The sequence below is a fragment of the Carex rostrata genome, chromosome 28 (assembly GCF_964058835.1).
Source record: "Carex rostrata chromosome 28, lpCarRost1.2, whole genome shotgun sequence".
Classification (NCBI taxonomy): domain Eukaryota; kingdom Viridiplantae; phylum Streptophyta; class Magnoliopsida; order Poales; family Cyperaceae; genus Carex; species Carex rostrata.
Genome location: NC_135945.1, coordinates 7071293 through 7143381, shown reverse-complemented (window position 1 = coordinate 7143381; position 72089 = coordinate 7071293). Strand labels below are relative to the sequence as shown.

Sequence of the window (72089 nt, the reverse complement as noted above, 5' to 3'; positions counted from 1 at the left end):
TATTAATTACAATCAATTTATAGTTAATCAGTAAGATTCTCCTAATAGCTCCTATATGGTGTGACCCAATAGGATCTATGTTATGTTGGTAAATAGAGTTAAAACTGTTTTAACTTCTATAATCATGAGCGGCATCTGGCACTATACATCATGACCATCCAATTACACAGATGATGCTGTACTATACAATATCACGATCCAGTAAACAATTTACTTGTGTCAGTTCTTTTGTCACATAGCTATCAGATCAGTTTCAAGGTAGATGTGCGTCATCCTTGCTAATTTAATCTTTTCTTGATCTTGAGCAGATTTATCAAATATAATTACTCTTGTAATTATACCGCATGCAGATAATCTAACTCTACCAAGGGGCCCAGTGATGCTATAGCTCGTACAAAATACGAGGGACGATAGTACTTTTGGTAAACCATCACTTCCTTAGCTAAGCTATACATATGGAAGTGCTACCGTTATGACTGCTTTTTACGGACAGCGTTAGATAACACTTACACATACACATCTCTTAGCTAGAACGATGAATACCTCATACTGTAGAACTTTACACTGAATGAAAACATTAATGACACGAACACAATTCTATTTAATGTTTCATTCGAGGTCTGTCAAATATCATCTTCCTAGAACATGTATCTATGTGATTAAAATGACATCTCGTGTCAATGGTTTGTAAAACTTAACCATCTTTTAATCCACATACTAACCTAATAACGGTTAATTAGTGTTCCTGCTAATTACCTCGGTTAGTGACTTCTTATTAATATATATCATCTTTATTATGTAGTTTCACAATTCCAGTCATGAACTCGAAATGATCCATAATTCAATAATATTCAAGGCAACAAAATGATATATAATTAAACATTCAATTCATGAACAAAGCTTTATGATAAATTATCGTATTATTGACTTCTAGATTATTACAAACTAACAATTTGGTCTGTTGTCCTACACGAAGCACACGGAGCCAAAGTTTTTTGGAGGAAGAATATCTTCATTCTTACCTTTCAGCATCTCTATTGGGAACTTCCAATCCAATACCCACGAGGGCATCATGTTGATCAAATAGGCTGCTGTCAGAACTGCTTGTCCCACGAGTACTTTGGGACTTTCATAGAAATCATCATACTCCGAGTTACCTCAAGGAGATGTTTGTTCTTCCGTTCTGCTACCTCATTCGGCTTTGGTGTGTACGGACATGTGGTTTAATGTTGTATTCTCTGGGATGACAAGTACTCTCCAAACGCCATGTTGGTATACTATGTTCTATTGTCAGACCAATACCTTCACAATTGTACCGTATTAAGTCTAAACCTCTTTATGGAAGTCCTTGAAGCAAGCAAACACATCACTCTTATTTTTCATCAGATAAATCCAAGTCACACGAGAAAAACAATCAATGAAAGAGACAAAATATCTAAACCCCATTCACGGTAGTCGTAGGACAAGGTCCCCATACGTCTGAGTGAACCATATCAAAAACACCAAAACTCCTACCACCATAAATAACATAAGAGCTTCTAGTATGCTTGCCTAAATCACAAGCATCACACACCAGTTTTTCCTTGTTAGCCTTTTCAAACAAAGGCATATACAACCTACTCAAAACAGGAAAAGAATGATGACCCAAGTGCCTATATGGAGCAGCAGCAAGTCCTCCACACTCCTCCCAACTCCTCCAGCTCCCTTTACAATGGATGAAACGGCCGAGTCCACACCCTCTCTATCTTGTACCACAAGCCACTGTGCCATGTACCAATCCCGAGTAGCCTGCCTGTCCCCTTCTCTTGGAAGATCACCTTGGGAATATCAAACAGAACGACACATTTTAGTTGCACTTATGGATAAGAGATTCACCAGAAAAAAGGAGCATGCAACACATTAGACAGAGTCAAAGTGTTTGTACATTTCACAGTACCCTTACCAACTACGGGATAGGTCGTACCATCTGCTGTCTGAATGTTCTTTGGGACTGCTAGGCGAGTATAGGAAGAAAACTCTCCAGCAGCACCAGTCACATGTCAAAATGCACCAGAATCGACTATCCAATCTGATGATCTAGTTATGGATATAGAGGCAACAGCAAGTGTATCACAAGCACATGTGGCTGAGTGAGCAAAAGAAACAAAGTTACCCCTAGAGCCAGATAAGGTGGATGCATCATCTCTCACACCCTTCCCATCACCTACTGATTTCTGCTTCCTCTTCAGTAACTCATGATCCTCATCGGTAAAGACCATAGTCTCCACATTATCGCCCCCTATTACCATCAGATTTGCTCGGTAGCGTCCTCTTCCACCTCTTCTACCACCTCGGCCATGACCACGGCATCCAGACTGCCCCCTTCCACCTGCATCTTTCTCCTTAGATGGCTTAGGATAAGTCTGTTTCAGGTGACCTACCTCACCGCAATTGTAACACCATCGAGTCTCGCCATTGACCCCTGTGTTACCTGAGTTGGAGACCGCAAGTGCTGACTTCACCATTGGAAGTCATGCTGCTCCAACCTGTATCCTAATCCGGCTCTTCTTCTCAATCAAGTACCCCTCTAGATCATTCACTTCTAGAGTGTGTTTTACCCGATGTGACCAACTTAGATATGTAGCTGGCCTATCAAGTTTCGTATCAATGGGTGATAGCTCATCTTTCTGTGACCTCGGCTTGCTCTCACTAGCTGCCGCAAGGAAGGATCGCATCAAGATCGAGACCTCGTCAAGGATCAGCTTTGACATGGCCTCAACTGATTGTGCTGCCACTGTCACTCCCCTTCTCCATTGATCCGACTTAGATCTAATTTTCACGCACCGATCTAAGTCCAGATCTTTCCTACTTCTCCCTTAGACCCGATCTTACACTCTTAATATTGAGATCCACATCATCTCCTCTTCTCTTCTTCTTCTTGACCCAATCTTGATTTATCTCATCAAGATTCGAGTCCAAACCCAATCAAAAACCAGATCCAAACCCGCTTCTTAGGTCTTGTGGGGTATAGGCCCCCCACACTGGCCAAATCAACACAAAAAACTACCTTTTAATGGCCGGGCGACTCTAGAAGAAGAGAGAACGGCGGATGGTGATTTGGTTCGGCCTTGTGTCTTGGCTCGACGAAAGAGAAGACCAAACGGCGGAAGAGAAGGCCGAGCGGGAGAGGGAAACAGCGGCCAGCTCTGTGCTGTGCTTGGCCGAGAAAGAGAGAAGTCGCGGGAGAGAGAGGCCGTAGGAAAGAGAAGACCGCAGGAGACGGAGCAGGGTCGCGAGAGAGAGGGTGGCCGCGTGGCTAGGTCATCTGAGGCGGAGGCGACACCGCTTAGGTGGAGGCGATCCGATCAGGGGCAGTGGCCAGACACCAGCGGTGCTGGCGGATGAGGTGGTGGCGTTACAAGTAGAAAAAAGAAAAATAGCTCTGATACCAAGTAGATTTTCAGAAGAATGAATTGTACTTTATTCCTTGTTCTCTTTAGGTCTATATAGGCGTTACAACTTACATACGAGTCCCTACAATTCTCTATAATTTTTTTTACCAAAAAGATCCTATCAAAACTAGAAATAGAAAAACATACAAATCTCAACAGAAACTAATTAATTATGATATTAACATTTTTCTAAAACGTGGTACATATTTTTTTATTTTTCTTAATAAATGGTAAACTAATGCATATTTAATTAATTTAAAATGAATTTTAATAGGCAAAATAATAAATTGAGTAAATTTGAGAGTTTTTTAAATTCAAAAGGGTAAATATGATATTATGAAGTTTAGAGAGGAAAATAACATCTTGATGTACTGATGTTATAACTAATTAAGGCAATGCTTCCCCATAAAATTAAAAAAAATGGTATATGTATTATTAACTTTAATTAACTAACAGATAGAAATTAATATTGATATCGTTTTAGTAACTAGAAGAATCTCATATATCTTATATATAATAGGTGTCGTAAGCTAATTGGACGCTGATAACAATCTCCGCAGCCTCCATCCCGCATTTATCCCCGTAGATACTATAAAAAAAACATGGGGGGACCGCTCAATCATTAATGAGCGTTTAAAAAACTGCGGGTATTTAACTTGAAGCATCAAAGTATTTACCTTGAATTTGTCAGGTATTAAACCCTATGCAATGATCTCTATTTATGAAAGAATAAATCAATCCATTAATTGTCCCCGCACAAAATTTTCTTTTTTTTTGAATCGTCCCCGCACAACTGGGGACCATTAAACATGGGGGGACCGCTCAATCATTAATGAGCGTTTAAAAAACTGCGAGTATTTAACTTGAAGCATCAAAATATTTAACTTGAATTTGTCAGGTATTAAACCCTATGCAATGATCTCTATTTATGAAAGAATAAATAAATCCATTAATTGTCTCCGCACAAAATTTCATTTTTTTTTAATTGTCCCCACACAACTAGAGACCATTAAATAAACAATTTCCTCACCCAATGATAAATACTCTGAGACATAATGATAAATATTTTATGTTACATAGGTAAATACTTTACATTATATGGATAAATATTTTATGTTACATGGATAAATACTTCTCAGGCATACTTGCAACTTTCAGTAAAACATCAATGATAAATACTCTCAGACATAATGATAAATACTTTATGTTACATGGATAAATACTCTATGTTACAAGGGTAAATACTTCTCAGAAATAATGATAAATACTTTTTTGAACATCAATTAACAGATAAGCATTTATTAACGGGAATTGTTATTAGATAACAGTATAATTAATGCGAAGATTGTTTTTAAAGGAATAATTAATGCGGAAATTGTTATTAGAGGAAGGCATAATTAATGTGAGGATTGGTATTAAATGGCAGTCTAATTTAATGTGGAGATAAAAGGAAACTTTTAACGAAATTAGTGGGGGGATATATGGCAGTTAAGGAAGAGAGAGAGTGTGGGGAAAATGGGGGGATGGGAGTGGGGGTTTCATATAATTATTCAAGCTAATTAAATTTGGTGGTAAGATAAATGAAAAATTAAAAGAAGGAACAAAACATGAACCGGTGGAGGGTCGTAGAATTCACTTAATTACCAGCAGTTGTAATTAATTTGGAAGTAACGCTTAATTATTGCAGATGGGTGAATCGGTTACATCAGATTTTAATTTACATGACGTAAAATTGCTTTCTTTTGATCATTACTAGTCCTGATAAGACCTATGACTATATATGACCCACAAACCCAACAAAAATCATGATGGCTGTGATAGTCATACATAAATGAAGAATGGATATATATATCACACAGAGAATTTCAGAAATGCATTCTTTCAACGACAACACAAATTGAAAGGAGCTAGAATTCTATGCATGTTTGTTGCATAATTGGGAAGTACGTACGTACGGCATTTCCGCATTTGAGACAATATATATTGTCCGACAAATTAACAATTTTGCATACTGAAAATTTCGCACTTGTTTCATCTGAGATTATGCAGATCACTGAAACATAGATGTAGATATATAGTTAAATAATCTTACATTTTTGTAACATATTCTAATTAGAATATGTTACAAAAATTGGCAAATTGAACGATAACTTGTACATTATTCTAAACCTTCAAAAAAACATGTACATTATTCTATTACTGAATCTTTTTAGACGCATTAATTGTACAATGTAACAACTAGGGTTGCATGCGAGTTGAGCTCGAGCCAGACTATTTCTAGTTACATTAAACTAAAAATCGAGTCGAGCTCAAGTTGAAAATCAAACAATTAAGATCATGCCAATCGAAATATGTATGAATCGAGCTCTAGATCAACTCGAGCTCAGTTCCTAGCTAGGATTCATTATATTTCATGTTCAATAATCTTAAATAATATATGTTTATTATTTTCTAAAATTATATTTATTTATTAACTAATTATATTGCATTACCGTATAGCTAGATATTCCAAATTAAATACATATTGTATATATATTGCATTACCGTATAGCTAGATATATATTCCAAATTAAATACATATTGTATATTAAGCTATGTCAAAAAGAGTTTTGAGTTAGGTTGAAATCAATTTTAAACAAGTCATGAGCTCCAACTTTTTTTTTTTTTTGCATCCTAAAATGTAAGGTCATGCATGCGTTGCCAACTCCTTCAATATTCAATAACCAGGAAAATAAACAACCTAAGCACTGCAGTTTCAATTAAAACAATTCAAGTATTTCAGTCCCTTGCTAGATATCAGACGTACTACGTACGTGTAGAAGGAAGGATTATATATTTCATAATTAATCAAGCATGCAGAGACTAAATATTAACGAAGTATATATTTTCTATAAAAGAATCTGGAAGTTTTATTAGAGGTGATATTAAACCTTTCTGTATTTGGAGCCAAGCTTAAGCACATATTATGCACAGCTTCATTAATTAGTACTAGATGCTTAGATATATATGGTATGGTAATGTGGAGGCAGCTAGCAGTGGTAGGCATGACATATATACTGTCATAGACGGTAGGCGGGAGATCAAAAGTGAGGGAGAGGAAGAGATAGATCGAGATGTAGAACCAGATATATCAGGCAAGTAATTAATAAATGTAGCTCCTAATTAAATTAAGTACAGGGATCCAAAGGCAAATTAAATCACAAGTTTGGTTATCGATCCAAACTCCAAAGAGAGAAATGCCAAGAAGAACAAACCACAGATTACATACAAAGTATTCACCATCAATTACTTCAACCAAAATCACATTCAATTCTGCATGTTGTACTTTTTCAGATGCTGAAAGTTGCTAAACAAACTAACTGCATGCATTAATTAATTGCATTTAATTGGCTAGCTATATATATATTATGCATAACTTCTCCGAGAGATCGAATTAATCTATATATATTAATTCCAATTGTGATAATTCAATTAGTTTGCTATTTCTACATGCACTACTTTAATTATCGTGTTTGGAAGGGAAATCATGACCACGTCATTAATATTGGAATTATCATCTCGCGACCGGGACTGATGACAAAAAGAACTGGTAGCAAAATAATATATTAAACTATATTTGGTGGGTAATTATATTCTAGCTAGCTCTCATTTGATTTGGTTTGGATACATATGTTTGTCTGTTTTCCAGTACACACATGCATATATATATCATATATGCACTGGTTCATTTATTATCACGTCTAGCTAAGCTAGCTAGTAGTTAATAATTATCAAGTACGTACTAGATAGAGAGAGGGGGGACCGGAAAGTAACGCGTGCATTTGTTACTATATGTTTGTCTATTCTAAATTAATATAATTAATCTCATTCTCACCGCACTTAATTTCCAGATGTGATTTTTTACAACGCATTAATTACAAATGAAACTACTAGCTAGACTAGACTAGACTCTAACTGTAGCCAACTAGCCATATGCCCATATCCATATCTATATATATATAGTGGGCCTTTCATTTCATATTAATTGTTTAGGCCCGAATATGTCCAAAAGCTTTTTGGGCTCTCATCAGTCCCAAAGACATGACATTATTGTTTTTTACTTACTCATTTTAGATAGATTATAGCTAGGGATTACGTACGTACTTGTGTCATGATTTTATATTTATGAGATCATATATGGCTTTCAAGTTCTCATTATTAATTAGAATATGATATATATATATATAGAGAGAGAGAGAGAGAGAGATGGGCTTGGTGCATTGCAATGCATAGGCCATGGTGTGCATTGGACCATAAATCACCGATTCAAAGTCCAAATGACCGATCCAAACCGTTCATCTTGTTCTCCATATTAATATGTGCTTGGAGATCAAATTTTACATTTTTTGGAATTTTTTTACTATTTATTAAGCCACTTTGAAAATCGCTGATCCAACGGTGGCTTCTGATTTTACTGTTCCAAACAGTCACCGTTGGATCAGCGATTTTCAAAGTGGCTTAATAAATAGTAAAAAAAATTCCAAAAAATGTAAAATTTGGTCTCCAAGCATATATTAATATGGAGAACAAGATGAACGGTTTGGATCTGTCATTTGGACTTTGAATCGGTGATTTATGGTCCAATGCACACCATGGCCTATGCATTGCAATGCACCATAGCCCATCTATATATATATATATATATATATATATATATATATATATATATAGGAATATGCTAGCATGCTATGCATAGCATAGAGTCCCTTCATGCAACGCCTTGGATTTCGACTTTTCAAAATCCTAACGGTCGATCTGAACCGTTCATCTTGTTCTCCATATTAATATGTGTTTGGAGACCAAATTTTACATTTTTTGGATTTTTTTACTATTTTTTTAGATTTATTGAAAATCACTGTTTTCAACAAATCTCGACCATAAAAAAACAGCAATTTTCAATAAATCTAAAAAAATAGTAAACAAATTCCAAAAAATGTAAAATTTGGTCTCCAAATACATATTAATATGGAGAACAAGATGAATGGTTCGGATCGACCGTTAGGATTTTGAAAAGTTGAATATTGAGCCGTTGCACGGAGGGGAGCTATGTTACGCGTACCATGCTAGCAAGTTCCTATATATATATATATAGAGAGAGAGAGAGAGAGAGAGAGTGAGTGACTAATATGCATTCGAATGTATATGGGCCGAAATACATACGGTCCAAATTTGACTTTTCAAAATCCGAACGGTCGATCCGAACCGTTCATCTTGTTCTCCATATTAACATGTGCTTGAAGACCAAATTTTACATTTTTCTGAATTTTTTTACTATTTATTAAGTATTTTACAAAATTGTTGATCCAACGGTGGCTTAAAAAAACAGTAAAATCAGCAGCCACCGTTGGATCAACAATTTTGTAAAATACTTAATAAATAGTAAAAAAATTCAGAAAAATTTAAAATTTGGTCTCATGAACAGTTCGGATCCACCGTTTGGATTTTGAAAAGTCAAATTTGGACCATATGTATTTCGACCCATATACATTCGAATGCACATTAATCTATATATATATATATATAGAGGAGGGATCGGATGACACCATTTTTTGGTGACATCGGATGACAATGTCCATTTTCGAAGTTTCAAAGTCCAAATAGTCGATCCAAACCATTCAATATCATGGATATATTAAAATCTACTTGCAGATCAAAGTTTACATTTTTTTGAATTTTTTTACTATTTATTAAGTATTTAACAAAATCGCTATATTCGGACCGTTGAATTTTTGTACCCATCTGAATAAACCCAAAAAAAATTCAGAAAAATATAAAATTTGATCTGCAAGCACATTTTAACATATCCATCAAGTTGAACGGTTTGGATCGACTATTTGGACTTTGAAACTTCGAAAATGGACACATCTAAGTGTATGAAGTAGGGTGAAACCAAGGAGTACCCGAAAGGTGAAACTTTCCTTGAGGCGAAAGTCCTTGGATACTTTTAGTAAACCAACAAGTAACTTGGATAAATTAGGGCAAAATGCGAAAGTTGAGGTTCAACGCATCTAAGAGGGAAGTATTTGAGTCCGGTAATCGGGTACTAGGCCAAAATGCGAAAGTTGAAGTTAGGTATCTAGATCTGGTCGATAGAAACCCTAAGCATTAGCATCAACGCAGAAAACAGTAGCTGCAACATTAACTCGGGGTCCCCTACGGGCCGTACGGGAATCCGTACGGCCCGTATTCCTCGGGGCTGAACAGAAATGAAATCTGAACCCTGGAAACGGCTTTTTATCAATTGAAAACAACTTTAATTCCCTTTATTGTCTTTTAAACTTGTCATAAATCAGTAGAATTGTTAGAACCAAACCAAACCAATTTCTCTCACCTCTAGAATCTCAAGTAATTTTAAGACGAGTCTAGTCATTTTCTTCCGTCCCTGTGGATCGATACCTGAGCATACTCCTCGATAGGATAGTACACTTGCTATCTGATTTGACAGAGTACAACAAAAGTTTAAAAGGTATAGCTTGCTATACCGAAACTTTGTAAGCATATATTCTGTGCGAACAAACATCTAAAATAAAAAAAATAAAAATAAACAAAGTTAGTCTAGTTACATGCCAAAATCATCAGTTACACTTACACATACACATCAATATATATATTTGTGTATGAAGTAACATGCACCTATGATCGCTGTCGCTGTACAGTTGTTGGGATTTTGGAGTAGACACTCTTTCATACCCCTTGTTGGATTTATGCGTAGAATCACATAACTATATATATATATTATATATGATAAGTTGATAACTATAGAATATCCGCACGACAAACACGCAAATTAAATAATACGAATAATTTAACAAAAATTGTGTGGCTGGTAAAAATCTCAGCCAATTAGAATTTATATTACTTATAATAATAGTTTTACAATTAAGAGTTAGCCCTTGTGTGAGATCAGAGTACGTTACAGTTTCAAAATTCATATAAAATTTAGTTTTGATTTCTAATCTTTATTAAAATAACAATTACAATAGAGAGAGAAAAAAAAACAATTATAAGAGAGAGAGAAATAGAAATTGTTATAGTTTTAGTGGTAAATATATTGTATATTTTATGAGGGAATTAAGAGCTAGAGTATGTACTCTCTTCTTATGAAAAAAAGAGAGAAAAGAAATGAATAATTATATCATACTAAATGTTGAACATATTTCTCATATAGCTATATATATATATAGAGTGATGTTTCTGTGCATACAAGGACCTATTTGTAAAATGAACATATTTTTATTTTCAAAGTTCAAACAGTCGATCCGAACCGTTCATCTTGTTCTCCATATTAATATGTGCTTGGAGACCAAATTTTACATTTTTCTGAAATTTTTTACTATTTATTAAGATGAGTACAAAAAATATCAAATTCAGACCATTGAATTTTGTACCCATCTTAATAAATAGTAAAAAAATTCAGAAAAATGTAAAATTTGGTCTCCAAGCACATATTAATATGGAGAACAAGTTGAACGGTTCAGATCGACAGTTTGAACTATGAAAATAAAAATATGTTCATTTTACAAATAGGTCCTTGTATGCACAGAAGCATTTGCCATATATATATATAGGATTTGGCTAATATGTTATGGGTAGCTAAGAGGCCTCCCGTGATATGGCTCAATATTCGACTTTTTAAAATCCTAACGGTCGATCCAAACCGTTCATCTTGTTCTCCATATTAATATGTGTTTGGAGACCAAATTTTACATTTTTTGAAAATTTTTTACTATTTTTTTAGATTTATTGAATATCGCTGTTTTTTATGTTTCAGATTTGTTTAAAAAACAACGATTTTCAATAAATCTAAAAAAATAGAAAACTATTTCCAAAAAATGTAAAATTTGGTCTCCAAGCACATATTAATATGGAGAACAAGATGAACGGTTCGGATCGACCGTTAGAATTTTGAAAAGTTGAATATTGAGCCGTAGCACGGGAGGCCTCTTAGCTACCCATAGCACCGTAGCCAAGTCCAATATATATATATATATAGAGAGAGAGAGAGAGATGGGCTATGGTGCATTGCAATGCATGAACCCCCTTATGCATTGCACTATAATCACGGATTTAAAGTCCAAACGACCGATCCGAACCGTTAGATGTTTAATCCATATTGAAATGTGCTTGGAGACCATATTTTACATTTTTTGAAATTTTTTTACTATTTATTAAGTATTTTTGAAAATTGTTGTTTTGCTGTGAACAGTAAAAAACAGTAAAATTTTCTGGACCATCAGATCAGCGACTTTCAAAATTGCTTAATAAATAGTAAAAAAATTCAAATAATGTAAAATTTGGTCCCCAAGCACATATTAATATGAAGAACAAGATGAACGGTTCAGATTGGTCGTTTGGACTTTAAATCCATGATTAATAGTGCAATGCATAAGAGGGTTCATGCATTGCAATGCACCATAGCCCATCTCTCTCTCTCTCTCTATATCTATATATATATATATATATATATATATATATATATATATATATGAGGAGGGATCTGATGACACCGTCCATTTTCAAAGTCCAAACAGTCGATCCAAACCGTTCAACTTGATGGATATGTTAAAATGTGCTAGCAGATCAAATTTTATATTTTTCTGAATTTTTTTTGGGTTTATTCAGATGGGTACAAAAATTCAACGGTCCGAATATAGCGATTTTGTTAAATACTTAATAAATAGTAAAAAAACTCAAAAAAAATATAAAATTTGATCTGCAAGTAGATTTTAATATATCCATCATATTGAATGGTTTGGACCGACTATTTGGACTTTGAAACTTCGAAAATGGACATTGTCATCCGATGTCACCAAAAAACGGTGTCATCCGATCCCTCCAGAGAGAGAGAGAGAGAGAGAGATTAATGTGCATTCGAATGTATATGGGCCGAAATACATACGGTCCAAATTCGACTTTTCAAAATCCAAACGGTCGATCCGAACTGTTCATCGTGTTCTCCATATTAATATATGCTTGGAGACCAAATTTTAAATTTTTCTGAATTTTTTTTACTATTTATTAAGTATTTTACAAAATTGTTGATCCAACGGTGGCTGCTGATTTTACTGTTTTGTTAAGCCACCGTTGGATCAACAATTTTGTAAAATACTTAATAAATAGTAAAAAAATTCAGAAAAATGTAAAATTTGGTCTCCAAGCACATATTAATATGGAGAACAAGATGAACGGTTTGGATCGGCCATTTGAATTTTGAATTTTAGATTTATAGTCCAATGCACAAACCCCTCCATGCATTGCAATGCACCATAGCCCATCTCTCTCTCTTTCTATATATATATATATATATATAGAGAGAGAGAGAGAGAGAGAGATGGGCTATGGTGCATTGCAATGCATGAACCCCCTTATGCATTGCACTATAATCACGGATTTAAAGTCCAAACGACCGATCCGAACCGTTAGATGTTTAATCCATATTGAAATGTGCTTGGAGACCATATTTTACATTTTTTGAAATTTTTTTACTATTTATTAAGTATTTTTGAAAATTGTTGTTTTGCTGTGAACAGTAAAAAACAGTAAAATTTTCTGGACCATCAGATCAGCGACTTTCAAAATTGCTTAATAAATAGTAAAAAAATTCAAAAAATGTAAAATTTGGTCCCCAAGCACATATTAATATGAAGAACAAGATGAACGGTTCAGATTGGTCGTTTGGACTTTAAATCCATGATTAATAGTGCAATGCATAAGAGGGTTCATGCATTGCAATGCACCATAGCCCATCTCTCTCTCTCTCTCTATATCTATATATATATATATATATATATATATATATATATATGAGGAGGGATCTGATGACACCGTCCATTTTCAAAGTCCAAACAGTCGATCCAAACCGTTCAACTTGATGGATATGTTAAAATGTGCTAGCAGATCAAATTTTATATTTTTCTGAATTTTTTTTGGGTTTATTCAGATGGGTACAAAAATTCAACGGTCCGAATATAGCGATTTTGTTAAATACTTAATAAATAGTAAAAAAACTCACAAAAAATATAAAATTTGATCTGCAAGTAGATTTTAATATATCCATCATATTGAATGGTTTGGATCGACTATTTGGACTTTGAAACTTCGAAAATGGACATTGTCATCCGATGTCACCAAAAAACGGTGTCATCCGATCACTCCAGAGAGAGAGAGAGAGAGAGATTAATGTGCATTCGAATGTATATGGGCCGAAATACATACGGTCCAAATTCGACTTTTCAAAATCCAAACGGTCGATCCGAACTGTTCATCGTGTTCTCCATATTAATATATGCTTGGAGACCAAATTTTAAATTTTTCTGAATTTTTTTTACTATTTATTAAGTATTTTACAAAATTGTTGATCCAACGGTGGCTGCTAATTTTACTATTTGTTAAGCCACCGTTGGATCAACAATTTTGTAAAATACTTAATAAATAGTAAAAAAAATTCAGAAAAATTTAAAATTTGGTCTCCAAGCACATATTAATATGGAGAACAAGATGAACAGTTCGGATTGATCGTTTGGATTTTGGAAAGTCGAATTTGGACCGTATGTATTTCGACCCATATACATTCTAATGCACATTAATCTCTCTCTCTCTCTCTCTCTCTATATATATATATATAGACAGGAGGGATCGGATGACACCGTTTGTTGGTGACATCGGATGACAATGTCCATTTTCGAAGTTTCAAAGTCCAAATAGTCGATCCAAACCGTTCAACTTGATGGATATGTTAAAATGTGCTTGCAGATCAAATTTTACATTTTTCTGAATTTTTTTTGGGTTTATTCAGATGGGTACAAAAATTCAACGATCCGAATATAGCGATTTTGTTAAATACTTAATAAATAGTAAAAAAAATTCAAAAAAATATAAAATTTGATCTGCAAGTAGATTTTAATATATCCATCATATTGAATGGTTTGGATCACTATTTGGACTTTGAAACTTCAAAAATGGACATTGTCAACCGATGTCACCAAAAAACGGTGTCATCTGATCCCTCCTCTATATATATATATACAGAGAGAGAGAGATTAATGTGCATTCGAATGTATACGGGTCGAAATACATACGGTCCAAATTTGACTTTTCAAAATCCAAACGGTCGATCCGAACTGTTCATTATACCAAATTTTAAATTTTTCTGAATTTTTTTACTATTTATTAAGTATTTTACAAAATTGTTGATCCAACGGTGGCTGCTGATTTTACTGTTTTGTTAAGCCACCGTTGAATCAACAATTTTGTAAAATACTTCATAAATAGTAAAAAAATTCAGAAAAATGTAAAATTTGGTCTTCAAGCACATATTAATATGGAGAACAAGATGAACGGTTCGGATCGACCGTTCAGATTTTGAAAAGTCAAATTTGGACCGTATGTCTTTCGGCCCATATACATTCGAATGCATATTAGTCACTCACTCTCTGTCTCTCTCTCTCTATATATATATATATATAGGAACTTGCTAGCATGGTACGCGTAACATAGCTCCCCTCCGTGCAACGGCTCAATATTCAACTTTTCAAAATCCTAACGGTCGATCCGAACCGTTCATCTTGTTCTCCATATTAATATGTATTTGGAGACCAAATTTTACATTTTTTGGAATTTGTTTACTATTTTTTTAGATTGATTGAAAATCGCTGTTTTTTTATGGTCGAGATTTGTTGAAAACAGTGATTTTCAATAAATCTAAAAAAATAGTAAAAAAATTCCAAAAAATATAAAATTTGGTCTCCAAACACATATTAATATGGAGAACAAGATGAACGGTTCAGATCGACCGTTAGGATTTTGAAAAGTCGAAATCCAAGGCATTGCATGGAGGGGCTCTATGCTATGCATAGCATGCTAGCATATTCCTATATATATATATATAGAGAGAGAGAGAGATGGGCTATGGTGCATGGCAATGCATGGAGGGATTGGTGCATTGGACCATAAATCTAAAATTCAAAACCCAAATGGCCGATCCAAACCGTTCATCTTGTTCTCCATATTAATATGTGCTTGGAGACCAAATTTTACATTTTTCTGAATTTTTTTACTATTTATTAAGTATTTTACAAAATTGTTCATCCAACGGTGGCTTAACAAAACAGTAAAATCAGCAGCCACCGTTGGATCAACAATTTTGTAAAATACTTAATAAATAGTAAAAAAATTCGGAAAATTGTAAAATTTGGTCTCCAAGCACATATTAATATGGAGAACAAGATGAACGGTTTGGATCGGTCATTTGGATTTTGATTTTTAGATTTATTGTCCAATGCACAAACCCCTCCATGCATTGCAATGCACCATAGCCCATCTCTCTCTCTTTCTATATATATATATATATATAGAGAGAGAGAGAGAGAGAGAGAGATGGGCTATGGTGCATTGCAATGCATGAACCCCCTTATGCATTGCACTATAATCACGGATTTAAAGTCCAAACGACCGATCCGAACCGTTAGATGTTTAATCCGTATTGAAATGTGCTTGGAGACCATATTTTACATTTTTTGAAATTTTTTTACTATTTATTAAGTATTTTTGAAAATTGTTGTTTTGCTGTGAACAGTAAAAAACAGTAAAATTTTCTGGACCATCAGATCAGCGACTTTCAAAATTGCTTAATAAATAGTAAAAAAATTCAAAAAATGTAAAATTTGGTCCCCAAGCACATATTAATATGAAGAACAAGATGAACGGTTCAGATTGGTCGTTTGGACTTTAAATCCATGATTAATAGTGCAATGCATAAGAGGGTTCATGCATTGCAATGCACCATAGCCCATCTCTCTCTCTCTCTCTATATCTATATATATATATATATATATATATATATATGAGGAGGGATCTGATGACACCGTCCATTTTCAAAGTCCAAACAGTCGATCCAAACCGTTCAACTTGATGGATATGTTAAAATGTGCTAGCAGATCAAATTTTATATTTTTCTGAATTTTTTTTGGGTTTATTCAGATGGGTACAAAAATTCAACGATCCGAATATAGCGATTTTGTTAAATACTTAATAAATAGTACAAAAACTCAAAAAAAATATAAAATTTGATCTGCAAGTAGATTTTAATATATCCATCATATTGAATGGTTTGGATCGACTATTTGGACTTTGAAACTTCGAAAATGGACATTGTCATCCGATGTCACCAAAAAACGGTGTCATCCGATCCCTCCAGAGAGAGAGAGAGAGAGAGATTAATGTGCATTCGAATGTATATGGGCCGAAATACATACGGTCCAAATTCGACTTTTCAAAATCCAAACGGTCGATCCGAACTGTTCATCGTGTTCTCCATATTAATATATGCTTGGAGACCAAATTTTAAATTTTTCTGAATTTTTTTTACTATTTATTAAGTATTTTACAAAATTGTTGATCCAACGGTGGCTGCTAATTTTACTATTTGTTAAGCCACCGTTGGATCAACAATTTTGTAAAATACTTAATAAATAGTAAAAAAAATTCAGAAAAATTTAAAATTTGGTCTCCAAGCACATATTAATATGGAGAACAAGATGAACAGTTCGGATTGATCGTTTGGATTTTGGAAAGTCGAATTTGGACCGTATGTATTTCGACCCATATACATTCTAATGCACATTAATCTCTCTCTCTCTCTCTCTCTATATATATATATATAGACAGGAGGGATCGGATGACACCGTTTGTTGGTGACATCGGATGACAATGTCCATTTTCGAAGTTTCAAAGTCCAAATAGTCGATCCAAACCGTTCAACTTGATGGATATGTTAAAATGTGCTTGCAGATCAAATTTTACATTTTTCTGAATTTTTTTTGGGTTTATTCAGATGGGTACAAAAATTCAACGATCCGAATATAGCGATTTTGTTAAATACTTAATAAATAGTAAAAAAAATTCAAAAAAATATAAAATTTGATCTGCAAGTAGATTTTAATATATCCATCATATTGAATGGTTTGGATCACTATTTGGACTTTGAAACTTCAAAAATGGACATTGTCAACCGATGTCACCAAAAAACGGTGTCATCCGATCCCTCCTCTATATATATATATATATATATATATATATATATATATATATATATATATATATATATATATATATATATACAGAGAGAGAGAGATTAATGTGCATTCGAATGTATACGGGTCGAAATACATACGGTCCAAATTTGACTTTTCAAAATCCAAACGGTCGATCCGAACTGTTCATTATACCAAATTTTAAATTTTTCTGAATTTTTTTACTATTTATTAAGTATTTTACAAAATTGTTGATCCAACGGTGGCTGCTGATTTTACTGTTTTGTTAAGCCACCGTTGAATCAACAATTTTGTAAAATACTTCATAAATAGTAAAAAAATTCAGAAAAATGTAAAATTTGGTCTTCAAGCACATATTAATATGGAGAACAAGATGAACGGTTCGGATCGACCGTTCAGATTTTGAAAAGTCAAATTTGGACCGTATGTATTTCGGCCCATATACATTCGAATGCATATTAGTCACTCACACTCTGTCTCTCTCTCTCTATATATATATATATATAGGAACTTGCTAGCATGGTACGCGTAACATAGCTCCCCTCCGTGCAACGGCTCAATATTCAACTTTTCAAAATCCTAACGGTCGATCCGAACCGTTCATCTTGTTCTCCATATTAATATGTATTTGGAGACCAAATTTTACATTTTTTGGAATTTGTTTACTATTTTTTTAGATTGATTGAAAATCGCTGTTTTTTTATGGTCGAGATTTGTTGAAAACAGTGATTTTCAATAAATCTAAAAAAATAGTAAAAAAATTCCAAAAAATATAAAATTTGGTCTCCAAACACATATTAATATGGAGAACAAGATGAACGGTTCAGATCGATCGTTAGGATTTTGAAAAGTCGAAATCCAAGGCATTGCATGGAGGGGCTCTATGCTATGCATAGCATGCTAGCATATTCCTATATATATATATATAGAGAGAGAGAGAGATGGGCTATGGTGCATGGCAATGCATGGAGGGATTGGTGCATTGGACCATAAATCTAAAATTCAAAACCCAAATGGCCGATCCAAACCGTTCATCTTGTTCTCCATATTAATATGTGCTTGGAGACCAAATTTTACATTTTTCTGAATTTTTTTACTATTTATTAAGTATTTTACAAAATTGTTGATCCAACGGTGGCTTAACAAAACAGTAAAATCAGCAGCCACCGTTGGATCAACAATTTTGTAAAATACTTAATAAATAGTAAAAAAATTCGGAAAAATGTAAAATTTGGTCTCCAAGCACATATTAATATGGAGAACAAGATGAACGGTTTGGATCGGTCATTTGGATTTTGATTTTTAGATTTATTGTCCAATGCACAAACCCCTCCATGCATTGCAATGCACCATAGCCCATCTCTCTCTCTTTCTATATATATATATATATAGAGAGAGAGAGAGAGAGAGAGAGAGAGATGGGCTATGGTGCATTGCAATGCATGAACCCCCTTATGCATTGCACTATAATCACGGATTTAAAGTCCAAACGACCGATCCGAACCGTTAGATGTTTAATCCATATTGAAATGTGCTTGGAGACCATATTTTACATTTTTTGAAATTTTTTTACTATTTATTAAGTATTTTTGAAAATTGTTGTTTTGCTGTGAACAGTAAAAAACAGTAAAATTTTCTGGACCATCAGATCAGCGACTTTCAAAATTGCTTAATAAATAGTAAAAAAATTCAAAAAATGTAAAATTTGGTCCCCAAGCACATATTAATATGAAGAACAAGATGAACGGTTCAGATTGGTCGTTTGGACTTTAAATCCATGATTAATAGTGCAATGCATAAGAGGGTTCATGCATTGCAATGCACCATAGCCCATCTCTCTCTCTCTCTCTATATCTATATATATATATATATATATATATATATATATGAGGAGGGATCTGATGACACCGTCCATTTTCAAAGTCCAAACAGTCGATCCAAACCGTTCAACTTGATGGATATGTTAAAATGTGCTAGCAGATCAAATTTTATATTTTTCTGAATTTTTTTTGGGTTTATTCAGATGGGTACAAAAATTCAACGATCCGAATATAGCGATTTTGTTAAATACTTAATAAATAGTACAAAAACTCAAAAAAAATATAAAATTTGATCTGCAAGTAGATTTTAATATATCCATCATATTGAATGGTTTGGATCGACTATTTGGACTTTGAAACTTCGAAAATGGACATTGTCATCCGATGTCACCAAAAAACGGTGTCATCCGATCCCTCCAGAGAGAGAGAGAGAGAGAGATTAATGTGCATTCGAATGTATATGGGCCGAAATACATACGGTCCAAATTCGACTTTTCAAAATCCAAACGGTCGATCTGAACTGTTCATCGTGTTCTCCATATTAATATATGCTTGGAGACCAAATTTTAAATTTTTCTGAATTTTTTTTACTATTTATTAAGTATTTTACAAAATTGTTGATCCAACGGTGGCTGCTAATTTTACTATTTGTTAAGCCACCGTTGGATCAACAATTTTGTAAAATACTTAATAAATAGTAAAAAAAATTCAGAAAAATTTAAAATTTGGTCTCCAAGCACATATTAATATGGAGAACAAGATGAACAGTTCGGATTGATCGTTTGGATTTTGGAAAGTCGAATTTGGACCGTATGTATTTCGACCCATATACATTCTAATGCACATTAATCTCTCTCTCTCTCTCTCTCTATATATATATATATAGACAGGAGGGATCGGATGACACCGTTTGTTGGTGACATCGGATGACAATGTCCATTTTCGAAGTTTCAAAGTCCAAATAGTCGATCCAAACCGTTCAACTTGATGGATATGTTAAAATGTGCTTGCAGATCAAATTTTACATTTTTCTGAATTTTTTTTGGGTTTATTCAGATGGGTACAAAAATTCAACGATCCGAATATAGCGATTTTGTTAAATACTTAATAAATAGTAAAAAAAATTCAAAAAAATATAAAATTTGATCTGCAAGTAGATTTTAATATATCCATCATATTGAATGGTTTGGATCACTATTTGGACTTTGAAACTTCAAAAATGGACATTGTCAACCGATGTCACCAAAAAACGGTGTCATCCGATCCCTCCTCTATATATATATATATATATATATATATATATATATATACAGAGAGAGAGAGATTAATGTGCATTCGAATGTATACGGGTCGAAATACATACGGTCCAAATTTGACTTTTCAAAATCCAAACGGTCGATCCGAACTGTTCATTATACCAAATTTTAAATTTTTCTGAATTTTTTTACTATTTATTAAGTATTTTACAAAATTGTTGATCCAACGGTGGCTGCTGATTTTACTGTTTTGTTAAGCCACCGTTGAATCAACAATTTTGTAAAATACTTCATAAATAGTAAAAAAATTCAGAAAAATGTAAAATTTGGTCTTCAAGCACATATTAATATGGAGAACAAGATGAACGGTTCGGATCGACCGTTCAGATTTTGAAAAGTCAAATTTGGACCGTATGTATTTCGGCCCATATACATTCGAATGCATATTAGTCACTCACTCTCTGTCTCTCTCTCTCTCTATATATATATATATATAGGAACTTGCTAGCATGGTACGCGTAACATAGCTCCCCTCCGTGCAACGGCTCAATATTCAACTTTTCAAAATCCTAACGGTCGATCCGAACCGTTCATCTTGTTCTCCATATTAATATGTATTTGGAGACCAAATTTTACATTTTTTGGAATTTGTTTACTATTTTTTTAGATTGATTGAAAATCGCTGTTTTTTTATGGTCGAGATTTGTTGAAAACAGTGATTTTCAATAAATCTAAAAAAATAGTAAAAAAATTCCAAAAAATATAAAATTTGGTCTCCAAACACATATTAATATGGAGAACAAGATGAACGGTTCAGATCGACCGTTAGGATTTTGAAAAGTCGAAATCCAAGGCATTGCATGGAGGGGCTCTATGCTATGCATAGCATGCTAGCATATTCCTATATATATATATATAGAGAGAGAGAGAGATGGGCTATGGTGCATGGCAATGCATGGAGGGATTGGTGCATTGGACCATAAATCTAAAATTCAAAACCCAAATGGCCGATCCAAACCGTTCATCTTGTTCTCCATATTAATATGTGCTTGGAGACCAAATTTTACATTTTTCTGAATTTTTTTACTATTTATTAAGTATTTTACAAAATTGTTCATCCAACGGTGGCTTAACAAAACAGTAAAATCAGCAGCCACCGTTGGATCAACAATTTTGTAAAATACTTAATAAATAGTAAAAAAATTCGGAAAAATGTAAAATTTGGTCTCCAAGCACATATTAATATGGAGAACAAGATGAACGGTTTGGATCGGTCATTTGGATTTTGATTTTTAGATTTATTGTCCAATGCACAAACCCCTCCATGCATTGCAATGCACCATAGCCCATCTATATATATATATATATAGAGTACGGCTAACGCGCTTCCTCTAGCATATGGGCCGAAATGCTTCCGGTGAAAATTTGAAATTTCAAAATCCAAAAAGTCGATCTAAACCGTTCATCTTCTTCTCCATATTAATATCTGCTTGGAGACCAAATTTTACATTTTTCTAAAAAATTTTACTATTTATTAAGCCATTTTGAAAATCGCTGATCCAACGATAGCTTCTGATTTTTACTGTTTGGTAAGCCACCGTTGGATCAGCGATTTTCAAAATGGCTTAATAAATACTAAAAAAATTTAGAAAAATGTAAAATTTGGTCTCCAAGCAGATATTAATATGGAGAAGAAGATGAACGGTTCAGATCGACTTTTTGGATTTTGAAATTTCAAATTTCTACGGGAAGCATTTCGTCCCATATGCTAGAGGAAGCGCGTTAGCCGTACTCTATATATATATATATATATATCATATTCTAATTAATAATGAGAACTTGAAAGCCATATATGATCTCATAAATATAAAATGATGACACAAGTACGTACGTAATCCCTAGCTATAATCTATCTAAAATGCGCGCATAACTTCTCCGAGAGATCGAATTAATCTATATATATTCCAATTGTGATAATTCAATTAGTTTGCTTTTTTTACATGCACTACTTTATCGTGTTTGGAAGGGAAATCATGACCACGTCATTAATATTGGAATTATCATCTCGCGACCGGGACTGATGACAAAAAGAACTGGTAGCAAAATAATATATTAAACTATATTTGGTGGGTAATTATATTCTAGCTAGCTCTCATTTGATTTGGTTTGGATACATATGTTTGTCACCGTTTTTTCGTGACACCGTTTTTGGGTGACATCGGATGACAATGTCCATTTCCGAAATTTCAAAGTCCAAATAGTCGATCCAAACCATTCAATATGATGGATATATTAAAATCTACTTGCAGATCAAATTTTATATTTTTTTTGAGTTTTTTTACTATTTATTAAGTATTTAACAAAATCGCTATATTCGGACCGTTGAATTTTTGTACCCATCTGAATAAACCCAAAAAAAAATTCAAAAAAATATAAAATTTGATCTGCTAGCACATTTTAACATATCCATCAAGTTGAACGGTTTGGATCAACTGTTTGGACTTTGAAAATGGACGGTGTCATCCGATCTCTCCTCATATATATATATATATATATATATATAGAGAGAGAGAGAGAGAGAGAGAGAGACTAATATGCTTTCGGTAGCACTTCGGCCGAAGTGCTACCGGTCTAATTTTTTATTTTTAAAATTCAAACAGTCGATCCAACCCGTTCATCTTATTCTCCATATTAATATCTGCTTGGAGACCAAATTTTACATTTTTCTGAATTTTTTTACTATTTATTAAGTATTTTACAAAATTGTTGATCCAACGGTGGCTGCACAAAACAGTAAAACGATTCGGATTGACCGTTTGAATTTTGAAAAGTCAAATTTGAACCGTATGTATTTCGGCCCATATACATTCAAATACACATTAGTCTCTCTCTCTCTCTATATATATATAGAGAGAGAGAGAGAGATGGACTATGGTGCACTGCAATGCATTGGCACCCTTGTGTATTGGACTATAAATCACGGATTCAAAGTCCAAATGATCGATCCAAACCGTTCATCTTGTTCTCCATATTAATATGTGCTTAGAGACCAAATTTTACATTTTTTGGAATATTTTTACTATTTTTTTAGATTTATTGAAAATCTGCAAATCCGGATGAACAGTAAAAAAACAGTAAAAATTTCTGGATCACTGGATCGGTAATTTTCAAAGTGGCTTAATAAATAGTAAAAAAATTTCAAAAAATGTAAAATTTGGTCTCCAAGTACATATTAATATGGAGAACAAGATGAACGGTTTGGATCGGTCATTTGAATTTTGAATTGGTGATTTATAGTCCAATGCACAATGGTACCTATGCATTGCAACGCACCATAGCCCATCTCTCTCTGTATATATATATATAGGTCCAGAACATGAGAAAGGAATAAATTACGCATGATTTGTCGTTTATGCATGAACCTCACCTCAGATTATAAATTAAAAGCGAGAGGGAATAAAATGTCCAAATTAAGTTTTTGATAGGTCACTGTCCGTCAAGATAAAAAATAATTATTTGTAGGATATATTAGCAGAAAAATATTATTTTATTATTTAAAATAAAAGAGGATGAGGTCGAAGTCAGGTCTGGATCCCCTAAAGTAATCCAATCTTTCAGTTTTGGATGGGACCGTTTGATTTGAATCCGTCATTCAAAATTATTTTGCGATTGGAATGGAATTTATCTTTGGAGATGTGTGCGCTCCATTTCGAATAAATTATCTCAAATTTGAATCAGACGGTTTCAATTTAAAACTCAATCTTTGAATTACTTCAGAGGATCTGAACTCGTCGAAGTCGGCTAAGCTGGGCTGTCTGTTCTTCGTTAGCTGTCTGTTATAAATTGGACCATTATGGGCCCCATTTTTTCAGTAAAAGAAAGAAAAGAGACAACCCAACTTGGATGCATATGATATCATACAATACAAGCCACTTGTGCATGTTGGGGACCGAGACTTTAGGCACGTGCGCATATTGAGCCGCCGTAGCACTGTAGTCAAATCATATATATATATATATATAGAGAAAGTGACTAGTGTGCATTCAAATGTATATGGGCCGAAATACATACGGTCCAAATTCGACTTTTCAAAATTCAAATGGTCGATCTGAACCGTTAATCTTGTTCTCCATATTAATATGTGCTTGAAGACCAAATTTTACATTTTTCTTAATTTTTTTTACTATTTATTAAATATTTTACAAAATTGTTGATCCAACGGTGGCTGCTAATTTTACTATTTTGTTAAGCCACCGTTGGATCAACAATTTTGTATAATACTTAATAAATAGTAAAAAAATTCAGAAAATTTTAAAATTTGATCTCCAAGCACATATTAACATGCAGAACAAGATGAACGGTTCGGATCGACCATTTGAATTTTGAAAAGTCAAATTTGGACCGTATGTATTTCGGCCCATATAAATTTGAATGCACATTAGTCACTTTCTATATATATATAGAGAGAGAGAGAGATGGGTTATGGTGCATTGCAATGCATGGAGGGGTTTGTGCATTGGATCATAAATCTAAAATTCAAAATCCAAATGACCGATCCAAACCGTTCATCTTGTTCTCCATATTAATATGTGCTTAGAGACCAAATTTTTTATTTTTCTGAATTTTTTTACTATTTATTAAGTATTTTACAAAATTGTTGATCCAACGGTGGCTGCTGATTTTACTGTTTTGTTAAGCCACCGTTGGATCAACAATTTTGTAAAACACTTAATAAATAGTAAAAAACTTCAGAAAAATGTAAAATTTGGTCTCCAAGCACATATTAATATGGAGAACAAGATGAACGGTTTGGATCGGTCATTTGGATTTTGAATTTTAGATTTATGGTCCAATGCACAAACTCCTCCATGCATTGCAATGCACCATAGCCCATCTCTCTCTCTCTCTCTCTCTCTCTCTCTCTATATATATATATATATATATATATATATATATATATAGTAGAACTAGGGTGCTCTTAAGCTCACCAAAGTTTTGGTGAGCTTAACTCTAAAACTCATTAAATCGATTTCAAATGACCAATCCAAACCGTTGAAACCCGCCTACCTTACGTGTGATGCATCTACATGTGAAATTTTTAAACATTCGAATTAATTTAGTATAAAGTCAAGCGGTCAAAAAACGTTCAAAAATGAATGCACTAAAATTAATTTATTAACCTTCTAATTTTGACCGCTTGACTTTATACTAAATTAATTCGAATGTTTAAAAATTTCACATGTAGATGCATCATACGTAAGGTAGGCGGGTTTCAACGGTTCGGATTCGTTATTTGAAATCGATTTAATGAGTTTTAGAGTTAAGCTCACCAAAACTTTGGTGAGCTTAAGAGCACCCTAGTTCTACTCATATATATATATATATATATATATAGAGAGAGAGAGAGAGAGAGATGGGCTATGGTGTATTGCAATGCATGGAGGGGTTTGTGCATTGGACCATAAATCTAAATTCAAAATCCAAATGGCCGATCCAAACCGTTCACCTTATTCTCCATATTAATATGTGCTTGGAGACCAAATTTTACATTTTTGTGAATTTTTTTACTATTTATTAAGTATTTTACAAAATTGTTGATCCAACGGTGGCTGCTGATTTTACTGTTTTGTTAAGCCACCGTTGGATCAACAATTTTGTAAAATACTTAATAAATAGTAAAAAAATTCAGAAAAATGTAAAATTTGGTCTCCAAGCACATATTAATATGGAGAACAAGATGAACGGTTTGGATCGGCCATTTGAATTTTGAATTTTAGATTTATAGTCCAATGCACAAACCCCTCCATGCATTGCAATGCACCATAGCCCATCTCTCTCTCTTTCTATATATATATATATATATAGAGAGAGAGAGAGAGAGAGAGAGAGATGGGCTATGGTGCATTGCAATGCATGAACCCCCTTATGCATTGCACTATAATCACGGATTGAAAGTCCAAACGACCGATCCGAACCGTTAGATGTTTAATCCATATTGAAATGTGCTTGGAGACCAAATTTTACATTTTTTGGAATTTTTTTACTATTTATTAAGTATTTTTGAAAATTGCTGTTTTGCTGTGAACAGTAAAAAACAGTAAAATTTTCTGGACCATCAGATCAGCGACTTTCAAAATTATTTAATAAATAGTAAAAAAATTCCAAAAAATGTAAAATTTAGACCCCAAGCACATATTAATATGAAGAACAAGATGAACGGTTCAGATTGGTCGTTTGGACTTTAAATCTATGATTAATAGTGAAATGCATAAGAGGGTTCATGCATTGCAATGCACCATAGCCCATCTCATATATATATATATATACACACCCTTTCTTTATTAATAAAAGGTGTTATCTGTAATTCAGATCAGTCTCACATTAAATTTCATACATCAATTAAAACTTGTAAATTTGTTTGGTGTGAGTAAGGCTATGATATTATGCATAGCGCATATATATTAACTTGCACTATGGATTAATATCTCTATTTTTAAAGTATGTTAAAACTGTTGATCCAAACCGTTGAACATGATCACCATATCAAAATATAGTTGTGGTTTTGTAAAACAAATTTTATATTTTCATATTTTTTTTTTACTATTTTTTAATATGTAGAAAATTACTTGATTTATAGATTCTAAACCATTCAAAAGTACTGATTTTCTATTCATCTAAAATATAATAAAGAAAAATTAAAAAAAAATATAAAATTTAGTTTGCAAGCACATTTTCATATAGAAATTATGTTAATCAGTTCAGATTGACTTTTTAAACTTTGAAGAATAAAATATTTTGAAAAATAAGATATTAATCCATATATAGTAAGGACCAACAATCACTATGCACAGTACTATATTGCCTTACTCTTTGTTTGGTTACTGTCGATAAAACTAAATTATTAATTTTTGGGATCACTTGAGAAATAGCCAATTCACATTCATATGTGACTAATTAAATTTAATGCATAATGTAAGTTAAAGTAGAATTAATATTGTATATATCTCAATCAGTGTTCACTACTACAAAAATGGTCATTTTACACTGCACATTGTACACGGATTTGATAATTTTATCTAAAAACTGTGGAGAAATTGTAATTTTTTGGAAGCCCGAAATATCTGTGGGATCTCTACACGGATGTTTATTAAAGAATCAGTGTAGAAAGCCTTGAGAGAGCTACACGGACGTTTATTAGGAACTGTACACGGATTATTATTTAAATAACAGTGTAGAAAGCTTTAAGAGAGCTACACGGATATTTATTAAAGAACCGTGTAGAAAGGTAAGAATTGTACACGGATGTTTGTTTAAATAGCAGTGTAGAAAACTTGAGAGAGCAACACGGACGTTTAATAAAAAGCCGTGTAGAAAGGTGAAAATTGTACACAGTTTTTTGTTTAAATAACAGTATAGAAAGCCTTGAGAGAGCTACACGGATTTTTAAGTAAAAAATCCGTGTAGAAAGGTTATTCTAGGGTTTTGGTTATATAAAAGACCTCCTTCTAGCAGCGCCGTTTTGATCAATTAATACTCTCTCTCTCTCTCCTTCCAGAAGTGTCATTCTGATTTCTGTGCACAAAGAGCTAGGATCTGAGATCTTTGAAGTTAATTTGTATTTCTCCTCTCTATCTTGCTAAGCTTAGTCATGTATATATATATATTTCTCTTTTCTGTTACTAGCTTATTATTGCTTATTTAGGTCAATTATTAATTAATGCATGCATGCTTGATTTGTTAAGATAATGTAAACAAGGTTCTAAATAGCGATTATAGCGGTATAGCGGGGAGACAAAAAAAAAAGCTATTGCGAATAGCGTAGCTATAGCGGAAGCCTTTTCAAACTTTATATTCTATATTTCTACTAATTATCAACATAATCAATATTAGAGAATTGATGTAACAACTAAATGACAACTAATCTAAGTCTATACTTTTTATCAATTACGCAAATAAGAATGAAAAAAAATATAAAAGTAACATTATTTAATAGTTTATACTTCATGGTATTACATATTATAATAGACAAAGAGCAATTAATTTTATAAGGTAAATGAAGTAAATATACATATTTAAACATTTTATAATTATAATAATAATCAAAATCAGCTTTCAATTGAAACGAACGATAATAATTTTACAAACGAATACTATAAAAAGAGTAATCAAAATGAATAATTAGTATTTGAATATTTCTCGATATAGAATGATAGAATAAATCACAAATAAAAATAGACGCATATAGTTTGGTTTAGTATACTTATCGTAGAAGACCATGTAGCATTAGAAATAAGAATAGAAGTACAGAAGTCCATATAAATTGCAAAAAAAAAACCATGTAGCATAGCGGTAGCTATAGCGGGTCTCATATAGCGGTAATAGCGATCAGCTATTATAGCTATAGCGGTCGTAGCTGAGTTAGCGCAATTTTATCTCATAGCTTAGCGTTTATGGTCCGGAAAAGCTATAGCGTAGCTATAGTGCCGCTTTAGCTAGCTATTTAGAAGCCTGAATGTAAATAATTAGTGTAATGTGGACCATTTTTTGAAAGTGAGAAGTAAAGAAAACGCCTAAGGTCTCCATCATCAGATCTGAGAAAAACCGTTGAAGATCAGTACTAACGCTTCCGCCTAAAGATGTCTGCACTTCAGAACTGTAAGATTTAAATTACTTTGTTATTTTATTTTGAATTTACAGATTCTGGATTGCTTGTGTTTTTTTAATTGCAAAACACGTCATGAATTATTAAGACTATCATTTGGTATCAGAGTCATCGTAAATTCATATAAGATGCAATATTTTTTTTTTACGAAATTGATTTTCAATGGTTCGTATAAAAGCTAGACAGATTCAACTAATTTTATATATAAATATTTTCTTATAATTTTGGATGAAAATTTTAAAGGAGAATTTTTATTCCCTATTATGTATGCACATATATGTTGATCAATGGATTCTTATTGGAGATGCAATATGTTGGAGACCTTTAACCAAGAGGCATCATGTCATGGATCACATGGGAGCTCCTTTTTTGATATGTTGGATCTAATACGCCTTAGTTTGTATGAAATTTCGGTCCAAACTAGATCATAACCAAGAGTTTTGGCAATTTGAGAGTATATGTTATGTTTTATCACATGAGATTGCATGTACAAAAGGCTTTGTATATATATATGTTGCATGAATTGTAATCTTCTACCTTTTCTTGTTACTAACTAATACCAGATTATAATTGTAGTATGGACCAAAGCAAAAGTGTTACATCAAGGAGCAAATTGACGATGTCAGATGTATGTGGACAAGGCAGTTTCAATTTAAATTTTGTAATGCTCAATATGGATTTGTATAATTTTGTATAATTTAGTGTACATAAATTATTTATACTGTTGTATAGTTTTGGAATTATGAGTTTAAAAGACCTCTGTTTAATGTTTCTCTGTTTTGGAATTCTAATTTTAAATGGCTAACAAAATTGGAAGCTAGCCACAAAAAAAATATGGGAAAAAAAAAACAATTCTACATGGACATTTAACTAAAGTCAGTGTAGAAAGGTATTTAAACATTAAAAAAAATTGAAAAAAAAAACAATTCTACACGGACATTTAACTAAAGTCCGTGTAGAAAGGTATTTAAACATATAAAAAAAAATAAGAGAGCTACACGGACATTTAGCTAAATATCCGTGTAGAAAGAGTAATTGTACACGGACATTTAGCTAAATGTCCGTGTAGAATCACCTATTTATGTCCGTGAACAATCACTTATTCTAAACGGCCATTTAATCGGTTCTTAACACTGTTTTTACAGCGCTGTAAAAACAGTGTTAAGAACCGATTAAATGGCCATTTAATCGTTAACTTAACGGTGGTCAAATCATTACAAATACACTTAACAGATGCATGTTTGTGGATGAAAATGATTAATCGGCTGTTTTACCATTTAATCGTCTGTTTATTCCCGTTTATTCCAATTTATTCCAGTAAATATTTATTTTTCACATTTGATTTTTTTTTCAAATAGTGTGTGATAATAAGTTTTATTTGTACTTTTACATACATCTAATATATTTTATTTTATTTTTTTACTTATTTTATAATTGATTAATTTTTCCGTTATTTATATACTATATATACTTAATTACTGATGTATTTTTTTAATTAGTACAACATGTTTATTTATGAAACTACTTTGTTATCATAAACTAAATTTAGTGATTTTATGTTAGAATGTTTCATTTCTTTCAAATAATATATTATTAATATTTGAAAAAGCTTAATTCTTGAATTTATTTTTTCATTAAATAACTGTGTTACTTATACATGTAAAGTGCTTATGCGTAGTGTGTATAATAATAGAACTAAGTTAAATTAAGTTTATTTGATAAGTTTAATGTATTAATTTTTTTTAATAAATTATGATATATATATATACATAATTTTAATAAAAATATTAAATTGTCTACATAATTCCAATTAATCGGCCGCATACCGATTAATCTCTTGGCGGTAACCCGTCCGTCCAATAACCGCATACCGTTATTTGGAACACTGATCTCTAGTAGTGATATTTCATATAATTTTAATTATCACTGTCAATAGGTATTATATATTTATTAACACATGCAATAGATGTAGCATGAACAAATAAATTAGAATGTATATTAATACTCTAGCTAGCTATCACCTACTCTTTTACAGAAACAGAAGGAAGTAGAAGCGTCCTCTAGCTAGCTAACTATCACCTACACTTTTACAGCACAATGAAAGCAAAACAGCATAAATTGACCCCATACCCAATCATCTCTCTCATCCCTGTCCACTTCTCTTACTCTTATGTGACAAGTTTAATTAATTGTATCACCAAATGTTACTCAAGTCTCTCTAGTTTTGCCCAATTTAATTCCTCTTGGGAGACCAGGAATTCCAATGGATATATATGTATATATATATATATATATATATATCGAACCGAAATTAATTAATCCGTTCGATGTTTAGTCTAAGTCGTCGTCATATTTAATTATGTCAAAATTCGTACGAACAGTTTAGATACATATATATAGAGCAGTTGAAAATTACTACAAATTAATTTAAATATGTTTGCATGAATCTTGATGTACGTGTATCGAACGGTTAAAATCAGACATCGATCAGACGAACTTTGGTCCGATGCCGATTGCCAGCTCTTAGACATCATTATTTCTGTATCGATCTTCATTTTGCAGAGGTGGTTTAACAAAATTAATGTGTCCGTCATTAGCGTTGTAAAGGTGTCCATGTCAATGATATATATTATCAGAGGCGGAACATAGTATAGTCTGGGGGTGCTAAGCCACCCCCATCATTTCCATTTCTTTTATCAAGTATATAAAAGTTGAACTGATTTGTATTTTTCATATGTAGTAACCCCCTTATAAAATGTTATAAACTTAATTATAGGGTGTGAATGATAAATTTTGAAAAGCAAACTTTGACTGCCTTTTTCATTCAATATGGGACTCTTCGGTTTCTGCATCATTTATATTATTAAAAAAATTAACTTTTTGTTTTTAAGAATATGTCAAACATACTTAAGAAAATTAGAAAAAAGGAAATGTCCAACAAAGTAATCTCGGAATATCCTTGGCAGATGTTAAGTTTCTAAAAAAGAAAAAAAAATATTAATTCCAGCGGAGCAACATCTCTGATTCATCTAAAATAAATAAATAAAAATAAAACAAAGAAAATAATATTAGAGCAGGCACAATACATTTTTTTAGCAAAATTCATCATCTTCACAATACAAAAACTCACATACATCGATCTTCAGAGCATATATACCACTTCAACTTTGAAATAAGCTAAATCTGATTTTAATTGAAGTTTGTAATTATTTGTAATTTTTTAAATGATTATTTTGAGATAAAAGTTAATTTTACTTTTATGTTATGACAATGATAATTTATTTTTTCATTTTTTAGTTTCGTTTTGAACTTTTGATAGACATGATATTTTATCGGTGTTAGTTATTTATTACATCTCTTTACGAAATCAAATAGTGAGATTTTATTATCTTTTGTTATATAAACTTTATTGCTTATTAATTTTTATAAAATAATGTTTAGCCCCCATATGTTCAAATCCTGGTGCTACCCCTGTATATTATCCCCATAACATAACATAACATAACAGGGGATCTGATATGAGAATTACATTAGCCCTCCACCAAACAGTGGTCCTCTCTCCCTCTCCCTCTCCCTCTCTACAAGTTGCTAGCTTGGAGCAACATGCATGCACCAAACCCTAATCTTGTCTGACACACCACATCCACATGAAGTATATATTATTAATTAATTATAATTATGTTGATTGATTTCTCAACACTTATATATATATATATATATATATATACTAATTAACACGTACATGCACATCTTACAGAAAACTATCTATATAGATATCTGACTTATTGATCATATATCCACAAATTAAAGTACTAGCATATATATATGGATTCTGAGCTACATGAGCTTAGTCTAGACCTATCTCTCCAGCCGAGTTTGCTGTCGCCCGAGCAGACGAGGGTTTTCACATGCCACTATTGTGATAAGAAGTTTCAGAGCTCTCAGGCGCTAGGCGGCCATCAGAATGCACACAAATTAGAGAGATCAGCTGTCAAGAGAAGCCGCCATGGGCATGGCCATGAATTTCCTGCTGTAATGCAACTACATGCGCTTCCAAACCAGGCGGCTCACCATCGTGGCCACAATTCAATTCCGGGAACCAACGTGTTGGCCACTCTTCCTCTCGATTTTTCGGGGGATGTCGATTTGTCGCTTAAGTTATGATTAAATATATATTAATTAATTAATGATATATAACTATTGTGGATTTTAGCTTCTTCTTTTTTTCTTTTCTTTTTCTTTTTCTTTTTACTTTTGATTGTATGTTGTGATTAATTTGTGTGTTTCCTTGATTATGAATTATATATGTTATTATATATCTCTCATTTTATAACCAATATATATATATATATATATATATATATATATATATAGTGTTTCTTATAATATTGACGAAAAAATGTAGGAACGTACGTGTTGATGACGCAGTTTTTATCAGATGAATTAAGGGCCGGGCTCGTGCTTTAATTATATAATTGTTTCACAAAAATGTCATATTTATTCTTATTTTCAAAAAAAAAAATCACAAACTTATATATGAAGAAAATGCAGCCTACATATATATATATTACAGACCAATTATTGATGATCAGTTATTTTTCTTCTATCCGGCCGCACACTCTACGAGTTAATTCTTTCTACAGCAATTTAATTTGAAATGTAGTCTCTAAGTACTAGCTCACATTTTCCCTATTTTCTTTAAAATGTATCCTTTTTTCTCTGTCGCCATAAACTGAATGCAAATATATATATATATATATATATATATATATATATATATATATATATATATATAGAGTTGGGCTATGGTGCATTGCAATGCATGGAGGGGTTTGTGCATTGGACCATAAATCTAAAATTCAAAATCCAAATGGCCGATCCAAACCGTTCATCTTGTTCTCCATATTAATATGTGCTTGGAGACCAAATTTTACATTTTTCTGAATTTTTGTACTATTTATTAAGTATTTTACAAAATTGTTGATCCAACGGTGGCTGCTGATTTTACTGTTTTGTTAAGCCACCGTTGGATCAACAATTTTGTAAAATACTTAATAAATAGTAAACAAATTCAGAAAAATGTAAAATTTGGTCTCCAAGCACATATTAATATGGAGAACAAGATGAACGGTTTGGATCGGCCATTTGGATTTTGAATTTTAGATTTATGATCCAATGCACAAACCCCTCCATGCATTGCAATGCACCATAGCCCAACTCTCTCTCTATATATATCAGGCTTCTAAATAGCTAGCTATAACTTTTCCGGACCATAAACGCTAAGTTATGAGATAAAATTGCGCTAACTCAGCTACGACCGCTATAGCTATAATAGCTGACCGCTATTACCGCTATATGAGACCCACTATAGCTACCGCTATGCTACATGTTTTTTTTTTTGCAATTTATATGGACTTCTGTACTTCTATTCTTATTTCTAATGCTACATGGTCTTCTACGATAAGTATACTAAACCAAACTATATGCGTCTATTTTTATTTGTGATTTATTCTATCATTCTATATCGAGAAATATTCAAATACTAATTATTCATTTTGATTACTCTTTTTATAGTATTCGTTTGTAAAATTATTATCGTTCGTTTCAATTGAAAGCTGATTTTGATTATTATTATAATTATAAAATGTTTAAATATGTATATTTACTTCATTTACCTTATAAAATTAATTGCTCTTTGTCTATTATAATATGTAATACCATGAAGTATAAACTATTAAATAATGTTACTTTTTATATTTTTTTTCATTCTTATTTGCGTAATTGATAAAAAGTATAGACTTAGATTAGTTGTCATTTAGTTGTTACATCAATTCTCTAATATTGATTATGTTGATAATTAGTAGAAATATAGAATATAAAGTTTGAAAAGGGAAAGTCGCTATATGTGATAGCTTCCGCTATAGCTACGCTATTCACAATAGCTTTATTTTTTGATCTCCCCGCTATGCCGCTATAATCGCTATTTAGAACCTTGATATATATACATCCAAATTTGTTTCTTTGCGCACATGTATTCAACCATGAGGATATATATATACACTCACACACACATTTACTACAAAAATATATTTTATTTGCAAAAGTAAAAAATAACTATTGTCAAGGAGTCTACAAAAGAGCAGCATGTACTTTCCAATTTCTCTTCGATACCACATCATATAAATTGTTATTCTCAAGGATATTATTATTACCGATAAGAGTATCCGCAATGATACTGACTTGCAGATAAAATAGATTCTTATAGTATATGGTAATTTGCAATATGTGTTCAACATGATGATCCGAACAATTTACAAAGTTTAAACAATCGATCTAAATTGTTTAACTTGATCTCTATATATATATGAAACAATTTACCTATCGTAGTCTCAGTCTATATTAAAATAATTATTCTCAAAATTTCAAAACTCATGATGTAGCTATAAACTTTGAACATATATATGCATCGAGATGGAACTTCTAAATATATACATTCAAAAAGGAACATAATTTTGTGACACTTTTAATTATAATAAAAATATAGTTGTTATTATTTAAAAAACAAGGGGCTAAAAGGAAAAAAGAATTGGCATTTGGTAAGGGTACTGATGTTGACAAGTGCTGTGCCTCCCTAACTTTTATATAGAACTGTTTTTCAAAGAACAGTACACAATTAATAGGTCAGGTAGCTTTATATACTGTTTTAATGGGACATTTGAGTCTGATATTACGATTTCTAATTAATTCATTGAGGGTATTCGGCAAGTTGATTTGGCTTAAATTTTAAGCTCTACTAAGGAAGAGGTGTTTGGCAAGATAAATTTAAGAAAGTGAGTCTTTAGCTTTCTTAAGGAGGCTGAATGCCTTAAGCCATGTAGAATGGTGGCTTAAAAATTGGGGCAAGCTTAAAAAAGTGGGCAAAAGGAGGCTTAAAAAAGTGGTTTTAAGCTTTGCAAAGGAGCAAGTGTTTGGCAAGCTTAAGACTTCTTAGAGCACTAAGGAGCTCTAAGGAAGCTTAAGCTACCCTTGCCAAACACTACCATTGTGCTTGGGAAACACCAATACGTGTCATTCACCTCAACTTGACATGCAACTGCATGTAAGCCACGCATGTTATGTCATCCACAGTAAAAAAAAATATGTGCATGCTTGGTTGGTCCCACAAAAAAAAAAAAAAATCGAATACTGTAACTACAATTTTTTATTGGTTATTGCAAAGACTTTCTGATTCACAAGACATGAAGATCTGAATATATATATATATATATATATATATATATATATATAGTAAGGCTTGGGTGCTATGGATAGCATAGAGGGCCACCGTGCTACGGCTCAATATTCGAGTTTTCAAAATTCAAACGGTCGATCCAAACCGTTCATTTTGTTCTTCATATTAATATGTGTTTGGAGATCAAATTTTACATTTTTTGAAATTTTTTTACTATTTTTTTAGATAGGTAGAAAATCAAATATCTTAATGGTGCAGAATTTTTTAGATCAAGTGATTTTCTACCTAACTAATAAAATAGTAAAAAAATTTCAAAAAATGTAAAATTTGGTCTCCAAACACATATTAATATGGAGAACAAGATGAACGGTTTGGATCGACCATTTGGATTTTGAAAACTCGAATATTGAGCCGTAGCACGGTGGCCCTCTATGCTATCCATAGCACCCAAGCCTTATATATATATATATATATATATAGGACTTGGCTACGGTGCTATGGGTAGCTAAGAGGCCTCCCGTGCTACGGCTCAATATTCGACTTTTCAAAATTCTAACAGTCGATCCGAACCGTTCATCTTGTTCTCCATATTAATATGTGTTTGGAGACCAAATTTTACATTTTTTGGAAAATTTTTACTATTTTTTTAGATTTATTGAAAATCGCTGTTTTTCAGACAAATCTGGATCATAAAAAACAGCGATATTCAATAAATCTAAAAAAATAGTAAAAAATTTCCAAAAAATGTAAAATTTGGTCTCCAAACACATATTAATATGGAGAACAAGATGAACGGTTCGGATCGACCTTTAGAATTTTGAAAAGTCGAATATTGAGCCGTAGCACGGGAGGCCTCTTAGCTACCCATAGCATATTAGCCAAATCCTATATATATATATATATATATATATGAGGAGGGTTCAAATGCCTCCATTTTTTGTGCCTCCACCATGCCTCTATTTTTTAAAACTTTAATAACTCAAAATTTAAAACTTAAAAGTCAAAATAAAACCGTTGGATATGATCTACATCATTTTATTTATGCATGTGTAAAAAATTATGACATTTCAATTTTATTTTGATTGTCATCAAGAGCTTGTAAAAAATGCATTAATGTGGATGATTTCTAGACGTTGATTTTTGAACTTATTGATTCACATTAAAACAAAATTGAAATGTGATAATTTTTTATGAGCACATAGAGAAAATAACATAGATCACATCTAACGGTTTTATTTTGACTTTTAAGTTTTAAATTTTGAGTTATTAAAGTTTTAAAAAATAGAGACATGATGGAGGCACAAAAAATGGAGGCATTAGAACCCTCCTCTATATATATATATATATATGGAGGTGGGCTACGGTGAGTTGCGAAGTAAAGCGACTATTTTACTTCACGCTCATATTTTGTGATTTTTAAGTTCAAAACGTCGATCCGAACCGTTCATCTTGTTCTCCATATTGAAATGTGGTTGGAGACCAAATTTTACATTTTTTTGGAATTTTTTTACTATTTATTAAGCAATTTTGAAAGTCGCTGATCTGATGGTTCAGAAAATTTTACTGTTTTTTACTGTTCACAGCAAAACAGCAATTTTCAAAAATGCTTAATAAATAGTAAAAAAAATTTTAAAAATGTAAAATTTGGTCTCCAACCACATTTCAATATGGATTAAACATCTAATGGTTCGGATCGGTCGTTTGGACTTTCAAAATAAAAATACGGCGTGAAGTAGAAACACGTTTTACTTCGCAACTCACCGTAGCCCACCTCTATATATATGTATGTGTGTGTATATATATATATGAGAATGGCTAAGCTCAAATAGTTTTTTCCTGGGCTCAGGAACAAACGATTGGGTTCTCCAATTTCCGAAGTTCAAACGGTCGATCCAAACCGTTAGATGTTTAATCTATATTAAAATGTGATTGGAGACAAAATTTCATATTTTTTGGAATTTTTTTACTATTTATTAAGAGGGTTTTAAAGTTGTTGTTTTTATTAAAATTCTGCACCATAAAAAAATAGCAACTTTCAAACCCTCTTAATAAATAGTAAAAAAATTCCAAAAAATATGAAATTTTGTCTCCAAGCACATTTTAATATAGATTAAACATCTAACGGTTTGGATCAGCCGTTTGAACTTCGGAAATTGGAGAACCCAATCGTTTGTTCATGAGTCCAGGAACAAACGATTTGAGCTTAGCCACTCTATATATATATATATATATATATATATATATTCTAGTTGTCTCAAGCAGTGTTGTAGCAAAAATTAGGAGGAGATCGAAGTCAATTGGGTGTTGCACGAAATTAGAACTTAATTGGTATTGGGAAATAAATTAAATTGGAGCTCAGCTCAGCTGTTTTAAGTTACATGACCAAAAACGCAGTTCATAAACACAAGGACACCATTTGGGTTTTCAGGATATATAGTGGGCCGGACATCAGAAATTAATGCTTCGGCCCATATATTTCACCTCATTCCTTTTTTTCCCTGTACATTTTAAACAATGATTCTCCTGCATTTGCCAAATTCTTTGCCACACTTATTATGATATAATAAAGCAAAATAAATAAAAGTGCCAACCTTGGAACAGAATACCTTTACTACCTTCCAAGCATTGATTCAGAATGAACAAATTAAGCATCATCACGTGTTAGATCTCTATCAGAAGAGAGTGATTCAGAATTAGAGGCTAGCCTATACAATTGATCAAGAGAAAAAACACCAAGAGGCCTTGAACTTGAGTGGTATGGGCTGCTGTACAAGTCACCACCTTTCACAACTACAACCATTTCATATTTCTTGTCTAAAAGCAGATCAATTACCCGAGCAACTGCAGTTGCAGCACTGACACATGGTGGTGGTCCCGTGATTATGGACGAAAGAGCTACATCCAACTGTAAACAATTGAGCATAAAAAAAATTATTTGTAAGAAACAAAAGAAGCCAAGTGAGCATGAAGATCACAATTTATCCTTTCTTTCACCTTTACACAATCACGCCTTTGAACAATTCCAATACAGTTACCCCACTCGTCAGTGACAAGGATTGCTGCTTCGTTGAAAAAGCGCATCACAACATCACGCAACATTATGTTGGCATTTAGTGGTCTAGCCTCTTCAAATGGTACCATATATTTCTCCACTGGTTGATCCAACAAAACCTACAATTAGAATAGCCATAGTACCAAACTTGTAAAATACAATTTAGAAATACTTTTGCAATATTGTTAAATTCATATAAGCATATTACAGGTAAGAGAGGGAGTAACCTCGGGAAGAACATGAGGTCTAAATTTTGAGTTGGTGAATCCTGATAAAACCTCCACTTTGATTGCCGCCTGGTCAAAGTTGCAAGTATTATATTGTGTTCATCTCTTATTTAAGTTTTTAGATCAGTCCAAATAAATCAAATTGCTTTTGTTAATGTCATATTCCGAACAATTTCTTTAAAAAAAAAAAAAAAAAAAAAAAAAAAAGATAGAGAGAGAGAGAAAAAAACTAAGTACTAATAAAAAGATTGTTTCTCTACCATTCCTCCTCTGCTTGTCCAAGAAAAGCTTTGTTCATTTACTATTCTTGAAAGAAGCTTTTTGGCAACATCAACCTGTTGACATTTGACTTATATGAAAGATCAATTTACGTCCACAAAGCCATACAAGCACCTAACAATATGCATGTGTACAATGTCCATGAAAAGTAGATATATAAAACTATCACCACTACTGAAGGTAACTTGAATATTGTCACTCTTGTTTCATTCTATAAAAATTCAGAGTTTCACCTAACTCGTGCAAAGAGCTATTGAGATAGATAAAAATGGAAGATATGTATTATAGAATCATAACCTTTTTAGATCAACTTAAAACTGACAAAATAATTTGAAACATTTGCATCATAAACACCAGCTCATTTGAAGTTCTGTAGATGACACCCAACCACAATTTTATGTGATATATTCATGTTTTGATATCTTATTACTACTGAGAAGGCATTTTTTTTTCACAAAAAATCTTAATCAAAACCATGATGATTTTAGAGTATAGATGATAAGCACTGAGTTCAAGCATCCTTTATATAAACTCAATTGTAAAGTAAATTTATTTTTTAAAAATTATTATGGGCAATATAATCATTATTTAGAAACCTAACTTTGTTTTAATTGCCTGTTTTATCTGCACCTGATAATTATCCATATTAGTCATGAAAAATGGGCAAAAAATTGTTGAATGATATATAGATTCAGTAAACAACCATATAGAATATAGGATTAAAAAATTTAGGCTAGATAATGAACCTGGTTACAATTTACGGCAGCTTCCATTAGAAGCTCATTAGCTTCTGAACGGGTTGAAAGACATATTGACCCGGCCGAATCAAGCCACATCCGTGAATTGAACTTTTTGACAGAGTCAATATCACCTTGTGATGCAAAGGCTCTCATCATAGAAAGGAAGAGGTGAGGTTTTGGTATTAGGTCCTTATCATTGCCGGATTTCTTTATTATCTCACCAAAAATACAAAGAGCACCTACATTTTTAAATGCAATCTAGATATTAAACTATTTTAACAGCTTTCAGTACCTCCTCTTTTTCAACCAAACATTTGCAAAGAACCCCCCGTCTTTTCTCCAATTTGCACCAAGCTACAGACATACATATATGTTACATAGAAGAAAATTTCTCCAAGAGTTTGCTGTCTCAATTCAACCAAATAATTCTAACCAGTGCAATACTCAGAATCTGTTATGCGTTCAACTTCAGCCTAATTTGGTCTTGACAAGGGTAGAACCTACAAGGTAGACCAACTGAGGATAATATTGTGTATAATTAATATTATTTAATTACAGTAGCGACCTTTAATTGATCCAGAAGCCAACAATGCATCGACCATTGTGGAGTATGCAATCCTATCAATATGTAGACAAGTTGATTTCATTTCCACCACAAACTTCATCACCATATCTGCATCTTTTCTTTTCCCAAAACCCTACAATCACAACTATTATTTATTTAATTGAGCATCTGTTGAGTGGACATTTCCATTTTTCTCCTGTAATAAAGGATGAAACAGGGATTAAATCCATAACAAACTTATACATTTAGCATGCACCTGAAGTAAAGTTGTGTAAGTAACAGCATCTGGGATGAGCTCATTGCTGTCAGATCTTCTAGCTTCTTCCTGTATATAATGAAGAAAAACATATTATTTTCGTCAGAAAAAAAGCAATTTTAATTGGAACCTTAGTCAATTGTTAGTTGATTCAAAGAGGTGATCAGACAAGGTAAATTTTCCTAACAATATAGCAACATGACTTAAATTTAGTATCACCATTTAGATCATAAAATGGATAATGACAACTCAAATAGGTATAATCATCCATATTGAATCAATATACATAAGGAAACCTGAGGTTGCACTTCTCTGTTGAGGAAAGACAGACCTTGCAAATTCAACTCAACATTTCTACCTTTTCCAACCATTTCCATAATTTTGCATGTGATCCAAGAAACAGAAGGAAAAAAAAAATGAATATACAGACATAACTAAAATATTATCTTTGCTCATAATTCAATTTGAGCTCACCTAAGCATTGAAAAGGTTGAACTTCAAGGCAAGATCAAAATTATTAAATATAAAAGATAAAAAATAATCAAAAAGATCCTGTGGACTGTCATCAAGAAATATGCCTAAAATGAATACAAGGTTACTTGCAAAATAAAAACAAAACTGAAATGAATTTTGAAGGAACAGCCAAAATTTTCAATTTTTGCACAAAGCAAGTGGTACAATATTTGGAAATAACACCCAACTGTTATATTATTGGGATTGGAAAGAAACGTTGCATTACACTATTAGATGATAATTTCCAATAGAACATTGAAAATTTCACCTGTAAAACTAAGCTCTTGTATTGAGAAAACCCAAATTAAACTAAAATTAAAACAAGAAAATATCATGTTGCGTTAAAAGGGAATATGAACTTAAGTTTGAAGGAGATTAGTTGATATGACAGAGATTTTGAAAATTATGTCACTTTGGCTTGGACGTCATACAGTCAACAATGTTGACAGGCAAAATACAAGGGAAATGTTGGATATTCTTTCCAGAAATTTTGTTTTTTTTTTTTTATAGAAAAGGAAGAAACCAGTAGTATCTGATATGTAAGGTCCACCTTGCCCAAAAAAGTTTTAAAAAAGGAGAGGAGGAAATAGAGGACTAATAACATCCAAAAGAAATCCAAATTCCAAATAGAAAGCACAAGTGACAAGAGATGTAATTTAAACTGGCCTTTGGAGCACTAGTGGCAAGACACCTTCATATCTGAAAGCAACTGAACCGCTTTCTTCATTTCTCCTGATTTTATGCATGCAGAAATGAGTGTGTTGTAGGTTAGCTTGTCAGGTCTCACCCCCTGCCGCATCATCTCATCCCTAACTGTCAGAGCACCAAGAGGAAAGCTTGTCTTTGCATATCCCTGAAAACAATAGCTCAAAAATTAAAAAATACCCTCCAGTAAGAAAACGCTAAGTTAACAAAATGGAGATTTACTTGTGTGTTCTACAATCTATACTCCAGACTTTTCAAATTACAGTAAATAAAAGAATGAATATGTGCCAACTTGCAATTATAAGAAATATTGGGCATTGTTTGAAAGTAAATAGTAATATATGTTTAGTTAATTATAAATACAACTCGGCATGGGAAGAAGTAAGTTTTTGCACAGCCATGCACAAGGAATATTTATATAGCATTCATGTCATTAATCTAATTTACAAATGTCAGAGATAATTTAAGCAGAGGGTTACCTTCATTAGAAGATTGTATAAGTAAACAGAGTCACCGTCATCATTAAGAAGTTTCCGGCATCTTGCAATAAGTGCATTTGCACGGCGCATATCTCCTATTGAAATTGGTAAGGTTTATCAGGGTATCTCCAAGTGTGGAGATAAATATGGCGGAAATTAGATCTAACAACGTCTTGTCACTTACATCTATTTAAAAATAAACTATCGCGCCAGCTTATTAGAAGAATGAATTTACTAAGCAACAAGAACCTTATAGTTCAATTGTGGCTTCCTTAATTTCAGTTCAGATCAATTATCCTAACTTAGCCAAAATTAATTTTCCCTAAACTATCCAACTAAGCACCAAATTAAACAAGAATAAGAACTTAACAAAGAAAAGCGGCTAAATTTTGGTCATAGGAATACCAGTACAACTGGCACAAGCTGACTGTACAAGAATCTTAGTTTTAACCATAAACAAACCTTTTTCAAGAATTGCATTTAAAAGACCATAAAATAGTCGAGCAGACAGCATGGGGCTTCCAGAAGCAGTACCGTCTTCAACAGATTCAATAATTTGGAATGCTTCATCGAACCTTCGAGCCTGCCCCAAGCCCTTTACCAGAAAAAGAAGGCATTATTCATTGCAATAACTTGCAATTACACGAAAATTGCATGAATTATTTAAGAAACATGAGTATATATGTTGAAAGCATGCAGGTAATTAAATAAGTTATTTGAAGTAATGAATTTTGAAGTATACCTTCAACAAAATAGCATAAGATACAGAGTCAACCCCACAACTATCTGGGGCAGACATTTGGTCGAACACCTTGCGAGCAGTATGAACATTTCCACAGTGCACACAGGCCTCCATGACAGCATTCATGACAATAGTGTTGGGTTTAATATTCTTTTTGGTGAGCTCGTCGACCTCAGCAAAGACCTGCTTGAGCTGCCTCCTTTTGGTAAGTTGCACTATTCGGGCAGTGAGCTGCCTGAGACTGGGGCCAAGAGGTTTCATCCGGAGTCGTTTGCGGGTTGGGGTTTGAGTGGGGCGAGAGGGGATAGAAGAGGCACGGGTACGGGTTTCATGGAGAGAGAGAGGGAGAGGGAGAGGGAGAGGGAGAGGGAGAGAGAGGAGAGGTCGAAAAAACAGAGACGGGGGCATCGTTCATTCATTCGTTTGAGTGTCAAGGAGAAGAAGCGATAACATATCATATCATATCATATCAATCAATACCTAAGAAAACTGGGCTCGTATATTTATGAAGCCCAGCCCAACATTAAAATATAATCAGGATTCAGGCCTAGCCTTGAATTAGAATTTAGAACAAAGAAAAGAGATATACATATACATATACATATACATATACAAACTGAGAAAAAGATAAGTAGAACAAATTTTTATATATATCCAGTATCCTAGATAATTAATTAATACTTGATTGAACTTGCAAATTCCAACAACTTAAAAATATATAGGCAATTAAGCTTGCACAAATTGATTAACTAATTAAGATCCACAAACAATGTTCATCAAGCTCTTGAAATTCTCCCTTGAGCTACCATTTTCCCCTAGTGCTGCAATTACCATATCCTTTAGCTCATTCATTTTATTTTTCATCTTCTTTCCCTCCTCCCTTTTGAATACCACATCAAAAGCCCTAACAACATTTTTCTCTGTGAAAACTCCGCCATCCATTGCGACTCCCACCTTCCAAACATACGAAACCAACCTTGTATTTAATGTCTGATCCCCAAAGAACGGCCTACAAACTAACGGAACCCCTCCAACAATGCTTTCCAATACAGAATTCCACCCGCAATGACTAACAAATGCGCCCACCGCAGAATGTTTTAGTACGCTAGTTTGTGGAGTCCAAGGAACAATTTTCCCCTTACCACTCTCATTCATCCTATCTATAAATCCTGAAGGAAGGAGAGATTGCGTCTCTGTTTTTAAAGACCAAAGAAATGGCACGCCACTTGCTTCCAACCCGTTGGCAAGGGAGGTAAGCTCACAAGGACCAAGCAATGCAATAGTGCCTAAGCTTACATAAGCAACAGTTGCGGGCTGGTGGCGATCAAGCCAAGAGAGGCAATTATAGGAGTCTAGATCTTTTTGCGATGGAGTAAGAAGGTGATGAAAAGGACCCACCGGAAAATAGTTAGTGAAATTTTGTTTAAAATAGGAGTCCAGATTTGGTTCCAATCCTTGGATTGTGTTTGTAACAAGTAAATCGGAGTCAGGCAGCTTACGGGCCATTCCATCGCATATGATGTGGTAGACAAAATTGGGATCACCGGTGTTGAGGCCGTAAGGAAGATCAGTGGCACGGTGATTGGAGAGGCAGGGGAGAAAGCTCAGCAGCTTGTCACCATAGGATCTAACGGCTGATCACCAAACATGCATATATATATAAACAAACAGTTAACTAATTAATTAAGAGACTTCATGGCCTGGAAACAGTTAACTATAATTTTTTCAGTTAGGATTACAGATTCAATTTATTTATATGATAAACGATTATTGACAGTCATAATAAAAATAAAAATAAAAATAAAAAAAAGCAAAGACAATGATAATAGTTGAACATTTTTGTTCGGAGAATATATATAATGACAAAAGGGACAGAAAACGAAAGGCATAAACGCTGGCATGCTTTGAAACTGCTACAAAACAAAAGCATCATCGTCAAAAAAAGCAAAAAGTGATTTATATATTTTGAGTGGCAAAAAGAGTAATACAATCGTTGCCTAAGGGAACTAGCTATTTATATATGAAGAGAATTTTCTCCTCCACATGTCTTGATACTTTATTATTCAAGATAATGGGACCCAGTTAGCGACGGTACCAGGGAAAACCAATCATATATGCCGGTCCAATAAAGTAATGTACCGCAAATTAAAGACTAAGCTTAGGCTTTGTTTTCTATGATTGAGTCTGACACATTGAGATACCCTACCGGTCCAATACGTCATCCGTTGGTTCATCGGAACTAGAGGATTGCTGAGCATTGCTCTCGGGTAGAGTACGGGTACCTCGCGTACACCCGGAACGGGTAACGGGTAGGGCGGATACGGGTAGGTCGGGTAATTTTTTAAAAAAGTGTATCCTACTCGTTTCAAACTTCTGCCCGTCTCGGGTAACGGGTACGGGTAACGGATACGGGTGCCTCGAGTACGGGTAACGGGTACCTCGGGTAAGGTACGGGTATTTTTTTTTCGATTTTTAATACTATTTTTCTGTTTTTTTTCTGTTTTTTTTCGGTTTTTTTTTTTTTACTTTTTTTTCTGTTTTTTTTTCCTTTTTTTAGTTTTTTTTCCGTTTTTTAAAAAAAAAATAAACTGGAATCTGACCCGGGTGGGTCCGGCCGGGTTTGATTTGACCGGTCCGGGCCCGGTTTGTCTGAACCTGCGACAAAACATATTTGAATTTTAATTTTTTTTAAAAACGGGTAAATGGGTAAACAGGTAAACGGATAAAGTTGGTCGGGTAAATGGGTGCGGGTACGGGTAAAACGGGTGCGGATAGGCGGGTACGGGTTAGGCGGGTTTTTTTCCCAAATCATTGAGTCCAGTCCGTCTCAAACCCGTACCCGTGTACCCGCCTATACTTGAGCACGGGTGCGGGCACCTCGGGTAACGGGTACGGGCCGAGCAAAACAGGTATTACCCGTTCGGGTTTTAGCAAATGTCTAATCGAAACTATTTAATTTAAACAGCAATGTATTTATTGTCTTGTATCTAAGTTTGATTAAAATTTGTTTTAATTTATTCATTCATCTAGTTGACAAAAAAATGAAACATCATATGGTCATAAACACTTTGTGTTGGATCGAAGCTCATACATGATAAAACTTCTGAACTTTGATGTTGGTTACGTTCAATATTCTCCTTTGATCATTTTAAAATATATTTGGAATGATTCTATTGCATATCAACCGTTGATTTTTCGCGTGAAAATGAACGGTCAGAAAATATTTCCTAAATTTGAAGAGTCATATAATGATGAAATTATATAACAATGACATTTATAAGTATTATCTAGCCATATAAGATGTAAAAAAAAAATTTAATTTTTTTAATATTTATTGTTGTGCATACATTAAGTCATTAGTAAATATCAAACTTTCATACCATCCGATAAGTGAAAAACGGTCCTGATTTATTCATTTGGGATAGTTGTGGGTAGAGAATCACTATTCTCTTAGGTAACATAATATTTATGTTTAGATCCGATCCTAGATGATACATAAACTCTTTTAATATTTGTGCATAATAATATTCAGATGGTCAAATTTAAACACAAATATTATGTTACATCAGAGTATATGAATTCATTTATTCTTTTAATATTTGTGCATAATAATATTCATTTATTTTGACCCATCCCTTGACCCGGTCCACGGTTCGAACGGTTCAGTCCTAGACTCCTAGACCATGCGGGTTTTTTCAAGACATTACTCGTGTGTTTATGATACTAATTAAAAAGAAAAATACTCTGTATATTGGTCGTAGAAGTACTCAAAATCTACTGATAAAAAAAGAAAAAGAGTGGTTATACTGACTTGACCTCCAACTCTTTCTTTATGAATATATATTTTTTTTGTGCTGCTGTTTTCTCATTACCAATTGCAATAATGGCTTAAAACACAAAAAATTAACTAAGAGTGTGTTGATCCATGCTATGAATCAATTTTTTTTTTTCCAAAATTCAAATGATCGATCGAAACCATTCAACATAATCTCTATACGAAAATTAACTTGTAAATTAAATTTTACCGATTTTAATAGGAAAAGAACTAAAATTCTATATCAATTATCTTAAAACTAAAAAAATATTAATTTAGCCGGCAATTACATTTTTCATATAGTGATTATGTTGAATAATTAATATTGATTATTTTAACTTTTATAAACATAACAATAATGATCTATAATGGAATAGGAAATGAAAGAAAGACACTAATTAATTAATTAATTAATTAATCTGGCCATTGAATGAACATACCTTCATCTCCAACACCAACAATCTCCTTTATCAAATCAGCATTCAAACGCGCATACAAATCCAGAGGCGAACCAGTTCGTACCGGGACCCATTTAACAGCCATCTCATCTGCGACATCAGCCGCCAACCAGACAAACAGGTCGCTGACGATGCATCTCACTTGACAACCCTGCGCCAGCTCGGCTGCCTTCAAACTGTCTCTAAGGCTCTTCTTGAAGGACTTGAGAAACAGCTCGATGGCCTCAAAGTGGGTGGATGTGACATGAGGCGGGGTGATGCCATCTGAGATTGGAACAAGAGATATGTTGGGGAGGAGCTGATGGGTGTTGAAGGATGAAAGAGAGCGTTTGGTGCTGAGGAAGGAGAAGTGAGAGGAGGGAGCGACAGCGGCCATGGCGCGAGCGAGGGAGAAGAGTGAGCCAGCATGTGAGGAGAAGGGGAATGCCACGATGGCAACATGAGATTGAGTAGTCATTATATATTGTATTGTATTGTATTGTATTGTATTGAGGATGAAGATAGATAAATATTAATTGCTTAGTGGTTTGGAGTTGAGAGGTGAAGAGGAAGAGGAAGAGGAAGAGGGTAAGGGAGAGTTGTATATGTATAATTAAATTTGCTCGTGGTCGTGGAGGGATACTGGCGGCATTTGGGGTATTATTAATTAATTAATTAATTAATTGAAGTTGATTAATTTGAGTGTGTGCGATCGATGAGATGAGAATATATGAATATTGTGTGTGTGGGTGGGTGGGGTGGGGTGGGGGGAGGTTTTATATTCGTATCCTCTGAGATGTCTCAAACTTTGCGTGACTTTATGAAAATCCTAACCGTTTAAATATGCTCTGCACGTATCTCAAAGCACACATAATACTGACCCCTACATCACCTCTGAATAGACAGTGGACACGTCGGTCACGCAAAAGTTGAGATATCTGAGAGGATATGCACTCGGGTGGGGGAGCTGATGACGTAGCCTTGTGTCCTCGTATGTCATTGTTCATCCACTCATCGGAAGAATTTAATAATACCACTATATATTTCCAGAACTCGTGAGGCAATCGGATTCCAGCTCCTCTCCAACTTAACTGTTTCATATTAAATCTCAGCTCATTTGGAATTTGTACTGCTGATCGGTGTTTGGCGTTTCTTTGTTGGAATCGGAACGCGTCTGATCGATGTATGTTTATTTGGAACTGTTCAATTCGTTTTATAATTCGTGCGCACCCGATGTATGCCTCCTTGAAACTGTTCAATTCACTTCATGATACGTTACGTGCGCACTGCTTTAACATTAAACCGTAAGTTATCTACCTTTTTTTTTAGTTCTTACTGATCGGTGGTTTTTCAGTCATATTGGTCAAAATTATCACATACATGAATGAAATCCATTTATGCAAAATTATGAGAAGATGTTGGAATTTCCACTATGTGTAAAGACACATGCTTATATGAGGATAACAAATAAATAATTTTTGTTATATGAAAATACTTAGAACTTCAACAGTGCATTCAAAAAAAAAAATTAATATGAGCATCCGAAAGTTTTTGGACAAAAATGATCTATTAGAAATGCTATATAGAAGTGTTTGAGTGGTACATTAAAAATATTTAATTAAGCGGTAAGTAGTAAAAAATTGATGTTTTTTGAAACAAGACAGCGCAAGGAACTAGTACGAATCAACGCGCGACAGAAATTTTGAAAGAATAAATGATTATAAGTGATTAACACGTGAATATTTTTTAACGATATATTTTTGGTTGCAATTGCAATTAATTTGATAGCAAAAATCTATTTTTGCAGGCAATCTAATTAGTTGTAATAAAATTAATTAGTCGCAATAAATAATATTTAATACAACCAATTAATTTTGTAGCAATATCATTGATCTAATGCATCAAAATTTTGTTCCCTTGCAATAATTTATTGCAAAATGTTTATTTTGGAGTACTGGCTCTAGCTATCACAAAACTGTATAGTTATGGCACAGAATGACACGATACGTGTGTCAGCTACGTACTGTGATTCGTGTTCTCGTGTTGTGATCGTGCCGTGATCATATTTTAAAACTTTGGTATGGCAAGGCACGTGATCACGCAAGTCACGTGCAATTAGGACCATTAAATATTGATCAAATGATGAATCTTAAATAAACTAACTTAAATTATGATCAAATGGTCACGCGAGTCATGTAAGACACGTTTGAGCACGACATGACTCATGTGGCATGACCATTCACGATTTGTAACCACTTATTGATATTTTAGTCACGACACGACATGTGAAAAATTAACTTGGTCATAGCACAACAAGAGACTAAAGTCACGGCATGTTAATCACGTCACGGCACGGCGTGTTTTTTTCCACTCTAAGAACATGGGCAGTATTATTAGACTTTGAGATTCATGCCAAGTTAAAAAGAATAGTCCAGATCTAATAATCGTAAAAGATTTCATTTTTAGTTAATGGAGAGGATGTGAATTCTAGACAATAACAATGATTTCTGTGTGAAAAGTCGTAAGTTGAACAATTATTTGTAAGTATTAAATAGTTTGGTGACTTGAACTCCAATTTTTACTTAGAAAAAAATAATATCAATATTTCGGGATTAAGAGTGAGTACCAAAAGATTGGAGGGGAGTAGGTTTCTGATGGGTATTGAGATTCGTGCAAACAGCTTAGATTTGTGACCTAGTTGAGATTAGTGCAGATTTTAAAGTCTGTTTGCGCAAATATCGATAGATGATATAATAATAATATAGAGTATGGCTAGTATAACATCGGTATCATTTCAGCCTATATAACACCAACTCCAAAACCTATCGAATCGACTTCAAACGGTGAATCCAAACCGTTCAAACCGATTTACTTCATTAGTTGTGCATCAATATTAAAATTTATAATTTTTCAAATTTATTTAGTATCAGTCAAGCGGTCAAATGTGCGAGTTTTTAAATTAATTTTAATACATTCATTTTCCAACCTTTTTACTGCTTGATTTGATACTAAAATAACTCGAAATATAAAAAAATTGTATGTAAACGCATCACTTATAAAGTAAATCGGTTTGAACGGTTTGAATTAGTTGTTTAAAGTCTATTTAATTGATTTTAAAATTAGTGTCATATGACACCAATGTTATACTAGCCGGACTCAATAATATATGATCTCTTATATCTTCTGATTTTATATTTTTATTATGATTTTAGCCGACTAACCAATTGCGATTTGGAGATTTAATGCTTACAACTGTGGATGTATTGAATGAATGTGTGCATATCTCAAAGGAAGATAAAATCAAAAGGTAGAGATTTAGTGTTCACCATCAAATTGTGGCACAACAATATTATAGCGTGGTGATGAATTTTGACTTTCTACAAGAAATACAGATTCAAATTCGGTAAAATCATATGAAAAAAAATAAGATAGATATTGGAACTAACAGAAATAATTATTATATAAAAACAATAATGGTACCTAGTCGAAATTCTTCTTCGACCTGTACCTCTGGTGATTTTTTCATTAATGATATATATAGCACTTCTAATTTCTAATTTCTAATTTCCAATATATAGTACTATAGTAGATAGAATTAGAGGTGCTATCGGGTCGGGTCGGGTCCGGATACTATTATATTTGGACTCGTACCCTAAAAGTGTTCGGATCCGAATTTTGATCCGTACACTTATCCGTTTCAATTCGGGTCAAGTTCGGATTCGGATACCTATCTACTCGTAGATATTTCGGGTCCAGTCTTTTAGTTCCGGGTAGATAGATACTCGTAACTTGTTTGTAAATTATTTGGTCCGGTTCGAATGCGGGGCGGTTCCGGATCCGGAGCGGGTATATGTCACAAAAAAATCAAGAGGATGGAGAGAAAATAACTTTTGAAAATAAAAATATTAAAGAAGAGATATAATTTTTAAAAAGTAAAATATTCAAGATGATAATTTTCTTTTTTATGGTTCAAAAAATCTAAGAATGGAATACTAATAATTTATAGAAATAACATATTAATGAGAGTAATAAATTTTCATTATTATGCAGAGGATATCAAGGCAAATATTGAAGGATGTATTAATAGTAATAAAATTTATTTAAAAAAACTAATGCAGCTGTTAATGGAAGGAATAAATTTGACATTCATCTATATGTATAAACATAGCGAATATATGACTGCATTCTATTTTCTCACATTCAAAAAAGTACTGAGCTCACCACGGCTTATGCAAAAATTAATATGCAAAGTTGTATTTTTATATATTAATAGTTATTAATATATGTTTTATCGGGTATTTATACTGGTATCGGGTCGGGTTCGGTTATGGATCGGATAATTAAATGAAACTCATATTCTACCCATTACAGTATCGGTTCTGATTCAAATCCGGATCGGATATTAAATTATTAATTTTGTAACCATATCCATAATTTAACCGGTTATATTTTTTAAACCATGCCCTATCCAAATTAATCAGATCCGGATCGGTTCCGGATCGAATCCGGTTAATTAGCTAAAAGTAGAACCTCTAGATAGAATATGCATGTCTATCACTATCAGGATGTACAATGTGGTTGCATTGTTTGTCTCCTTTTTGTTGGCTTTTTGCCTCATAAAATATTGCCGCGTTGTATTCTCTACGTACGTGTTCGGCACCTCAGCTTTAGCTTCCTTAGAGCTCCTTAGCTCATTAAGTCAGCCGAACGATGCTTCCTTTGGCAGGCTTAAGGCCTCTCCTTAGATCAAAATCTTAAGGCAGGTATCTGGGCTCCTTAGACAATTGGCTTCCTTAAAGCTCAAAAAGGAGCTCTAAAAGGTCTTTTTATTTACCGATCTACCTCAGTTGAGGAGTTCCTCAAGCTTTTTTTTATTATTTTATTATATTTATATCATTCACTCTCTCTCATGTTGGAACGTTTCCCTAGACGTGAAAAGAGAAATATTCATCTTCTTCCCAATCTCTTTAGCAATTTCATCGGCAATTGCAGTTATAAATTCGTTCATCCAATGCCATAGGGGAGTTCGTGATGAGACACTCTATCTATCAAGATCTCATTAATGGATTTTCGTTGCCACAACGACAAACTCCTTCCTCTCTCACCTCTGCAGCTCCATCACCAGATCCAAGCGCCACCACCAACTGCTACCACCGAGCCCGACAATGACGTGGACCTAAGAAGTTGAATTATTTTCCATTTTTTTCTTTTTGATTTCTTTGTTTTTTACTGGTTTTCTTTTGGTGAATAATTTCACTGGTTTTCCTTTAGTTACCACTTACCAGTAAGTTTTCTTTTTAAGATATCAAATTTGAAGCTTATGCCGCTTTCTATTAATTTTCTTCTTTAATTTCTCTTAATTTTTTTTTTTGTAAACCAAGCTTTATCAACTGGTACACTGTACCAGTTCCAATTTATGAAAGTCATTAGTATCACCAGTCAGTCACTGGTAAAACCATTGCAAATAAGCCATTCATTGATAAATTTGCTGATATTGTCTCTTGAATTGTACTGATCATTTTTTTTAAACAAAGACGGAATATGAATAGCCAATACTGGTACTCCTCATGTACCACTAAAATACCATATCACATTATTAGTATAGAAGTCAGACATTCTGAATAGAGCAATGCATTAACAAGTTTATATTTGAATGAATTGAAAATGAATGAAAAGAAGTTTTCTTTATAAATAATATTTTCTGATTTTTGTCAAAACCTTATTGTTTTAGTTCCGGATGTGAGAAGGATTGTCAATGTAAAACTTTATTAAAGAAGAAAAATATGCATGGGTATTTAGGTCTTTACACACTACAATCTATATTTTATTTATATTAATTGTTTGTTCTTAATCTTACAGTCAAACGAACAAGTGTTCCTTAGTAGAGATTAAATTTTTAATCCTAACCCCTTAAGGAGCCTTTGCCGAACAGCCCCGTACCTGTCTTTAATTTATCAGTTACAATTATTAATTCACAACTAAACTAAAACTACCAAAGAGTGCTGCGTTCAATAAAAATATATATTAATGTGTGCACATTACAAAAAAAATTAAAAAAAAAAAGGTTAACAATCTATTTGTGTACCTAAACAATTAGAAGAATTTCTCAATTTATGAATACAGATAATACAAAGTGTGCACATCAGAAGAAAAAAAAATGGTTAAGAATCTGTTTTTTTTTTTATTATTATTGTTTCTAAATCTCCAAATTGTGAAAAGAAAAAAGAAAAAAAAAAACCTTGAAAGCATTGCATTAGCATGTTGTATAAATACAAAATTAATTAAATATTAATGCATTAGCGCTGGCGACAAGAGCAATTAATAATGGGTCCCATTAAGGCTAACATTAAAAATGCATTAAAATTATAAAACCAGGCAAACCTTGACCGAATAAATAACTTATAAGTATATATCCTCATATGCTTATGTAAGTAGAGTAGCTAACCTCTCTATATATATTTATTAATAATGTTGTTAGTCGAATTGAATTAATGATACATTATTTTATTCCTTCATTTCCAAGTTGGGAGATTTTATTTTTATTTTTTGAAATTATTATTAAATAAATATAGAGAAATAGATGTTCTTCAATTTTCAATGACAATCTGGATATATAGCGCCGAGTTTATAACTGGATTCAAAATTTTGAAGCAGATTTAGGTCTCTGAATCGAAGCTCCATTTTTTTTGCATAGCCACACATAAAAGCCAATCCCTTGTTTTTGAGGCCGGTTTTCTGTGTTGGTAATGGTTTTGTGTGTTGCTTTAAAAAATTGGAAGAAAGAAAAGTTTAGATGAAAGATGAGAGCTACTTTAGCTCCAAAATTTGAGAAACTCGATCGGCGCCATCTCTGTCTATGTCTATGTCTATGTCATCGATGATCTCCAAAGTCCAAAGTGTTGGTTTTGAAAAGTGATTGGGGTTGGACCAATGGTAGAATGCCACGGTGAGACTAGACTAGCACGTGGATTATTAATTCTTGGCAGCCTGCCTAGCTACGATGATCTACAATACAAATCACCAATCAGCATCGATCACTACCCACCCTATTAATTAATTAATTCTAAATTTATAATCGCACGGACTCGAATCATTGAATCTGAAGTCTGAACCCACGAAACATGCACAATTAAAGGCATATACCATCATCAGAGTCTTTGTCAGAAAATTAAACCAAATTAAGTGTTGGATTTTGACCGGCAAGACACCTTGAATCGTTCGTTGCCTGAAGATGAAATAATAAATACAGTACCAGTACCAGTACCAGTCTACCAGACACCCCATTGTGTAGATCGATGGAAATCTAAAACAATATAATATTCACCACTCAATCCATTTATGATCGAATTTCTTTCATTTAGACGATCCAGTTCCAGTCCAATAAAATAATTAATAAATAAATACAGTATATGCATGCTACCATGAACCATCGATGCGGTGGCAGCTACCTAGCTAGCTATCCCTCATAGTTATAGTCATAGTCAGAAAAACAGAATTCAAAAATAAAATCCTCACTAAAAGGAACTGAACACCTGTTCCTAAAATATATTTGTTGAGCCATATATATGGGTATGGCAAACAAGAAATGATGATGTGTACTGCTTTAATGACAAAAGTCCCTAAATCAATTAGACAATTAATTATTCTCATAATATGCTCTTTATTGAATTATTGGTCAGGAAATGTTAAAGAATCCATCTCAGAACACATCCAACGGTACAAGAGCCTCAAAATCTGGATATGATATATGATGATCCCTCCCATAAAGCTTAGCTAGGAAGAGTTCAAGGAACCAGTGGTGCCTGTACTGATGCTAGAATACTGTTGCTCCAGCGTTCTCTTCTCGGAGTAGCTGCCAGAGATATGTATATGTTTTTCTATTTTTGTTCTTTTAAGGCTAGAACTGGTTATATTTTAATTTTGGGCTTCATCCGACCCATAGTTTTCTTTATACGAAGCTAGCTAGGCCCTTAATTAGAGGTTTTTCTATTTGTCGACCGGCTTACTTAATTTGTTGGGTATTGGGATGTTTTTAGCTTTTTTTATATAGGATTGTTAGCATCTATATATATATATAGAGAGAGAGAGAGAGGGGTAGGCTAATAAACAATTGATTGTTTTTAGCTTTTCGTGCAACCAAGTCGTTTTTCAATTTTTAAAGTCCAAATGATCTATCCAAATCGTTAGATATGATCTCCATATTAAAATGTGTTAGGAGACCAAATTTTACATTTTTTGGAATTTTTTTACTATTTATTAAGCCACTTTCAAAATCGCTGATCCAACGGTAGCTTCTGATTTTACTGTTTGGTTAAGCCACCGTTGGATCAACGATTTTCAAGTGCCTTAATAAATAGTAAAAAAATTCCAAAAAATGTAAAATTTGGTCTCCTAGCACATTTTAATATGGAGATCACATCTAACGGTTTGGATCGATCATTTGGACTTTAAAAATCGAAAAATGACTTGGTTGCACGGGAGGCTAGAAAAAATCGATTGTTTATTAGCCTACCCCTCTCTCTCTCTCTCGCTGCACCATTAAAAAACAGCGATTTTCAAACCATCTTAATAAGTAGTAAAAAAATTCCAAAAAATGTAAAATTTGGTCTCCAAGCACATTTTAATATAGATTAAACATCTAACGGGTTGGATCGGCTATTTGGCCTTCAAAACTAGAGATATGAGCGCGAATTAAAACAGCTCTTTTAATTCGCGAAGTAGCGTGGCATTACTCTATATATATATATATATATATATAGTTTCAATAAATTAAGTTAGAATCAAACTATCCGACGGTTTTAATTAATACTTACAAGTAATTAATTTTTAGAATAATTATATGAATCCCCTCATCACCCCCCATCTCTTAAACCCTCCATACATGTTTTTAGAGGTGGATTTTTTTTTTCTCAATGCCGTCCACATTTCTCACGATCTATGAGAAATTTTGGGAATCTAAAACCACGAACATATTCTACGCAATTTTATCTTTCAAATGAAATTCATGATGACATACTTTCGGGCTCATCGTCACACAAATATTTATACCTCATCATGCAAGTATTTATACATATACTTGTAAGTATTTATCCCCAATCGTGTTTAACTTCCATAAACTAACTTAACTAACTAGTTTAATTAAATTTATTCAAAATACTGTGGTCTTCCAAATTTAATTAAATTCATAGGTATAAACAAACTGAATGTCTTATAAAGTACTCAGCTGTAAACAAATTGAAAACACATAGTGGTATGTGCATCCTATGGACACAATTTTACTCATCATTGCTTGATTGAAATGATAGTAGCCTAGTGATTGTTTCAACTGTGTGCATAGTTGTGCTACTAGCAGACTTCATCGTAGAAGGCATTGAATCAAACTAGACCGAAAACTGAATCAACCGGACCAGGACAGTCACCACTCAGAAGTCCCAAGAGAGGCATTGAATCAAACCAGATCAGGAACTGAATCAACCGGACCAGGATTGTCACCACTCAGAAGTTCCAAGAAAGGCACTGAATCAAACCGGATCAGGAACTGAATCAACTAGATCGGGACAGTCACCACTCAGAGGTCTCAGTGAAGAACCGCCAGTGCAGAAAGCAGAAAAGGAAGAGAGAAGAGGAGTAGAAGAAAGAGAGCACATTAAATAAATCCAACACAAACAACATATAAAGTAAGTAACTATATGTACAACTCGTTCCACCCACCCTTTCTAACATGCACATCAACATGTCTTTTAAAGCTACTCATACCACTAGCTTGTTTATAAACAAAATAAGGTTTCTTGCAATGGTCTACCTTACAATAAAGAGTTTTCAAGTAACCGTCGTCATCTTTGGTCACATTATACCATTCAAACCAATATTGGTTGTATTCGGGAGGTCTTCTAGCCTTCTTTGCTGCTGGTTGTTGTGGGGGGCGGGGGACAATTGGCGGAGGAGGAGCGAGACCTTCTTCTTGAATTTCAGTGACACTTGTCGAAGGAGTACCTGAAATAGGGGGGTTGAGTTGACTCGACGATGCAACGGAAGAAGTGCCTCCATATGCATACGGTGGTGGTAGTTGATGTGATTCTTGTGGAATGAATATGTTTGGATCATTTGAAGTATAATACGGTGCACCCGTTTGGGGGTTTTGTTGATAATTTGTTTGTAGCATTTGGTCTCTTCTTTGATAATTTTGGGGAGGTTGTGGATAATTAGGTGGCGGCATTTGAGAGGAACTATCAAAATAATTTTGTGGATAATCTTGTGGATAATTTGTAGTTGGTATTTCGGGGCCAAAAATATCGGCCAACATTCTCGCGATATCTTCTTGCACCGAATCACAATGAGATGACATTTTTAAAAAATGTAAACCTATTCACAAAAATAAATACAATTACTTAACATGTTCAAAATAAATCTAACATATTCAAAATATTTCACATATTCACAAAAATGAATCTAACATATTTTTTTAACCAATTAAAAATAAATCCGAATTTCAAAAATAAAATCTAACATATTCAAAATAAATCTAATTATATCACAAGTTCACATAATCACATCTAACAAATCTAACATAAATTAAATAAATCTAACATTCAATAAATCTAACAAATCTAACATAAATTAAATAAATCTAACATTCAATAAATCTAACAAATCTAACATAAACTAAATAAATCTAACATTCAATTTAAATTATACGTTTATCTACAACAATAAATCTAATATTAAATTTTAAATTACTCTATAAAATGATTAAAATCTAATCTATTTAAAAATAAACTAACATATTCAAAAATAAATACAATTACTTAACATATTCAACAAATAAATCTAACCTAGTTATATAATGAATTTCAAATACAACTATATTTAAAAAAAAACAGAAAAAAAAAGAATTTGAAAAAACAAAAATAAAATGATTAAAATCTTATCTATTTAAAAATAAACTAACATATTCAAAAATAAATACAATTACTTAACATATTCAACAAATAAATCTAACCTAGTTATATAATGAATTTCAAATACAACTATATTTAAAAAAAAACAGAAAAAAATAAAATTAAAAAAATCTGGGAAAAACAGAAAAAAAAAGAATTTGAAAAAACAAAAATAAAATGATTAAAATCTAATCTATTTAAAAATAAACTAACATATTCAAAAATAAATACAATTACTTAACATATTCAACAAATAAATCTAACCTAGTTATATAATGAATTTCAAATACAACTATATTTAAAAAAAAAACAGAAAAAAATAAAATTAAAAAAATCGGGAAAAAACAGAAAAAATAGGAAAAACAGAAAAAAAAAAGAATTTGAAAAAACAAAGATAAAATCTAACCTATTGAAAAATAAATCTAACATATTCAAAAATAAATACAATTACTTAACATATTCAACAAATAAATCTAACCTAATTATATAATGAATTTCAAATACAACTTTATTTAAAAAAAACAGAAAAAAATAAAATTAAAAAAATCGTCGGAGTTGGAGATGAAGGTGATGCCTTATTTGTTGAATTAATTACCCTTAATTGCATTTATATTATTATTTGTTATATATATTCTGCATATATACTTGTTTCCGTAACAATTAATGTATATAACTCGGTAATAATGTATATAATTAAAATTGGGGGTTTTGCTTATAATTCTTAGCCTCTGCAATCTGCATTCATATCTATGCATGATTATTAGGCCATTAATATATAATTATACCAATGAGATGCTAATTAATGTTAGGTTTAATTTATAAAATAATATACAAAATCATGTTAGCTCAATTAATTTATTACGAATTAATTGTTGACAAAACATTGGGAGTTGTGTCAACCTCAATTTTTAATTTTTAATAATTAAGTACTTATAGTTGATCCTTAATATATATAGCATTTCAACTTTTACTTTCTTTGCAAGTTAATATGTTATATATAGTAAAACAAGAAGAGATCCCTTATATCTGAGCCGTACTATTACAATTAATGCATGCCATTGAGATTGAACTTAATTAGCATAAAATCATATTTCATTTGGACAGGACATTATATTAATTAATACAATGGTATATCAACCGGTGAAGTACCAACTTAAGCTTCGTATTAATTTGAGTTCGATGTCAACTTAACCTTCATATTGAAGCGGAGCGTATGGATCTTATAGTGGATCAGATCAATTTTCAAACTTTCAATAAGAGCATATTATAAAATATATATTATGAATCAAATAATGAAATTGTGAAGCATTTGAGCCTGATCTAATTTGTTGCATCTATATATTCAGCCATCAAATCCTATGGCGACAAGAAGATGAACTTTGTCCCGGGCCTTTCTAACCACCTAGCAAGTGATCTTCCACATGGCATCATTGTGGGGGATCTCAATTCCCCCTTCTCCACCATGCTTTATCAAATGGCCCATCGCCTCCTCAACTCAGATGCAATCGTGCTAAACATGATCCAAGGACTTGACCCAACTGTCGAATCGTATTTTACACAAAAGTTCACTAACTATTTACCTGTGGGTCCCTTCCACCTCCTAAATTCATCTGAAATCGAGCAAGCAAGTGACCCCTATGGTTGTATCTCATGGCTTGACCAATACGAACGGGCTACCGTGGCTTACATCAGCTTAGGCACAATTGTAACTATTTCTCCATCAGAGCTTACCTCACTTGCCAATGGCTTAGAAGCAAGCGGTGCATCATTCATTTGGTCTCTAAAAGAAAATGCACAATCCCTCCTTCCCTCAGGGTTTATTGACAGGATGAATGAGACGGGAAAAGGGAAAATTGTTCCGTGGGCCCCACAAAACAGTGTACTTGGACATAAAGCAGTAGGTGTATTTGTTTGTCATTGCGGGTGGAACTCGGTGATGGAAAGTATTGCCGCAGGCGTTCCAATCCTTTGTAGGCCGTTCTTTGCTGAACAGTTGGTAAATGCGAAAGCAATCTGGCATGTATGGAAGATTGGAATACCAACGCGAAAGCAATCTGGCATGTATGGAAGATTGGAATTCTGTTAGATGGAGGAAATTTTTACAGAGGAAGGATTGCAAAAATTAATATGCAAAGTTGTATTTTTATATATTAATAGTTATTAATATATGTTTTATCGGGTATTTATACTGGTATCGGGTCGGGTTCGGTTATAGGTCGGATAATTAAATGAAACTTATATCCTATCCATTACAGTATCGGTTCCGGTTCAGATTCGGATCGGATATTAAATTATTAATTTTGTAACCATACTCATAATTTAACCGGTTATATTTTTTAAACCATACCCTATCCAAATTAATCGGATCCGGGTCGGTTCCGGATCGAATCCGGATCGGTTCTGGATTGGATCCGGGTCGATTCCGGATCGGATCGGTTAATCGGATAAAATTAGCACCTCTAGATAGAATATGCATGTCAATCACTATCAGGATGTACAATGTGGTTGCATTGTTTGTCTCGTTTTTGTTGGCTTTTTGCCTCATAAAATATTTCCGCGTTGTCATTCTCTACCTGTCTTTAATTTATCAGTTACAATTATTAATTCACAACTAAACTAAAACTACGTTAACAATCTATATTAATGTGTGCACATTACAAAAATTAAAAAAAAAAAGGTTAACAATCTATTTGTGTACCTAAACAATTAGAAGGATTTCTCAATTTATGAATACAGATAATACAAAGTGTGCACATCAGAAGAAAAAAAAAATGGTTAAGAATCTGTTTTTTTTATTATTATTGTTTCTAAATCTCCAAATTGTGAAAAGAAAAAAGAAAATGAAAAAACCTTAAAAGAATTGCATTAGCATGTTGTATAAATACAAAATTAATTAAATATTAATGCATTAGGCGGCAAGAAGAGCAATTAATAATGGGTCCCATTAAGCCTAACATTAAAAATGCATTAAAAATATATAATTAAGCAGACAAACCTTGACCGAATAACAAATTAATACCAAATATGGACAACAATAGCAACTTTTTTTTCTTTTTTTTTTTAATTTGTTTTAATCAATGGACAACAACAGCGTGTAGAGTGATCCCGAGACCCCAGTAACCTAGAAAATGAAATATCTGACTTAATTTGGTGGCTGCTGCATGTCCATAGAAAGATAATGAATGATTTGATGTTACAAGGGACCGGAACAAACAAACAAACAAACAAAATAATTTACATTGAACTCCACACAAAATAGTAAACATAGTTATATAATTTGAATTCCGATTACAAAGTCACAAATCTAAGTTATATAATTTGAAAAGTGATTGGGGTTGGACCAATGGTAGAATGCCACGGTGAGACTAGACTAGCACGTGGATTATTAATTCTTGGCAGCCTGCCTAGCTACGATGATCTACAATACAAATCACCAATCAGCATCGATCACTACCCACCCTATTAATTAATTAATTCTAAATTTATAATCGCACGGACTCGAATCATTGAATCTGAAGTCTGAACCCACGAAACATGCACAATTAAAGGCATATACCATCATCAGAGTCTTTGTCAGAAAATTAAACCAAATTAAGTGTTGGATTTTGACCGGCAAGACACCTTGAATCGTTCGTTGCCTGAAGATGAAATAATAAATACAGTACCAGTACCAGTACCAGTCTACCAGACACCCCATTGTGTAGATCGATGGAAATCTAAAACAATATAATATTCACCACTCAATCCATTTATGATCGAATTTCTTTCATTTAGACGATCCAGTTCCAGTCCAATAAAATAATTAATAAATAAATACAGTATATGCATGCTACCATGAACCATCGATGCGGTGGCAGCTACCTAGCTAGCTATCCCTCATAGTTATAGTCATAGTCAGAAAAACAGAATTCAAAAATAAAATCCTCACTAAAAGGAACTGAACACCTGTTCCTAAAATATATTTGTTGAGCCATATATATGGGTATGGCAAACAAGAAATGATGATGTGTACTGCTTTAATGACAAAAGTCCCTAAATCAATTAGACAATTAATTATTCTCATAATATGCTCTTTATTGAATTATTGGTCAGGAAATGTTAAAGAATCCATCTCAGAACACATCCAACGGTACAAGAGCCTCAAAATCTGGATATGATATATGATGATCCCTCCCATAAAGCTTAGCTAGGAAGAGTTCAAGGAACCAGTGGTGCCTGTACTGATGCTAGAATACTGTTGCTCCAGCGTTCTCTTCTCGGAGTAGCTGCCAGAGATATGTATATGTTTTTCTATTTTTGTTCTTTTAAGGCTAGAACTGGTTATATTTTAATTTTGGGCTTCATCCGACCCATAGTTTTCTTTATACGAAGCTAGCTAGGCCCTTAATTAGAGGTTTTTCTATTTGTCGACCGGCTTACTTAATTTGTTGGGTATTGGGATGTTTTTAGCTTTTATATATATATATATATATAGAGAGAGAGGTAGGCTAATAAACAATCGATTGTTCCTAGCCTCCCGTGCAACTAAGTCGTTTTTGAATTTTTAAAGTCCAAATGATCGATCCAAACCGTTAGATGTGATCTCCATATTAAAATGTGCTAGGAGACCAAATTTTACATTTTTTGGAATTTTTTTACTATTTATTAAGCCACTTTGAAAATCGCTAATCCAACGGTAGCTTCTGATTTTACTGTTTGGTTAAGCCACCGTTGGATCAGCGATTTTCAAAGTGGCTTAATAAATAGTAAAAAAATTCCAAAAAATGTAAAATTTGGTCTCTTAGCACATTTTAATATGGAGATTACATCTAACGGTTTGGATTGATCATTTGAACTTTAAAAATCGAAAAATGACTTGGTTGCACGGGAGGCTAGGAACAATCAATTGTTTATTAGCCTACCTCTATATATATATATATATATATATATATATATATATATAGTTTCAATAAATTAAGTTAGAATCAAACTATCCGACAGTTTTAATTAATATTTACAAGTAATTAATTTTTATAATAATTATATGAATCCCCCCATCATCCCCCATCTCTTAAACTCTCCATACATATTTTAGAGGTGAGTTTTTTTTTTCTCAATACCGTCCACATTTCTCACGATCTATGAGGAATTTTGCAAATCTAAAATCACGAACATATTATACGCAATTTTATCTTTCAAATGAGATTCATTATGACATACTTTCGGGCTCATCGTCACACAAGTATTTATACCTCATCGTGCAAGTATTTATACATATACTTGTAAGTATTTATCCCCAATCGTGTTTAATTTTCATAAACTAACTTAACTAACTAGTTTAATTAAATTTATTCAAAACACTGTGGTCTTCCAAATTTAATTAAATTCATAGGTATAAACAAACTGAATGTCTTAGAAAGTACTCAGCTGTAAACAAACTGAAAACACACAGTGGTATGTGCATCCTATGGACACAATTTTAGTCATCATTGATTGATTGAAATGATAGGATCCTAGTGATTGTTTCATCTGTGTGCATAGTTGTGCTGCTAGCAGACTTCATCGTAGAAGGAATTGAATCAAACTAGACCGAAAACTGAATCAACCGGACCAGGACAGTCACCACTCAGAAGTCCCAAGAGAGCCACTGAATCAAACCAGATCAGGAACTGAATCAACCAGACCAGGATTGTCACCACTCAGAAGTTCCAAGAGAGGCACTAAATCAAACCGAATCAGGAACTGAATCAACCAGATCGGGACAGTTACCACTCAGAGGTCTCAGTGAAGAACCACCAGTGCAGAAAGCGGAAAAGGGAGAGAGATCGAAGAGGAGTAGAAGAAAGAGAGCACATTAAATAAATCCAACACAAACAACATATAAAGTAAGTAACTATATGTACAACTCGTTCCACCCACTCTTCCATTGCCAGAGAGAGGAAGAAGAGCTCAAAAGAAGATAAGAAAAAGCGAAGAGCAATAACCAGATCCACGAAATGAAAGAACAAAAAAAAATAGTTGCCAAATCTACAAGATTGAAGCACCGGCTCGAACGATGACAGAGCAATGAGCAAGCACTGACTAAAAAAATATAGATGAGGTGGAGAAAGAGAGCAGAATTAGAGTGGGGTGGGGAGAGAAAGAGGGGGGGAGTGCGCTTATCGCCATGGCGATAAAATCGTCTCTGACTTGAGCGGCACTGCTTCCCTTTTAATTATTTTCCTCTTTTGAAACACATTTCTTTCAACGTTACATACATAAAACTATAAACATAAAGCAACAGAAAGAAAAAAACTCTGAAAATACATCTGTTGAATTTATTAATTGGTACGCCCGTTATGGGAAACCTGAATTCAAAACTTGATCCGTTATGAAGAGATGCTAACCCGTTATGAAAAGGTGCAGACCCTTTTTGAAGAGGTGCAGACCCTTTATGAATAGGTGCATTGGTTTTATATAAACCATCCATATATATCTCTCTCTCAATCCATCAGAAGAAAAACGTATGAATAGTGACTGCCAAAAATAGAGAGAAAAGATAGAGAGCACCAAGAAGCACTATGTTAAGGCTTGAAGGTTTTAGGTCATGGAAAACGCAGGGCTTCCGACGTCGGCTTGAGATTTCTTGCAGAACCAGTGATACTGCTCCGATCGCAAGATCCGCTTCCGCACGAAGATTAACGGAGTAATATGTAAGTTATATTCGTTAATTAACATTAGTATCAGAGCCCATGTGATGGCATGTATTATGGTTTTAATCACGATTATTTTGTTTATGCATTTCCAAGTTTTGCATAAATTTAATGTTTTCGGATAAATCTGTTTATTCATGAGAATAATTTTTTTTTTGAAAAACATATTTTACATATTCTAATTTTTGTTTTTTCGAAAACATTAGAATTGTTTATTTTATGTAAATCTGTTTCATAACTTTTCGAAAACATTAGAATTATTTTACGTAAATCTGTTTATACATTAGAATTGTTAAGATTTGATTTACAAATATTTTTTGGTATATTTGATAAATCTAAATATGAATTTTATTTTAAAAACGTATTTAATTGTATTCACTGTTTTTGGAGATTTTTTAAATGTATATTTTGGAGATGCATTGCAAAACAGTGATCTTGTATAGTGGAAATGAGAGATGCAAAGCAAAACAATGCATCTTTAGTTTATTTCAGATCTTATACAACTAGGTTGGACAATTGTTTGATCCAAATGAATTACAACTGTCCAAAGAACCATTTTTTTTCTACTTTTTCCGAATTGGATGATTGATATTTACCAAGGGAGACTAATGCCTTACCACTACACTACACTACAATGACTTTCTTATTATTATCTTGAATTTTTATATTATATATACATACTACAAAACAGTGGCTATTTAATCCATATAATTTTAATGAAATTTTTTTTAGAAGCTATTAATGATATTTTTTTTTGGAAATTTTTTATTTAAGTACCTTTTTTTTATATGTACAATTTTTTATTTATTATTTTTTAATGATGCTATTCCAGTTCGATTAAGTACTAATATTATTAATGAATTTTTTTGAAATTTATACAATTAGTTGTATAAATATTCTCTGTATCAATTTTTTTTTTATATTTTTTCATTAAATGCATTATTTATATATTTTTAGTGGGAGCTTTGCATAGTGAAATAATTAATGGTAATAAAATTTATTGAATTAAAAGATGATTGTGAAACTTAGTGATCTTTCGATTTTAATCTATAAGTATTATTATTATTAAATTATTTCACAGTTATTGCAAAACTGAAAGTGTTATGCTAGGTATTAAATAATTTCTATTAAGTCATCAAAATTGTGATATGTCCTAACTTAGTTTAATTGTAATTTCTTAGTGAAATGATATCTGCATCTAGGAATATTGTGGCAGAACTCAATAAGGGTGAAAAAATGAATGGCGATAATTATGAAATTTGGGCCATGAAAATTCAGTATGTCTTGGAAGAACAAGAGGTTCTTTCGGTCTTGGATCATATTCTAACCGAACCAGAAAAAAAAGGTACAACTAACAAGTACATTGCTGATAGTGCTGCATATGAGTCCTGGAAAAAGAAGAACTACATTGCTCGCATTACATTGCTGAGCAGACAATGATGTGATGCGTGAGTTTCGGCAATATGAGATTGCAAAAGAGATGTTGCTTTAAAACAGAAGTTCGGTGGAACTTCTGTTACAAAATTGAGACAACTAACCATCAAGTTTGACACTTACAAGAAGCGTCCTAATCATAGCATGCGGCAACATCTCAGGGAGATGTCAAATATGATTAGTGAGTTGAAGGACGCTGGCCATGTTTTGAGTGATGAGCAACAACTTCAAGCTGTGATTCGTTCACTTCCTCATACATGGGAACACATGAAGGTGAATCTGACCCACAATGAGAGTATTACAACTCTCAACGATGCAACAAGGCATCTGAAACTTGAGGAAGATCGTATTGAGGCATCAAAGCCTCAAGAAACTGAATCTGCTGTGCATTTGGCTGGTTCAAGCTCTCATGCAGGGCAAGGCCAGAAGCGTAAGTTAAATTATGGTCATAAGGGCAAACAAGAGAAAAAACATAAGGGGCAGGATCGTGGCAAGGGAAAGACTTCTCAGAACAATTTTAAGAAGCATAATAAAGCCAAGATCAAGTGTTTCAATTGTGGCAAGAAGGGTCACTATGCCTGTGAATGCAAAGAACCCCGCAAGGTACAAATTATAGAAAAAATTTCATATTTTTCATATGTTTCCAGTTCTATTTTTATTGCTAATTTTCATCCTTTGTGGACTGTAGACTCAGGGGCAACAGACCATGTAGCCAAAGACCGTGACTTGTTTGTGGATTTTCGTCGAATTCCGTAAGATTCAAAATGGCTTTATGTAGGAAACAACTCTCGTGTACCAGTCAAGGGTATAGGCACATGCAAGTTGGATATGCGTGATGGTCGAACCCTCCTCTTACATGATGTTCTCTTTGCACCTGACATTCGACGAAATCTTGTATCTGTAGTTGTTCTTCTTAGATTTGGATTTACTTTGAACATGTGTGGCACTGGTATTAAGTTGTATCTGGATGATGAGTGTTATGGTTATGGATATGTATCGAATGATTTTATTATTCTGGATGTTATTATATAATGACTTCTTCTAATAACCATTTTTCTTTAATTACATCATATGCTGATGAAAATGTTGATGTGAATATATGGCATATGAGATTAGGCCATATTGGACAACAACAAATTGATAGATTAGCCAAAGAAGGCATGTTAGGCCAGATTGAAAAGGTTAGTCTACCAACATGTGAAAATTGTTTAAAAGGAAAAATGACAAGAAAACCATTTCGAACAGGAACCAGATCTGAATTTCCGTTGCAATTAATTCATTCAGACATTTGTGGACCAATGAATGTGAGGGCATGACATGGAGGTAGATACTTTATCACTTTCATTGACGATTATACATAATATGGTCACGTTTATTTGATCTCTCATAAATCTGAAGCTCTCGCATGTTTCATGAAATTTATAACTTTATGTGAAAATCAATTAGACATAAAGGTTAAGGCCTTAAGAACGGATCGCGGTCGCAAATATTTGTCTGATGAGTTCAAACAAATGTGCGAAGAAAAATAAATACTAAGGAAACTAACCATACCATATACTCCACAGCAAAACAGAGTGGCTGAAAGGAGAAATCAGACTCTTTTGGAAATGGTTAGGTCAATGATGGCTCAAGCAAATTTGCCAATCAATTTTTGGGGTGATGCATTATTGACTACTACCTATATTCTAAATTTGTTTCTTCAACTCCTTATGAACTTTGGACTAATAGAAAACCAGATCTTAGTAATATGAGACCTTGGGGATGCGCTGCCTTTGTTCATCATTCGTCTCATCAACATGGTAAATTGGGTCCACGAGGTAAAAAGAGTATATTTATATGATACTCTGAACATTCCAAAGGTTATATGTTTATTGGTGAACAATCAAATGGGAGTGTAACATAATTTGAGTCCTGAGATGTCATTTTCTTGGAAAATGAATTTCCAAGAAAGGGTGAGATAGGTCAAGAATTTTCTTTATATGAAGTAGAGAAGCAAGATGATTTGATTGTTGCAAATCGTTTGGTGCATATTCCTGAACCTCCAACAGTATCTCATCCAAGTGGGAGCAAGTCAGTAGATGATGCTGAGCCAAGTTCAGCACAATCACAAATTAGGCATAACAATCGTGCTAGAGTTCCTAAACGTTATTTTCCAATCGACGAAAATGAATCTTACATGATTGTCATGCAAGATGAAGAAGAGCCAAGAAATATTCGAGAGGCTCTCACTTGTCCTGCTAAAGAGAAATGGATGAAAGTAATTGATGAAAGCAATGGAAGAAGAAATGAAGTCAATGAGATCAAATAATGTTTGGGAATTAGTTGATCTCCCTGAAGGACGCAAGGCAATTGGGAACAAATGGTTCTCAAGATTAAGCGTCTAGCTGACGGCTCGATTGAGAGGTATAAGGCACATCTTGTTGCTAAGGGGTATACACAGCAAGAAGGGATAGACTACGAAGAGATTTTCTCTCTTGTTAAAAGATTTACTTCCATACGATTGATACTAGCTATCGTTGCCAATTTAGATTTGGAATTGCATCAAATGGATGTTAAAACTGCGTTTCTAAATGGCAATCTGGAAGAAGAGATACATATGGAACAACCTATCAGTTTTGTTGCCGAAGGACAAGAGCACAAAGTGTGCAAATTGTTGAGATCCATTTATGGTCTCAAGCAATCTTCCAGACAATGGTACATTCGGTTTCATCAAGCAATCATATCATTTGATTTCGAAATGATTGATGAAGACCACTGTGTGTATGTCAAAAAATCCAAAGACAAATTTGTGATTCTATTGCTTTATGTGGATGACATACTGTTGGCTAGTAACAATAAAGAGTATGTACAAATTATTAAAGAATGGTTATCCTCCATTTTTGATATGAACGATATGGGTCAAGCAACATACATTATTGGAGTGAAGATTGAAAGAGATCGTTCCAAGAAGATGTTAGCTCTATCGCAAGAGCATTACATCAAGAAAGTACTTGAAAATTTTCATTTGCAAGACTGTAAACCCATTGATACTCCTATAGCAAAAGGCGAAGGTCTTAGTTTAAGAAATGTGTCCAAAGACTCCAGATGAAAAATCACAAATGAAAAAAGTTCCTTACTCAAGTATTGTTAGCAACCTCATGTATGCTATGATATATACTAGGCCGGATATCAGTTTCGTCGTTGGGATGGTGAGTAGATATCAAGCCAATCCAGGACAGTCCCATTGAAAAGCAGTAAAAAGAATACTTAGATATCTGAAAGGTACTGCAGATTATTCATTATGTTTCCAAGGAGAAAATCTACAACTCATGGGTTACGCAGATGCTGATTGGGGAGGAGATTTAGATAAAAGAAAATCTACCTCATGCTATGTTTTCTTACTTAGTAATGGAGCTATCTCTTGGAGTAGTAAGAAACAGAGTTGCATATCCTTATCCACAATGGAAGCTGAATTTGTAGCATTTTCAGCAGCAGTACAAGAAGCAGTTTGGCTTAAAAGATTTTTGAATCACTTGGGTTTCGATGAGAATGAAACTAACTCAGTGTTGGTACTAAGTATAACTTCGTTAGAGACATGGTGGCGAGAAAGCAAGTTTGCATGCAGTACATATCTACACACAAAATGATGGCAGATCCTTTTACAAAGGCAATACCTAGAGATGTGTTTATTGGCCATGTTAAGTCTATAGGGTTACGTAGATTATAATTATATTTTTGATTGAACAGTATATTATGTATATTTGTATTTGTGAGATAAATGCAATAAATGTTATTTTCTTATTCATTTATGTTATAATTGTTACAAATTATTTAATACCAATATATTTAGCATAACACATGAGATATAAAATGAAAGGTATGTCAGACAGTTGATTGGCCTTCTCACTAGAGGTGTTCAAACGGTCGGTTCGGTTTAAACCGAACTAAAATAACCAAACCGAAGTTTGAAAATCCAACCGAACCGACCGAACTAAAATAGAAAACCGAATTAAAACCGAACCATTTAAACCGAAACTTCGATTTGATTTGTTGAACCGAATGTTCTCAAAAATCAAAACTTAATACACCAACCAAAAACCTTATAATTAGAAAATTTTGCTTTACAAGGCATTTGACAATGCATTTGACAGTAATTCAAAGAATACAACTAAGAAATACGGCAAAAAAACCTCAAAAGGAAATTAATTTGAGCCACTCCCAAATTAAATGACTCAAGCAAGAAAATCAACAACAAATTTGAATCAGATTTAGTACAGATCATGAGAAATAGGAGAAGAATGAGCACCATAGCTCAATTTTGGTATTAATTAAAACGACGAGCCCTCAAAATCAACTTTTTAGTCGAAATCAGAGAATAGGCGGAGGTAATTCCAGACGAGAACGACTTTGTGGAAACAAGCGAAGTCATTGATGAGATTTTGGTAGCTTATCAATTTAATCCCTAATCCTAATACAATTTGGTCACAAGCGCATGACCTTATCGCTTAGTAATTTGGGTATCGAACCACAGAGAGGTAATGCAAGTACTGGTCTTTCGGTTTTCAGTAATCTAGACAAGCAAATATTGAGTGGTTTTCTTTTAAACTAAATTATAAAAATGCTGGATGAATTAACTAAATGCAGAATGAATTATAAACTAATGCAGACTAAATTCCAGAAACTCAGCCTGAATTCCAGACAGAATGCAGATTGAATTATCTAAATGCAACATAATGCAGATTGAACTCCAGAAACAGTAAATAACGAGA

The 72089-nt window shown here is 33.1% G+C and overlaps 4 protein-coding genes across 4 annotated transcripts; 2 read left to right on the top strand and 2 right to left on the bottom strand.

Moving 5' to 3' along the window:
* The first annotated feature begins 33084 nt into the window (after nucleotides 1-33084).
* Nucleotides 33085-33423, top strand: LOC144545705 (zinc finger protein 1-like). The gene has a single exon (XM_078294253.1). The coding sequence runs from the start codon at nucleotides 33085-33087 to the stop codon at nucleotides 33421-33423; it is 339 nt and encodes a 112-aa protein (XP_078150379.1).
* A 5659-nt stretch (nucleotides 33424-39082) lies between these two features.
* On the bottom strand, nucleotides 39083-44479 carry LOC144545572 (pentatricopeptide (PPR) repeat-containing protein / CBS domain-containing protein). Its single transcript, XM_078294138.1, has 11 exons — nucleotides 44049-44479; nucleotides 43769-43901; nucleotides 43307-43401; nucleotides 42814-42975; nucleotides 41610-41678; nucleotides 41354-41486; nucleotides 40795-41027; nucleotides 40030-40104; nucleotides 39770-39838; nucleotides 39485-39661; nucleotides 39083-39395 (listed from the first exon to the last, which is right to left on the bottom strand). Exons 1-11 carry the CDS (start codon nucleotides 44454-44456, stop codon nucleotides 39135-39137), a joined length of 1815 nt encoding a protein of 604 aa, XP_078150264.1. The 5' UTR covers nucleotides 44457-44479; the 3' UTR covers nucleotides 39083-39134.
* A 197-nt stretch (nucleotides 44480-44676) lies between these two features.
* LOC144545573 (anthocyanidin 3-O-glucosyltransferase 7-like) lies at nucleotides 44677-48882 on the bottom strand. The gene is made up of 2 exons (XM_078294139.1): nucleotides 48303-48882; nucleotides 44677-45682 (listed from the first exon to the last, which is right to left on the bottom strand). Exons 1-2 carry the CDS (start codon nucleotides 48775-48777, stop codon nucleotides 44802-44804), a joined length of 1356 nt encoding a protein of 451 aa, XP_078150265.1. The 5' UTR covers nucleotides 48778-48882; the 3' UTR covers nucleotides 44677-44801.
* Nucleotides 48883-60608: 11726 nt separating this feature from the next.
* Nucleotides 60609-61322, top strand: LOC144545704 (anthocyanidin 3-O-glucosyltransferase 7-like). Its single transcript, XM_078294252.1, has one exon. The coding sequence runs from the start codon at nucleotides 60609-60611 to the stop codon at nucleotides 61320-61322; it is 714 nt and encodes a 237-aa protein (XP_078150378.1).
* Nucleotides 61323-72089: the final 10767 nt, after the last annotated feature.

Bases quoted from the DNA above. Each gene is read 5' to 3' on its own strand.
- LOC144545573 (XM_078294139.1), bottom strand. From the start codon at position 48,777: ATGACTACTCAATCTCATGTTGCCATCGTGGCATTCCCCTTCTCCTCA. The intron at 45,683-48,302 runs GTATGTTCATTC...TTTGGTGATCAG, and splicing joins TGTTGGTGTTGGAGATGAAG to CCGTTAGATCCTATGGTGAC.
- LOC144545704 (XM_078294252.1), top strand. From the start codon at position 60,609: ATGAACTTTGTCCCGGGCCTTTCTAACCACCTAGCAAGTGATCTTCCA.
- LOC144545572 (XM_078294138.1), bottom strand. From the start codon at position 44,456: ATGCCCCCGTCTCTGTTTTTTCGACCTCTCCTCTCTCTCCCTCTCCCT. The intron at 39,839-40,029 runs GTAGAGAAACAA...AACTTTGACCAG, and splicing joins GGACAAGCAGAGGAGGAATG to GCGGCAATCAAAGTGGAGGT. The intron at 39,662-39,769 runs GTTACTCCCTCT...TTCTAATTGTAG, and splicing joins GACCTCATGTTCTTCCCGAG to GTTTTGTTGGATCAACCAGT.
- LOC144545705 (XM_078294253.1), top strand. From the start codon at position 33,085: ATGGATTCTGAGCTACATGAGCTTAGTCTAGACCTATCTCTCCAGCCG.